At 42.5% G+C, this 71,900-nt stretch overlaps 2 protein-coding genes across 3 annotated transcripts; both read left to right on the forward strand.

Moving 5' to 3' along the window:
- Window positions 1-13,169: 13,169 nt before the first annotated feature.
- Window positions 13,170-43,078, forward strand: HIF1A (hypoxia inducible factor 1 subunit alpha; the record flags this gene model as incomplete). Of its 2 annotated transcripts, XM_082000424.1 has the most annotated exons (15): window positions 13,170-13,204; window positions 28,422-28,612; window positions 29,584-29,729; window positions 29,829-29,913; window positions 32,859-32,971; window positions 34,070-34,272; window positions 35,621-35,727; window positions 35,911-36,058; window positions 36,980-37,200; window positions 37,388-37,668; window positions 38,202-38,324; window positions 38,556-38,950; window positions 39,810-39,918; window positions 42,634-42,760; window positions 42,927-43,078. In XM_082000424.1, 15 exons carry the CDS (start codon window positions 13,170-13,172, stop codon window positions 43,076-43,078), a joined length of 2,436 nt encoding a protein of 811 aa, XP_081856550.1. The 2 variants fall into 2 exon arrangements, with proteins under 2 accessions (XP_081856550.1, XP_081856551.1); XM_082000425.1 differs by lacking the exon at window positions 38,202-38,324.
- An 8,673-nt stretch (window positions 43,079-51,751) lies between these two features.
- On the forward strand, window positions 51,752-65,409 carry SNAPC1 (small nuclear RNA activating complex polypeptide 1; the record flags this gene model as incomplete). The annotated part of the gene is made up of 10 exons (XM_082000862.1): window positions 51,752-51,879; window positions 52,565-52,724; window positions 53,893-54,033; window positions 54,513-54,617; window positions 55,652-55,810; window positions 56,258-56,332; window positions 56,980-57,042; window positions 58,024-58,162; window positions 61,927-62,010; window positions 65,375-65,409. 10 exons carry the CDS (start codon window positions 51,752-51,754, stop codon window positions 65,407-65,409), a joined length of 1,089 nt encoding a protein of 362 aa, XP_081856988.1.
- Window positions 65,410-71,900: the final 6,491 nt, after the last annotated feature.

The following is a 71,900-nucleotide window of genomic DNA, read 5'->3' on the forward strand; positions in this document are numbered from 1 at the left end:
ATAGTGTACATTTTTACAATTTTAATCCCAGTGCCTTTTTTTTAATATCCGGTGGCTTTCCATAAGGGCCGGACCTCAGTATATCCATGCATTGGGAAGTGTAAAATATATTCCACGAGTATAAACAGAGGCATTCAGAGCAGCTACTCTGCAGCAGCCTGGCAGCAGATCCCGCTGTGTGTGAAGGAGAGAAAAACTCTCCCCCAGCGGCTGACAGCGCCGTGTCCGCGCTCAGCGAAAGCACGCGAGTTTTTAAGTTAAAAAAAAACCCACTTTTTTTGTATGTGTGAATGAGGAGAAAACTCCGTGTTTGGCCTATTTCTGCAGACAGACAGGCAAGTGTTTCTGCAGACAGACTGTTACCACACGTCACATCCTCCAGAGGCAAAGGATCCCATTAAAAGGCTGCTTGCAGAAAGCATTTATTAAAGCAACCCGCACCACCAGCTTTCCTGATGGCAGCGCTGCTCCGAGACCAGCCGTGCACAGTGAGCGGCTCTGGATACCTGCGAATTCTCTTTTCTACGGAGTTAAAACAAGCAGAGCCCACCCGGGAAAGCCCCATGCCCTGTGTCCTGGGGACCTGATCCACCAGTCCCATGCGGAGCCCGCGCTGGGCAGCTGCGCTTCCCCAGTGCTGCCCAGCCCTTGGCCCGGCTGTGGGCTTTGCCCTTGGCTCGCTCCAGCGCTAACCCCGCTCTGCCCCTGATTCATTTTTCATTGCCTGCTGCAGCTCTCGTGCACCCGGACCCGCCGGGTTCACAGAAGCACAGCATCACAGAATATTAAGGTTGGAAAAGACCTCCAAGATCATCGAGTCCAACCATCAACCCAACACCACCGTGCCCACTAAACCATGTCCCGAAGTGCCACGTCTACAGGTTTTTTGAACATGTCCAGTGATGGTGACTCCACCACCTCCCTGGGCAGCCTCTTCCAATGCTTGACCACTCAGTAAAAGAATTTTTCCTAATTTCTAGTCTAAACCTCCTGTGGTGCAACTTGAGGCCATTTCCTCTCATTCTATCACTAGTTACTTGGGAGAAGAGACCAACACCCCCCTCACCACAACCCCCTTTCAGGTAGTTATAGAGAGCGATAAGGTCTCCCCTCAGCCTCCTCTTCTCCAGATTACACAACCCCAGTTCCCTCAGCCGCTCCTCATCAGACTTGTGCCCCAGACCCCTCACCAGGTTCATTGCCCTTCTCTGGACACGCTCCAGCAACTCAACGTCCTTCTTGTAGTGAGAGTGTGGTGGGAGAGGTTGTGATGCGAGTTTCTGATCTTTTACGTCTAGGGTAACAGTTTGGTATGGACCATGTCATGGCTCCTCGGCAGGTCTCTCCTTCCTCTCCCAGGTCTCTTTCTCCGTGGAAAGCCGAGCAAGTCTGGTATGTGGTTAACAGGAAATGTTGTGCTGGTAGCTGACATTTTATTGCTTGTGCATTACCATCCCTCTGCTGAAACCACTTCATGCCTGAGTCATGTGTTTGCCATCCCTGTGCTCTCTGGCCACTTCCATCCTTTTACCCATCCCCTGTGTGGTTCGGGAGCTTGGGGACCTCCAAGGACAGCTCAGCAGGATGCCCCGGCAAAGCCTCCCTCTTCCCAGGCTCTTTGCTTTGTCCCAAAACGGTGTGTAAACAAGCGAGGAGGCCCTCACCCTGCTCTCACACAAGTCTCCAGGATTTTAAAATAACTCTTTATCTCCTCGTTCTGCCACAGCGGCAACGAACTTGGCCATGCTGGTATGCAGAAGGAATGGAGTAGCAACAGGGGAGCGGCTTGCCTGGAAGCTCGTGCACCGGCAAACTGAGTCAAACTCAACGCGCTTTGGAGAAGTGTCCCGCTTCGTACCCGGGGAACTGCTGCTGCTTACGACCTGCCACAGCAAAACCGAGAGCGGTGGCTCGCGAGAGCACGTGCGTAGGGGAGGGATTACAAAGTCACCGTCTTCTCCCTGCCCGTCCTCCCCTCTTCCATGCGCACCCCCTCGACTCGGCAGCGAGCGAGTCCCTGCTCTGCGGGGGCCATCACACCCGGTGTGACTCCGCAGGCAATGGCGTCCCGTCAATCCCCCTGCGCCTCGGCTTCACAAAAAGCCCACTCCGAACTGCGGCATGCCCAGCGGGGTAAATGGAGGTTTCCACGGCTGGTCCCTATATTCCTGGCGATAAGCTGAATATCGAAGGGGAAAGCCCTGGGTCTCCCTGCCCCGCCGGGCTCCGTGGGCAGCACGTCGAGCGCCTGCACGGGCGCTGCAGCCAGCGCTACCCAGGGAGCTGCAATATGCCGTCGCATACGGGATGGACTACGAATGCTTTCCATCATCTGAAAGGAGAAAGGACAACTTCTGGCCCGGTCGAGTGGAGAAGCAAGTGGCTGGGGCAGGAGCTGCCTGGGAGCAGGGACGGTCACCTGAGCCCGTCCCCGTTTTAACACCGCACATCCCGCAGAGGCTGCGGTCACCTCGTAAAGGTCAAAATCATATTATAACGGGCCGTGAACTCTGACGTTGTTTCAGAGTGAGTGATCGATATTCCTGGCACGGGAAAGTGGCCAGCGATGAGGCAGAGTCCCACTGTCACGGCCAGGCGTGGCAGCACCACGTGGCTTGCCAGCGAGTTCGTAATACGGAGTTACTAATGTATTTATACTTTAATTGCTGTTTAGCAATGAGGCGCTTGGGAGGAGTCACCCAGGCAGCAGAGATTAGAAAGGGCCAACAGAAGAAGAGATACTAATCAACGAGATTGACTTTCCCTGGTCAGGTGTGTTAGCTAAGTCCAGGAAATTACATTTTCCTCATGCCCCTCCTATGAGTCTGCGAGAGCTTGGCCTGATTTCACTGACACCCAGCACTTCAAAGCCGGCCACATCCAATCTCGGGAAGCGTGCCCGTGTCTGACACAGGCCATAACCCTGTGACCAGCAGCTACCTCTGCTTAGCAACATTTTTTAGGTGAGCATGCGTATGCGCTGATTAAATACTTGCACCGAGATGTGCAGTTTTAGAATTTATTTTAAAAAATAAACTGGTTGTGCTGTCTCAGGCACGATAGACAGAACTTTACTACTCTTTCCACAGGGCTGCAGTCGAGATTTCTTTACCATCATACGCAGCAGAGGCTGCAGGACGCTCACACATGCTACAAGAAACTCTGAGGTCATGCGGAAACTTTTCAAATTAATGAGGGCTCCTGGACATGAGATAACTATGTTTTGCAAAACAAACATTGCTCCTCAGTAGTTTTCAGCTCGTTTAAGTCATTTTCAGCCCATTTTTTAAGACGAGTTTGCTTTGCAGGGAAAAATAATAAAAGTTGTATGATGCAAGCTACTTGTCATTTCTTGACGGGGTAGAAACATGTGAGGGACTTTTTGTCTGTAAAAAATCCCTGGCAGGACGGTTAGTGGTAACTGCGCAGATCTGTGAATTTGGAAATTTGGGATGTATCCCTGAGAAGCTGCCTGGCTGCTTACGTGGTCTTGAAGAAGCAAATGGACCGGCAACGAGCTGACATTTGGATTGAGCCACGTCTGCGTGTCTGTATTTTGAGGGAGGAGGGGGTGTTTTCTGTTGGGTTTTATTATTGTGGCTATGTTTCCATGTTTCCAGCTTTCCACGGAGAAGCCACGCAGCCTGCCTGTCCCTGCCTGTCCTGCAGCCTGATGCACTGGGCAGGCACCTTGCACGGGCTCGCCGCCGCCGCCTCCTCCGCGCGGACCTGCGGCGAAGCAAGAGCACGCCGAGGTGCAACCTAAGAGGCGTTGCTCAGTCAGGAGGGCTGGCTGTGGCGGAGCCAGAGGTGTCACTGAGGCGTTTCTTTCCCCTAACTCTACCACTTGCAGGCCTTTTTCTGTCTGTCAGAGCCTTAGGACGCTTGGCAGAGGGGTAAGGGTGCGATGCTCTGCACGTGTCGGACTGTGCGTTCCTGCCCAGTAAATCAGTCGTAGTGGTATATACGCCCCTGACAGCTACTGAGACTCTTTGGCTTGTGAATTCCTGGCCCAGTTCACCTCGATGGTGTCTCCTATGGATCTTGGTAACTCATGAGTTAACTTTTGTTTGTTTTCAACCTTGAATCAATTTAAAACCCTGCTAAAGTGTTCCTGTTACACCAGAACGGATTCTTCCTCCTCCAGAAACCATGCTCTACTCCGCCAATTAGATTTCTTTTCCTGCTGCTTTGAGAGAAGATGGTTTAATGTTCAGCTGCTGGTCCTATCAATAATCCAGGAGCTGCTGTACTCAGGCCTATGCTCGCTTTTACCTGGGGGAGGTTGTGGGCAGTACTGTCTTCTCTCAGTTTTGTGTAACAGTTCTAGTAATATAAATGAGTAGCAGAGATGCTATTGCTATACTCCTCTTGCTTTTTTTTTTTAAAGGCAGGCAGCAGTGATGAAATAGTGATGAAATGTAACTGGTTTCTGACCTTGCTGTCCAGGTTTTTTTGTGAAATATTTTGTTCCTGATGAACAAAGGGCTTCTCAGCTGTCTAAAAATGAAAATTACACTCATGAACTAGCTTTTTTTCTCTTTTCCAAGACAATAGGAAAAAGAAAACTTGATTAGCTTGTGGGTATCTCTCTCTGTTGAGTGCATGAAAACCTATATGTACTAAAGGCTTGCACTGAGCAAAACCTGGCAGCATAAACAAATTTTCATTTGGTTCTGAAAATGGTGAGGTCTGTGGTCACTCTTATCTAGATCCAGTTCCTATGAGATCTTTGTTTCCCACGCTCATGAGTTGCCTCTTATTGATAAACAGTTTCATTGCTTAACATGTGATCTCAGATAGCAAAGAGAGGTTTGATGCACCAACTTTGTCATTATGGTTCTGAATTTTGCTTACTCAGTTCTTTGGCACACTCCTTCCATCCTGTGTTGACATCTTTTGACATACAAACCCTGGGTTTTCCTGGTCTCCAAAATACTGTTGTTCTTAGCTTCTACCATAACCTGTCAGGTTGCTGAATTCTTCATTAGCAATATAGGAATGCTCCCAGCCCATTCTATGCCTCAGCTAGGTGTTTTTTTTTAAATGTTCCTACCTGCCAAATTGCCCTAACAACCCAGCACTGGTGGTCATTGTTTCACTGCCCCGCACTTCACCCTTCCTGCACTCCACAGTGTCTCCAGCTAAAGTCCTTGGGAATGAAGAGTTTGAACCAAGAAACAGCTGGCAAGGGATCAAAGGGGATGTTGGTCTCTGTTACTGCTGACAGAGGTGGGTAGCACTAAGGAGAAGACACCAGGCAGAGTGCTCAGATGCTGCTTTGTAGTCAAATACCCCAGAGGTGTTCAGTCGCCATCTTTCCTTGGCTTTTACTTGACCTTTGTCTTCCATGACAGGAATTGTTGCAGTTCTGCTGGAAAGTACCTATTATCCCATTCGTAAGTGAACTCCCTTCCAAAGGACCAGATCCACAAACTATTTATGTATCTAAGTCCAACTGATTTTTATCTCAGTTGCCTGAATATCTTTGCATATCTGGACCTAAGTGTTTTGTCTGTGGTCATGCAGGAAGTCTATGGTAAGCAGAGAAGTGAAAACACAACCCAAGCTAAAGCTGTAAGTACTTGTGCCATTCTTCCCTTCACCGTGATTTTTGGGACAGGAGAAGATCTCAATTTGATGTAAATAACACAGCAGTATTTTGCCTCTGCATTTTGATATTTGGCTTTAAAATAAAAATCCGTACCACTGCTGCAAATCATAGGATCATCATAGAATCATAGAATGGTTTGGGTTGGAAGGGACCTTAAAGATACTCTAGTTCCAACCCCCCTGCCTACGGCAGGGACATCTTCCACTAGACCAGGTTGCTCAAAGCCCCATCCAACCTGGCCTTGAACACTTCCAGGGATGGGACATCCACAACTCCTCTGGGCAACCTGTTCCAGTGCCTCACCACCCTCATAATGAAGAAATGATGCCTATTGATTAGCTTCTCAGAAACTGGAGAGCTCATTTCAGCTGGCTTTGCCATGGCTGAAAGCCAATACTGCAATTGATCATTTAATTAACTGGAAGAAAATTAAAGGAACTGTAATCTGTGTCTCAGCTCTCCCAACCTGGCAGAGTGCTTATTTCTGCCTAGAGCAATGATCGGTTCCTTGACCCTGCAATTTAGAAACGCTGGTTTAGGCATCCCCCCTCACCTACCCACCTGGCTTTCTGCAAGGCAGGAAGCAACGTGACCTGATCCTTCCTTCATCCGCTTATGGATCCCAGACTCTGAGGTACCTGATATCTCTCACAGCTGACTGGATCAGCTAAACTCACACCTTCTCACCACATCTGTGAAGGCTGTGGTTCTAGCTTAACAGGTGGAAAAACTGAGTCTGGTAGAGAAATGGATGTACTATAAAGATAATTTTTTAGAGGCTGACATTAGAACAGGGGAGCTCTTGAGTTTACTTAAATACCAACACTTCCTTCAAGGGACTGCAATATTGATTTTCATTTTTCTAATTCAAATAAATAAGAGGGAACAGTGTGTTTGAGAGAGAAATCACCGATCCTGAAAATATGGTGAGCTCTTAAAGCTTTGACTTAAACAAGTGACTTGAGTGGTCTGTGAACACAGAAAGGAAAAAAAAAGATGTAAGAAGTTATTGTTTTAATGATTGTGTTGCCATATCAAGAGAAGAAAGACAGCTGCTTCCAACTTGTCTTTGCATGCCTAAGTAATATATTAATTACCTCATTCCCCCATAAATGCCTACAGTCCTTCAAAAGGCATGTTAAAACAGACATAGTCATTAAAGCTTGCGTTGCATTTTCTAATGTGTTGCGGGAAAACAAACAAACAAACAAACAAACAAATAAAACCTCAAGCCCTTTGTGTTTTAGCTAGATCCAAGCTGGGGACATGTTAAGTATAAACACTTAAGAAACTGTATCATTGGAAAGAAAGTCTGTTTTAATGTCAAAACAGGAAAAAAACCCAGAATTTGAAACAGTTCTCAGTTTTGGATCAGGTAAAATAGTTTGGTCCCCTCTACATTTTAATTACAGGTGAAGCCCATTTAATTTCATCTTTTGATTTATCTTGGACTCTTTCTTGCTCCGTGTGAGAAAATTATGGTCCAGGCTGTAAAATAACAAAGGGCTTGGTAGGAGGGATGACAAAGATCAAAAAAGGAAAAAGAAACCTCTTTCAGAACGTTCCTGCAGATCATAACTAGCTGTAGGAGTCAGAAATCTGCATGAAATTGAAACCATGTCTCCTGAGAAACGCATTTTCCCTCTGCTCTAGGTTATAGCTTATGCAAAGACTGTCGCACAGTTCGTGCTGCATCTGCTGACTGCTCGTCTGGTTTCCCTTACGTATCCTCAAAGCATTTCACTTGCGTTTATAGTACCTTCAAAAGGGAAGCTGGGCAAAGAAGAAAGTAAAACTAGCCTGGTAGGTATGAGGTGTTACGAGCTGATTGGCATATTGGGAGTGTCTTGCTGGCTCCAGAGATGTAGGTTAAAAACACTTTGTTGGTCACAAGCAAAACCAGCCGGTGCCCTGCTTACCGGTGTGACGACAGACCATGCTGCGCTGGTCACCGTGGCCTCATGAGAAAGTCGTGTTTGGAGTGTGTGAGCAGAGGCAAGGGGGAGAAAAGGAAGATCGATGGCCATGCAAACAGCGCTTGGTATATAATATATATATAATATATAAATACCACCACTACCAAACAGCTCAAGAGTACTCAGGATCAAGCTGAGCAGCACCAAACCCACTGTTTAAGCACCCCTGCACCTTCCAAATGCTGAGTGGACAAACTTGTGCTCAAACCTCTGTTTTGCCTGATTTGGAGTGAGGAGTTAAACCCAGGTGCCCCATGTCCCCAAGTGTCTCTTTGTAAACAGCGGTTTAGCTGCTAAAGTGAAACAGCTCCCAAAGGAGAGAAGAAGCAGGGCTTTGCCCATGTGGGTACCACATGGTCTAGTCTGAGCTGGACAGGACAGAGACTGAACAAGCATCTCTGACCTCCAAGAGTGCTTTACTGCCCAAACTTTGGCTCCTCTTTCCAAGTCCCATTGCTATGCCTAGCTGCAAGGGCAAAGTTACCAGCTGAGGATCCTGAGCATAGAGAAGTATCTTGAAGGCCAAAAACTGGACCTGGCCTTAGCCCAGCCCTGAGTCCAAGGAGCACTCCTTTTTTTCAATGTTCCCATTGTGGTTTTCTCAGTCGCTCCCTCCTCAGCTGGTTTCTGAGGCTCCTGCTCGGCTCCCCAGATCTGCCGGTGCACTGCATGGGGAGCCGGACTCCACACCCGGCACGCAGTGAACTCCTCCGCTCCGCACTGTGGCAAAGGATTGCAGCACTGAAAATCCAAAAGCCTTTCTCTAAGTGATTTGTGTAGAGTCCAACAGGAAGCCTGGAACCAAACCTCGGCTCGCTGAGTCTTCGTTCAGGGCTTCAACCACAAACCCATCTCTTCTGTAAGGACAATTTTAAAATTCCATCCTGCCTTTTGTCCACATCAGGAAAACCACCATACAATTGGCAGTATCTGCTCAGGAGCGGCCTGGGGTTGGCAGGGTGCAGCCGAGTGGTGAAACTGTATGGTGTAGCCTGCTGAGTGCCTGCTTGCCTTATGCTTTCATCTGGTAAATTCCTTTCATGGGTAGAAAATCCTTCCCCCAAATCTAATTACACTGAATTGGACATAGTGCTTCTATTATACTGCAGAATTTCTTACACACATCGATGTACATCTCTGTGCAGAAATCACAGTCAAGAGACTATTTTCAAATGCCTAAATGTTCACTGAGTCAAGCAGGCTTTAAGAGGTGGTCATAGTTTAAAAAATGTGGATTGTGCAAATGTGAAAATAAAAATAAATAGGATCCTGGCACAAGAAGGAGAGGAGAAGCGCTAAAGTTAGAAAAGACCAGTGGAAATAACAGTTGCCAAAGAGGGATTGTGTCTCCCATCACGTACTCTTTTTTTCAGACAGTATTTTGTATTTGAGAAACAGCAGCACTAGGCTTTCACTACCAATGTTTTGGTTTGAATTTGATTCACATTTCAATTCACTTTTCTATTCTGAAGTGATCTGACTGCCAGAAATCTCAGCTTCTTGTACCGTTAAGCACACCAAGCAGTAGTAACGAGCATTAGATCATTGTCAGCCTGTACAGCAGAGCCATGGGTCTGCACAGCCTTAGAGACCTTGTGGCACTTCGCTTTCAAGTAAATGCTTGCAGAGGGGTGCTGTGGGTGAGGGAGGTTTTCTAGTCACATATCCATAGACTAGTATGTGATCTTCCTATAAATAGGTGCCTATTTACTGAATCAATGAATATTAATTCCCGAAATGTAAGGGCTGTACTATGAAGCGAAAGCCCAGGAAAGCCAGTGTTGCAGACAGCTTGTTACAGTGACATCCCATGTGATGTGAGTTGCCAACTCAAGCAAGATAAATGGGGGGAGTCCTTACTTTTCCTTAACACTCTCCACCTGGTAAATTCATGCTGAGAATGGTAAGTGCTCTGTAGAGGGAAGATGCCAGAGAAAATGAAGCTCCTGATCTTCTTCCCACTGAAGTCAGCAGAATTTTTGCCAATCATTATTGATGGGGATGTGTTTGGGTCCTAAGAGTTAATGCATAGAGAGCCCATCATGGTGAGATTTGACCCATCAGCAGACAGATCTAAGGCCGCAGACAGGAGCAGATCTCATATCTTCATGTTGATTTGTTCTGCTGCTGTGTCCCTGCCACTGTCCTCACCAAGCTGTTTGGTGACTCATCAACTTGTGCATTTGTCCTAATTAGTCATATGCAAACACAATTTTATACAGGAAGTTCTCTTAATGTAAGTTGGAGTGTGAACTTAGCACAACAATAAAGGTCAAGAAAAGTGACTAAGGCATTATATACTGTAAGTTTCTGTTATCAGCCTCTGACAAAGCGGGAAAGAAAATGTATATGCAGAATTATAGTGTAGTGACGCAAAAGTTTGATAAGGGGGAGGGTGTGAGGGGAAGACCATTTGCTTAACATCTCTCTCAAGCTACTGTAGTATGAATGCATAATTGATGAACATGTTTCCACTAACATCCTCCTGCAACACAGTTGTTTTTTGATGCAGTATTCTTTATTATGTTCTTGGGGTAAGCATGTGTGGCATGAAAGAAATGTGTCTAGTAAGGAGACCACAACACTTACTCACAGCTCCTCAGCCAGTTCATGCTGGGAAGTCTGACATCTTTGAACAATTAACTTGAGCAGTGTTAGTAATTTGTATACTGAGATTTTTCTGCAGTGTCTTTTACTCAGGGATTGCTAACACATCTTGAGCCTTTGTGCCTGAATGATTTAAAATGATCAGAACCTAGCAAGAGAACGCTCGCCAAGGAACCATTTTGATGTATGTAAATTTGGATAATGGTAATAAAGGCGCACAAGTGGATCCTAAGATGTCAATGCTTATGGGCACCAGAATTGTCATTCAAAGGAGTGACAGCTGTAGGACTGAAAATAAGAGCCTACTGACTAGGATAAGCCGGGTTCTGCAGTGTTACAGCTAGACAGTCCCCGTTCTGGACCGCATTGGAGCTACTTGGTCCTTGAAGGGGGTGTGAGCACCAAGATTGCAGTCGAAGTTTCGAGGCTTTCAATTCTGAGTGTGGCAGGCTCACCAGGAACCACTTCATTCTCACACTCTGATTAGAGAAGCTACAATGGCTACTCAGAATTGTGCCAACCTCCCTTAAGGCCCTTGTAGCACCACTTCACTACTGAAACTCCCCTGATGCGCTCCCCATGCCAAGGGCTCTGATGGGGAAGGTGGCACTGAGCTGCGTATGTAATTTCCACACCTGCCAGGAGATCCCCCCATTTCACTGAGGAAATTCCTTAGGGGCTGTCATGGTGACTCTGTGACTGTATTAAAATAGTGCCCGGTTGCTGTGCATGACTGAATTTGTCCCTATGTTTAAACTGCCTATACTTCATTTTGAAAGATGAAGTTGCCTGTGAGCTTTTGTGGTACTTATGCAAGAGACCTGAGTTTGAGTCTTGCTTTGATTGTTTCTCTTCTCAAGGCTCCAGTGAGCACAGAACAGAAATATGAGTAGTCCACAGCCACACTGCCGTGGGCTATTGTGTTGTCACATCTCATAAGCTAAATAAAGCTGGGCTTTGTCAACATTTGGATGAGAAACCTTAGAGGAATAAAAAGAGTCTATAGCACCTGTGCTGCTCCTGTACATCTGACTGCTGTGGGCAGAAGCAATTCTTTACATACAGAAAGCCCTTGTGATTTCTATTAAATGTCACGGTCACTGCTTTTTCTTCAACAGAAATTAAAAAAAAAATACCACCACTACCAAACACCCACAGTTGTGTGCAAAATCGACTGCTTATTACCTGCAAGTTGGGAACCCACCAAAGAAGTGTTAGGAAGGTGCAGTACTGAAACGATATAACTTTGCCCTGCAGGTGTTTTTTACAACATCACATGTGCACACAGCAGTGCAAGGATGTTACTTACGCATGTCAAAACTGCTTTTTTTTAAAGGTATCATTCCCTCTGAGTGCGAATTGCATAGTCTTGTAAGGTTCAGCTCCATATGATCACTTAAAGTCCTTGCTGGAGAAAGCCTACAAGATGTAAAGGAACCTCTGAGCTCTGTGGTGTCCCTCCACCAGGAGCTGTACCTTTCCTGCCTCCCACAGTGCTCAGACTACTAAGGGTAAGCAGCTAAGGCGGCTGTGGAGCCTTTAACTTCAAACGCGTGGGCTCTGCCCCCAGTCTTTCTGTCTCTGTGCCCCCACGGCTGTGGGCTGGCTCCCGATCCCAGGGGTCGGTTAGGTCTGGGCCGGCACAGGCCCTGTGCCCTCTACGGCCGCTCGTGACGAGCCTCCAGGGCCAGCCAAGATTTGTAGGAGGCCCCCGGAGCCCTCAGGTGAGCGGTGCCCCCAGTGCAGGGGGTGCTGGGGGCTGTCGGGGGAGGCCCGGCCCCGCCAGCCTCGGCCGCGCCGGGAGGGGAGCGGGCCTGCGGCCCACCCGCCCCCGCCGGGCGGCTGCTCTCGGGCGCCCCCCGGCGGCCGCGAGTGGCGCAGGGGCAGCGCGGGGTAACGCTTGCCGCGGGGACGCGCCGGTCCTAGCGCCGCTCGCCCGCCCGCCCTTCCCCCCGGGGAACGGCAAGGGACCGGGACCCCACGCCCCCGCCTCGGCGGAGGCTGCAGCGCTGCGGGCCGAGGGCCTGCGTCCCGAGAGCCTGAAACTGTGTTTGTCCGGCGGGGTTCGGGCCTGACTGGGTGGGCGGGAAGGCAGCCGCGGGCGCGGTGCCTCCGCGCAGCCCCCGTCCAGCCTCCCGGCTTTGCCTTTAGGTGCTGGGATTTCCGAAGCCGTAAAACTTGCTCGAAATGTGCTTAATTGTCCGTGTGTTACCCTTCTGGCCCGCCCGGCCATGCAGTTGTCTATTCCCTTTAATTAGTATGAGGTTTCGAAGTCTTTAACTGGAAATGTACTGGTTTTAGGACTACGAAACTTTTGGGAAAGAGAAAGGATTCAAGCATTGAAAATAAAGTTCCTTGCCAAAAAAAACCCAACAAAAAAACGCGATATGCCCATAAATGTGCAGCCGTACCGGCGGGCTCTCGGGGATGGCGGTCTGATTTTTAGCGATTTTTTTAGCAACCCGCAGTTCGTTGCTTGCCTTGAAACCAGGGGACCCCGGTCCGGGCGAGCCGCCCGCTGCCGGCCGCTCACCGGGGTGCGGCGGAGGGTGTGCGTGCGCTCGGGCCGGGCGCCCGCCGAGGCCGGGCGGCAGCGGTTCCGCCCCGCACACAGCGCCACACGTGAGGCGCCGGCCGCCTCCCAGCTGAGCGCTCAGCTGACCCCACCGGCCGAGGGGCCGGGCCGCGCCGCCGCTCCTCACTGGCGCAGCGCGGGGCCCGGGCCGCACCGTGCCCGCCCCCGCCTCCGCCTCCTCCGCGCCCAGCCCCGTGCCGCCCACCGCTGCCGCTGCGCCCTTCGCCGCCCGCACCTCCCCGCAGCCTGCCCCGATGCGCTGAGCCCGCGCGGCCCCAGACCCGGCCCCTTCCCGGCCGCGCCGCCATCTCTCCCCCTCCCCGCGCCCTGTGGCGGCCATTGGAGCCGCCCGCCTCGCATCTAGGGAGCCGGCGGGAGGAGAAGCCAGCCCGCCGCCATGGAGAGCCCCGGCGGCGTCACCGACAAGAAGAGGTACCGGCGGCCGACGCCGCGGCCTCCCGCGCTGCCTGTGCCCGGCCCGCGCCGGCAGCGCGCTGCCCGCTTCCCCTTCGCCTTGGGCCGCTTCCCTCCCTCCCGCGGCTGCCGGCGCTGTCCCCCGGGTACCCCGCCGCCTCCCGCTTTGTTACCGCCGCCCCTTCCCCGTCCTCTGCCCCCCGTTTCCCTCCCTGCGGTCCCCTAGCCCCGCGGAGCGCTTCGCTCTTTCATTCCTCCTCCTCCTCCCCGCCGTCCACGTCGCCATTTTGTCGGCAGGGGGGAGCGGGCCGGGGCCCCGCAGCCGGGGGCGCTCCGTGTGGTGCGGCGCCTCTCCCACGGCGGGAGCTGTCCCGCCGGCCCGGCCTGGCGTGGCACTCGGGTCCGGGGGTGGGAACGCTTGCTGTGTTTTGTCCCCGCGCGGCCGTGGGGCGTACGGGGTCCCCGCGCACTCATCCGTCGCGTCCGGGCGGCCTGCGCGCCGAAAGCGAGACAACCGGGCCGGGCGAGGGGCTGGCGGCGGGGCCGCGGCGTGACCGCGGAGGTCGTGAGGGGAGCCGGGGGGGAAGCGCCTGGCTTGGGCCGAGCTGCGGCGGCACTGGGGAGCGACCGGGGGGCTGCCTTTGCTTCTGGAAATGAGTGGGTCGGAATTGCTTGCGCTTTATTCCAGGCGGCCACCGAGCCTGTGGTGATCAGGTTTTGTGCAGAAAAAGGCCGTTTGTGGAATCTGGAAATATTAAGCTTACCCCCCACCAAACCCACGCGGGGATGGGGGGGGGGGGGCGGTGGCGGCTGGACAATGTGAGTTGAGGAGTATGAATAATTCACCAAGGATTGTTAGCTCAAATAGGAGGGGGGAATAAAAGCCTTAAAAGCCTTTGTTACATGGTGAAGTTAGGGAGTTTGAGTATTTGGGTGACCAGATCCCTGCGTTGGTGCTCCACCGGCGCGCTTTGTGGAGGGATTAATTGCCGTAATCGCCATCTGCAGAAGACGCCGTTTGTTTATATTGATATCGATACTTTTTTCTGTTTTTTTTTGTTGGTGTTTTTTTTTTTTAAGATGGGTTTTCTTTCTTCTTGTATCAAAGGGTCATCTGAGTAGGTTAAATGCAGTAAGTATTAAAGCGTCTAAGTCGTGTCGGAAAGGAGACTGGCTGGCTTTTAAAATGGATGGTGAGCTTTGTGCTGAGCTGGGAGTGCAGAGTGCTGGGCTTGTGAACAGGGAGTGCTTTCACCTCTAGGACAGTATCATCTCGGTGATAATTTGGACTTATTACGCCGGTGCAGGGAGAGTGGGGGGAGAAGCAGCTTTTAGTCTAATGAAAGTTGTACAGTGGGGCACCTGGGGGTGGCACCGATTCTGTAACCTTTGTTTTTTTTCTATTCAAAGCTAATGGCTATTGAGAAGCCTGGGAGAAAATGTTGCAACAGAAATGATTATTCTGTGCCCTAAATTAGTGGCAGGTCTAGAAAGAGGGTTTGAGGCTTAAGTTGTTCTCTGTTGCTAGTTTTTGTTTGCCTTTTTTTGTGGGGTTTTGGGTTGGTTTTTTTTCCCTTGAATATTTGTTATTTTTTACTTACCATTCTGTCCCACTTGGGTACTTTTTTTGCAATTTCCTTATCCTGGATGTAATCTGCTTGCTTCAGAATGTAAGAATCAGTATGCAAAGCTTATCCTTCCTTCCTAAAGGCAGGGCTTAAGAAAGAGAATCTGTTGTTCTCTGTTTCCTGTAGACAGAGTTCAAAGTTGGGAGTGTTTCTTATAAAACAGTAAGGAATATTCAGATTACTTCTGTTGTAGGCTATGTTTTAATCGAAAACATAAAGCTGTATCTGTGGAACGCTCATCCTGAGGGTTGTGAATGTGCAGTTGAGCAAAGATGGCTAAGCAAAAAAGGAAGGATATGAGCTCACCAGAGAACTTACTGAAAATCTTGAGTGTTTCTCAAGAACCTTGGTTGTTTTAGAAGGGTTTAGGCTCGATAGTATCAATGTTCAGAATACCTTTAAGGGAGAACTTCCAGTCCTGTTCTTGGATGATAAAACTTTGGCTGATTGTATATACAATGCCCTCAATTTTGGCCTGTGTTAAGATCCTTTTATTCCTTGTCCCTCTCTGTGCTTGTATTTGGATAGTGTTTAGCTCTTGATAGTTAAAGTGAAGCTCGTTGTTTGCTTAATTATGTGCTGTGAGATGCAGAAGTTACGGAATTTGACCAAGTATGTGTCTCAGTCTTATATAAGTGAAATTTAGTTACATTAGTAACTGGAAGTGTGGATTCATTTGCTGGTCTGTTGAATCCATTTTTTGATGTAGTTCTGAGCTTCTCATATACATACAGGGGTCAAGATTCCATAAGAACCAAGTATCAGCAACATGATTAGGTCTTGAGTTATTTGGGTTTAGCTGTTCTTCAGTAGTTGTATCATTTCCATGTGCTCCTGGGTTTTCCCCCATGTGCTACAAGGAGCGAGTTTATCTCAGTGCAAGGAGTGGGTAAAACAGTGTTGTTGGGAGCTTTGTTTGCTTATTGACTTTGATTTGATTTAAATTTAAGGCTTTTGTTGAGAAGTATGATGTTTTGTTTTTTTTTCTCAACATGCTGTTAATAAACTCTAGTGCGCAGATGGCTGATGCTATGAAGAGTTTTTCTCCAGGTCTGTGGTATGCCACTTCACTATTAGCAGAGTAATTCTTGCACCATTTTAAGTAAATGAGCCATTTAGGATTGCTGGTTACTTTGGTAGTGGCTTGCAGTTGGTAGATAAGCTAGAAGAATTAATCTTGGATTGTTTTAAGTCCTTATTTGTAGCATAAAATATATATTCTTAATGCTATGGGTGCTAAATAAAAATAAGAAGCAGAAGGATTTTAAAAAGCGGTTTCTTGAGTGCTCATTCTGAGTCTTAAATGGTATAAAACAGTGGAACTTAACATCCTGACTTGAGTGCCTTGCAGAAAAACTTCAGCTTTTCAGTTTCTCAGAGTTGGGACCTGAAACTTAACATCTCGTGTCGGAGATGCACCATTTCAAAATTATTTGAAAGACCAGGGTTTTGCTGCTGAACCTCTGCCACTGAGGTCCAGCTTCAAAATCTGTTTGAGAAGCCAGAGTCCTATGCTGCTGGCTCTGAGGGGCAGTGGCTACTGCTGGTTTTTCTTAAATCTGTGTGAGGTCTTTAGGATTGTGCTTTTGTACAATTTTGTCTGTTCATTTCTTTCAATGCTGGTGGAACTGAGCCACCATTGCTACAGTTGAAAGTGAATACAAAAACCTTTTGTATATACTCTAACTGTACCTCTCTACATGTTGTGAGAAGAGGAGAAATCTTTCAGTAAATCTCCTGTAGTCTCCCTGCAGGTACGGGGAGGGCAGAGTGGTTTCTGGCTTACAGAACAGTGTTTTTACGGCTGTCTGGATTTTTCTGGATTGTTTGTCTTGCTATAGGGCTTACCTGGTGGCAGTGCTTGTGTTGTCTGTTCTTTGCCATTTCTTCTAAGATGAGACAGTTTTGAATTCCTTTGGTAAATGTGATCAGAAATTACTTTCCTGTGCCAGCTAAAGATGAAGGCAGCAGCATAGTGCTACACCTCTTCCTGTTTGTTACCAAGGCACTGAAAATCAGGGAAGAACAGTTGTAGAGGATTTGCCTACTGCAGGTATTTTCCATACTTTTGCACTGTTGGTGCTTTGATTTCCTTTTATCAGTGAAGGTCTGAGTATTTGGCAGTATGTTGATGGAAGCAGTGGGAGGGTTTTCTGCATTTTGTTTACAGTCATGCTTGCTTTGCCCTTTTAAAAACATAGTGTCTTCAGTCCATGGTCTTGGGTCTCTTGGTTGGCATGCCTGAAATACCAACAACTGGTCCACACTTGGCAAGAGGTCTTGTGTAGATGTGATCAGATGGTCCAGGTTGTCAGGTGGTCTGTAACAGAGTGATGGGACAGTAAAAGGTTTTTATTTCAAGTACTTTCAAGCTTTTTTTTTCCCAACTGTACCTTCTGTATAAATGCTCTTTCTTTCTGGCCTCTTTAGAGGCACATCCGGGACTGTTTCTGAGAGGGGGCATGGACAAATGTAGCTGCATACTGTTATCAGCAACTTAAGTCTGGCAATTAAGTCAACTATTGGTTTAAAGATGGAGGTGTGAAGTGGATAATCCATTTTATGCCCTCATTTGATTGCCATCCCCATTTTCTGGTTGGTTTCTCCCTTTTCAGAAATTTCCATCAAGGGCTTATTTAGGTTAGGCTAAGATCATGCTGAAGTATGTCCTCTGTAAGCCTTGAGAAGCTGAGAAGCACAGTTGCATGCCGTGTTTCTACTGCCACCAGAACAGAGGCCGGAGAAGACCATCCTGCTACCATGTGTCTGTCTTCAGTCAGCAACTTAACAGCATGCATTTACTTACAGGTGCTTGCGTCCTCCTCTGGTCATTGTGAAAGCAACCATAGACCTTTGTTCCTGCCTATCCTTGAACTATAATGCATGGAGTTTATAAGGCTGTTTCCAGGATTCTGATTGCTGATGGGGAAGTGGAGGGAAAAAAAAACGTCAATTATATTAATAGCACTAGCAAATGTCAGTAGTGTTGTGGTGTAAGCCCAAACCCTTCTAAGGTTCTTAAGAGTGTGTCTGTTCACTTTGGTGTGATTCTGACCTGAAAGCCTTGAAGACTCTTGCTGAGCCTATGTAACCCAATCGATTAAATTCTTGAGTGTGTTCATGTTGTTCAGTATTAACATTCCACCAGTTTATGTTAGAAGGCTGGATTTCAAGTAGGCTCGCATGGGATTTTTGGTATCAAAGAGGGCACTGAGTGACAGAAACTGCTGATTTGAGTGTTCTTTCTTTTTTTGTACAGCAGAAGAGAATTTGGCAATATTATCTCAATTTATTCTTGAAGAGCTTGGTGTTACGCCAACAAAATAATTCTTACATGATTGTAGAGTATGCATTGTTAAGTAAAGCTGGGGGGAAGTACTGCATAGTTCAGCAGTTGTGTACAAGAGCATCTAGATTTTCCTGATGATACTGCTCTTTCAAGGAGATGCAAATACCAATCTGATTACAATATGTGTTCTTTAAAAAACAAACAGCTTCAAAACAAAAACACATCTTGCATGAACCTTAGCAAGAAGGAGCAGTAACCCATTTCTAGCAAGCTGATGTTGAAGGAATGTTCCGGATTACAAGTCATCAGCTCAAACGCTCCTTTTATCTTCATGTACACAGTTATATAGGCAGGTGTTTACATGCCTCAAAACCCACCTAGGTAATGTATGGAAAGAACTTGGACCTTAATCATCTTTTCATGTTGTAACAGCCCTTTCTCTTTTGAATTTGAGAACATTTGAGCATTTTGAGCCTCTCTTGAGAAATCTCCTTTGTATTAGAGCAGGCGAAAGAGCATGCAGGAGAATCTGAGTTTTCCACTGAGTAGTGCTCTGAAATTGGAGATGCTTGGGGGTTTTATGACCTTGGGAACTACAAAAATGGCCCAGGAGAGGTGGTGAGCCTTTTTTACTTTAATGACTGAAAATTCAGGGAAGATACAGGTTTCCAAATTACCATTGGATATGAAGGCTATTAAGGTTTTCCTCTACCGAGTTCTCTGCTATTTTGCTTAATTTTCATAGAGACTTCTATTTTAAGTTCTGAAATTATTCGAAACATGAACATGAAATCAAGTGAATACATGCCAGCATATGTGGGTTTTTTTTCTTAAATACAGTTTATGTAGGTGACGAACACTTTAGAGTTCTTTGATGTGGAGCCATAGCCTCAGTTGATGTAAATTAGCACAGGTTCATTGAAGCTATGCCTGTTCATACCAGCCTGGGGGTTTGGTCCAAGATCTCAGAGTGAGTGCATTGATAACGAGGAGTTTCATCATGTGCATAATCTGTCATTTCTTTCTGTTGAAGCCTGGTAATACTGAGACTTGTACAAAAATGTAGCCTTTTAAAACATTGAGATATTTTTAGTACCAAGACATTTGAAATGGCATTTGCTGGCATTGAAGAACTGGTGCTTCAAGAGGATCCATTAGTAGTTCCTTAAAGATACCCAGTACATAATAAACTTTGTGTGTGTTAGGAGGGACACTGTGCAGCTTCTGTTTAATTTGGTGTGGTGTGAATGAATGCTTGTTAAGCATTTTGAAGGAAACTGTTACAACAGATCTTGTAACTCACTACATTAAAATAGAGCCTGAAGTTCAAGTGAAGAATCGAGGAAACTGAATCAGCAGCACTGAACTGTGCTATTATATTTACAACAGTGGAAGGTTTTACAAAGTAACTTATTAAATAACCTTTTCAACTCAATTTGTAATAATCCTGGAAGTGTTACTTTATAAAGATGACCCATTTTGTTTACCGGAATGAGTTGTTTCACTGTCAATCCTAAAACAAAACCAGATTGATGTTACTTTATGAAAACTCTTGCATTTCAAGAAGCAAAAGAATTGGAGGCCAATGTTCCTGTTTTTGTGAAGTTATCTTATGCTGCTCACAAGTGAGAATAGTAAACGTTATGCTGTTATGCTAGAAAGAGAGTTACTAGACTCTTCCCTCATGTTTGCCCCGTGCTCACACCCATTGAGAGAGATGGGAATATGCTCTCAGGAACAGAAGACTTGAAGTAATACACACCAAATATAAAAGCTGCAGCCTCTACTAGCTAAGCAAAAGAAATGAGAAGCTCTATGTGATTTAGCTGGTGATGGGATTCTTTAGTGCTCAGTCCTTCAGAAGGGACTTTTTCCATGCATCTGCTGGATGTTGAGCTGACATCGCCGCAGGCTTTTTGTCCTAGCTATTGTTGTAAGCATTTTTCTTGACTGCTTAGTAGATCTGTTTGTTCTTTATTCATACAGGAAAATAAAATTTTATATCTCTTACTACTTTTTTTTTTTAGTTCTTAAAACCTTTGATCATGAAACACTCTGTTAACTGAAGGCAGTTGAGGAATGTGAGGTGAAGGGATGAGAACTTGGATGGAAGCAGTGAGGGAAAATGTCCAGCCTCCAGTCTGGAAAACCTGAATGCAATGACATAAAAGAAATTATATATTTTAAAGCCACGATTTAGACTAAAATTAATTACTTTATCAAGAGTCTACATCTGTCTGAAGATAGAGCAGTTCGTAGCTGAAATATTGTTAATGGAGAGCTTGACAGATATCTTGGGGATATGTTTTGCATCTTTTTTGTGAGCCTGGTACAAGCAAAAGCAGGAGGGCTGAAGGGAGGGGAGCATTTAGTGACTAGTTCTGTCAAGCCCGTGTCCAGATCTCTCTTGAATAGCTGTGGTTTTTTTGTAATAATAAACACAATTTAACTACCATGTATCTTTCATCCTGAAGGGCAGAGTACAGCTAATTAGAAGAAAATAATGCTGTATTCTAGGAAAAAGCCATATAACCAAGTTGAAAAAAAGTTAGAATTTTCTTACAAGCAACCACTGTATGCCATGGGGTTATTTTAAAACAGTAAATTACTATGCAAAGGTAAAATATCAGTGGGTTACATTGTGTAGTAAGACACAGCAGAATCACTTCACCAGGTTCTGAATTAGAAATACTAATTTTGGAAGCTTTTACCTTCTTACTTACACTTTCTAAGCAGGGAGGTAGTTGGGGTTTCAGGTCAGTTTAAGGTCAAATCCAGGTGAGAGAGAATCCTGGCAGTGTGGTCCTGTGCTGGCTTCAGGAGCTTCAGGCTCTGCTGCTGGCTCTTATGTGCCATAATTTACCTGTCTGTAAAACGTCAGTTTATATAGACTTCACGGTCTTGATAGTAAGACTTTACTTTGGAATTTAATGTTTAGCTTGGTGAAGTCTCTTCTCCCTACTACCATTTTGCAAATGGTGATGGGTTACAGTGCTCACTCAGACAGTTTGTGCTGCTGTAGCTAATGCGGCCTGAACTGCCTGCTTGCTCTCTTAATTTGTTAGGGTTTTTTCAGTTAGGTTTTTTTGGTGGTGGTCAAGTTATGGTAAATGCCCGTAACTACCCTCATGTAAAGAAAATGGTTTTAAATTGCTACGTTAGAAGATAATATACAAAGGAATGAATTTTAATAGTTTACGTACAGAGGTGTTGTCTCCACTTGGATATTATGCTAGTTTCTTCAATTAAATCTCTCTTAAATCTTTCTTACTGTATGTAAGGAATTTCTGATTTCTTTTCCTGAGTTGGATTACTGCCCTGTAATGTTCATTAATTCATAATGAGCAAGACTTTCTTCTAGAAAATCACATGCTTATGATTACATGTGAGATTTGGGTGTGGTGTAGGTTTTTGTTTGTTTGCTTGGTATTTTCCCCACAAGAACAGACTGCAAAATAAGGAGATTGGTAAATAAAACCGGCCATAATGGCAAAAGCAATAGTACTTAAAGAAAATCATACTAAAGCAAGAAGAGGCAAAGCTGTAATAGTTTGTCATGAACTGGTAGCTGAGAGATTGCACTAATTCTGTAATGCAGCTGTAGAAAGAAGGTGCACCCCTCCTAACCAATTTGGAAAAAGTAAAATTTATGGAGAACTTGCAGATATATTGCAGTTCCTGGAAAGCCTGCCTATTGAGTTGAAAATTCAGACTTTGCAGTAAGCGTTTGAGAGCGCAGTCTGAAAAGCTTTTTCCTCCACCATTGGGAGGATTCTTTGGATACCAGCAATGAGTAGCCTTCTAAGCCAGTACACAAGATGAAGCTGATCCTCTGGTCCCTTTCCTCCCCACCCCATTGCCTGGCTTTTCCTGTGTTTAAACAGCAAAGATTGGGGCTCCCTTGCAAGACTGACTGTAGTGGACCCAGTTGCCCTACCCTTAGCTCACAGCCTATTTTGTAGTTTGCCTGTTGAGCAATGAACAGTCCGTGCTGCTGCATCTTGGGTGGTGGGCCAGACAAGTACGTTACTGCTAGGCTGGGAGGCAAGAGGGATCGGAACTTTTGGGGCTGTTTGCAACTCTGGGTGATCTTTTGTGAAGGTCCGTTGCCCCTGGTTGAAGTTGATCAACTTAAATTAAAAATTATTTTTAAGGGGATAGTGGGGCTAATTGGCATATTCTCTGTCTATGCCAGGTAGAAGATGAGGGGCTTTTTGTTTTTTGTGTGGGGTTTTTTTTTTTTTAAGAATACCTGCATCATTAACTCACCATATATTTAAATAACTGGATTGAGTGGTGTTCTCTTACATTATAAACCCATTTTTCTTATGAAGTTGTCTTCAGGGAAGTTGAGTTACACTGTTCTAGTTTCTCTGTGCTAAGTGCTGGGCTTGCCTGGGACATGTCCCGGCTCATTGCAGGGACTTGGACTAGATGACCTTAAAAGGTCCCTTCCAACCAAAACTATTCTATCATTCTATGACTTCTTTCCATGGAAGAATGATTTAGTAAGTATTGCAGCTAGCAGCTCTGGATAAAATAAAGATCTAACAAACAGAGGAGAAAATGGAACGGGAGCATATTCAGCACAGTCAAAAGAGTAGAGCTCTGTTGTAATATGCTCTTTGGCATCTGCATCTTTTACGTGAGCTTGTATCTAGTTGATATTTTGTTGGCTGAGGCGTACTGTTGTGCTGTAGGCAAGAGCAGTCGGCATGGATGCGGCCAGGGTTGAGCTCTTCAGATGATCCCCATGAACACAGCCAGTTACACTGGTGTAATGATACTGGTGTTGGGTATCTGCTGGGCTATGTCTGCAAACTGTAGGAAGGAATTGCATCGCTGTCCCATACAGCTGTGCTGGCAGAAGCAGCTGCTTTAGGCTAGGCAGGAAAAGATGACCAAGTTTTGTACCAACTGCAGGAATGAATTCAACCTTAAAGGTAAATATGAGGCCAGTTACAGGTCTACTTTCCGAGTTTCAATACCATCATGATGACATACGCTGTTAATGTATTATTTTGTTGTAATAGCTGCGTCTTGTCTTTTTTTTTGTGTGTGTAATGAAGAAAAATTGAAGCTGTGTTATAGTGGGTATGGTCTTAGTGACTTCATTTCTAAGCCAGGTATTTTCAGTACAAATTTTACAGTCTCGGGAGAGGCTGTATCAAACATGGAAGTACTGTGTATGAAATCTTGTACTGGCAAATGATGAGAATTAATGTCAGAACTGAAAACTATTTAAAGTTCAATAATGAGATGTTACTGGATTTGAGGCGCATTATTCATTTGAATTATATTGCTTCCACATGGCATACTTCTGTGAAACTGTTTAAGAACAGATACCATGATAAATACAAAGTGACTTGATGGTAGGAAACAATTCTAAAGAGAAAAATATGAATCACTATCAGAAGATGCTTATAATTTTTTTAGAATGTGCTCAAAATGTGGATCAAGGAAGATAAGCCTGGATTAATTAATACGTGTGCAATAGCTATTTTACATGGGGATTGAAAACAGCTATAGAGAAAAATCTACCTGATTAGAGAAGCAGTAAGTTACAATGAGAGAAAGGCTAGACAACAGATAACAGCAGTAAAGTAACATACAGGGAAAAAAACCCACCCTGATCCATTGTGTTAATGTAATATTGTGTACACAGTGTAAAATTTTCCTTGGCACTGGGTGATGATTTAAGAAACTAGAAGGAGACAAAGTTGACATGCTACATATTTTAAGATCTATCCATTGACAATTTTTTATCTAGTTAGTAATTTTTAATTGAAATTTATTGGTTACTGATGGCATTTTCTAGGGTTCTTTTTGGTCTTTGTTACGGGTGGTAAATAAGCAGGAACAATTCAGGTTTAAATGTGGCCATTGATTAGTTTTACACTTGAGGAGATGAAAACTGTGGGCTGTATTTCAAAGAGTGGGGAATCACTTGTAGAAATATGCAGCGGTGGGCGGAGGGGTCTTTGGGATGGTACACAGAACAATATATTTGAGACACGCTCTGGCCCTAATGGTTCATATGACCATAATGACAGGAATTGCACATTTGAGTACAGAGGCCGTGTTAACATCCCTAGCTGGTGCACATGGGACTGCTGCTGGCGCGCTTTGTTCTGAAGGCTGCTGGACAAATTCTTGCTTGCTGCAAAAGCCTGCTGTAAAACTTTGTGTATATTCACATTGTCATATTTTAAAGCCTTTTTGATTTGAGGCAGCGAGTGGGAGCCTGGGTAATATCCTTCAGCTGAGCTCTTGGTTCAGCTGCAGTGAATCCTGGTGGTGAAATGCCTTTTTGCTCTGGGTCACTAGCTTGGATGTTTTTTTGGAACTCTGATGTTTATTCACCTATTGCATGTGAACATCTCTTACATATAAAACGTGCCTAATATTGGGTTTAAAACTGACAGTGAAACACTGCTTTCTGCAAGCTGCGGTGCATAACCTGTTCTGGATTGCTCTCTGCTTCTGTATTCTGGTGGTAGAAATACAAAATGGAAATGAATGTCTGGCACTGAAATTGTGCAGGAAACATCATACCTGAAAATGCATGCAATTTCCTGTCTAGCATCGGCATTTCTGACATTTTCATTGCACATATAATCCACTCTTCAGCTGGGATTTTCTTCTGAATCTTTCGGTGTTTTTCTTTCATGCAAGATTGATAGCAGAAGATTGCAATACAGCTCTTAAGTTTGGGGCATATTTTAAATGGAGCTCAGGTTCCTCTTGTCTCTACAGAATGGTATTTCTGTTGTGATGACTGAGTTTTACACACAGGCACTTCTGAAAAACTCTCTTAAATTTTACGATTTATTTAAGCTGACTTAGTGGCTTAGTTCACAGCTCACTGTTTAAAGTCTTGTTCCTTAAGCCTCCCCCCCCCCCCCCTTTTTTTTTCCCCCTAATTGAGACCAAGCTCACTTCAGAAATGTATTTTCTTTACAGGAATTCAACATCCTCTAACTGACTACACAGAAATTTATGGGCAGGTACACGCAGTGATTGTGTGCTTTTTCATTTACTTTGTGCAACTGGTAGTAACAAAGCTTAGAATAGTTGCAACAGTAAAGGATTTCTTTTTTGGGCTTTTTTTATTATTTGGTGGCATCCCATGTTGAGGCAACTCTGACTTCACTTGGTAATTAAAACTCATTTGTGAAAGACCTTTTCCCTATTAATTTGATCCATTAAAGAAATGCTCTTTGAAGCTGGTAGTTAATCTTCCTATTTAAATTGCTGGGTTTTACTCAGATTGGTTACAGCTTAGTTTTAAATGGCAGCTAAAAATAGCAAATTGTTGTGCTGTGCAGTTTAAATATCTATCTATAGTAGTAGCCTTTCTAGAAAGAAAATACCTAGTAAGAAGGAGAGGAGACTGCTGCTGCTTAGACAGCACCGGTTGGTACCAGCTTTGCACATTTCCTTGAGTTTTGCCCATTGCAAAGTTGGGCAGCGCTCCAGCAGGCAGCACTTGATTCTTTTACTCCAGGATTAATTTTTAACATAAGTGCTATGAGCTTGATTTGAGCAGTGTTTCAGTTTGTCATAATAATTCTATGGTTGAGAAGTTTTGACCGTTTATGTTGAAGTCTGCTGCTAAGTGTGCTAAAACTGGGCAAAAGTCTAGAAACTAGACCAAATATTTTCAAGGCTTTCAGAAAGAAAATACAAGGGAAAGGGCTGAAATTGCAGCTTGTGACGTTAGCATCTATTTTCATCTCTTGCGTTGTCCTTCTCTAGATGCCCTTTGTGATTCACATAAGCCTGACAAACTCATAGACTTGAAGTGCACAGCATTATTGCCAAAGCATGGGGTTTTTACTTTAAAAGCGTCTGCAGTTGAAAAGGAAGCCATGACAAAACTGCAGGCATCTAGGCAGATGGAAACCAATTACTTGGAGTAATTCTCCCTTGAGTTTCTATTGCAGGAGGAACTTTCTGCAGGCGAAGGGATTGTGAATGAGTAGCCAACAAAGAAAAATCAGAGCTATAAAGGTGAATCTAAGGCAGCATAATTACTTGTTTTACCTTTGTCAGTGAAATCTGTGGTCCAAGAAAGAGGACAAAGAGAATCCAGATGTCTTTTCACCTCCACCTGTAGTTTTCCACCAAGAGAAAAGATATTTGAGGCCTGTCTTCAGTAAGAAATTTTTAATCGGTCAGGTTATAGCTAAAATATTTTTACAGTATTGTTAAAGGTCAGACTTCTTATAATGGCGGTTTCCAGATATACCTGTATGTCAGGAACCTCAAGCTTCTCAGACCGAGATATCCATTACTAGAGCAGTAACATGTGTTGTCACAGAGAAATTGAATGTGGAGAAATCTGCAAGATGGGCAATACTGTCAGATATTTTAGGCTACCCTTCTGAGGAGCATGAGCTTATATTCACAGAAACCAGAACTATTGTATGTCTGGAATTTTTTTACTACTAAACCATAAGTTAGTTTTCCAAAGACCTCCATTACTATTACGTTGATATATTCATGTTTCTTATGACATAGAATTACTATTTCTGTGATCTAGTAGCCTGATTTTTTTACACCAAAGGAGAAAACATAATCCTATTCTTAAATCTGATAAAATTCACGATTCTGAAAGTCAAGGTCCTAGTGCTTCCTTCTGCTGGCAGTGGCAGGGGGTAGGAGGAGAGGATGGTGAGGTTGGGGATGGATAGGGATGCTGTACAGTTTTATGAAGTTGGAAGAAATTAAGGTAATCATAGAAAAGATTCTGATCGTTTACTTTGTTTTTATCGGAGCTCATTAAACTTCTTTCATGTTTCAAGGCATTCATGCTTCCAGTCTTCGTAGTATTGTCGCTCACATGTTTCTGTGTAAACTAAGCAGGTTTTGGGTGGTTGTGGGTAGCACATCAGGTAAAGGACTGAAAATATGTTCCTTTGTATATGTATTTGACTGCTTACATTGAATTTGGTTAATTATTTCCCAGGCAACATCAGCTTGTGAACAGCTTTCCTTTGTAATTTGTGTTACCTCTTACAAGATGTGTGCTAATTAGAAAATGCTTTTGCACCGATCTGCAGACTTAGCAACATGAATTTGGCAGTGGTAGTATGTGACTTTTATGTGTACTGAAATTTGAAGAAAGTAATTCCAAAACTGTTGGTAGTAAATACAATGAGGTGGGTTATTTTCTGTCTTCAGACACTTAATCTCTTTCTGATAACATTAAAAGGCATGCAACTTTGAATTATAAAAGCAATGTTTGTAGGCATATGTTTATCTTACAACTTTTGTGAAAAAGCCAATGGAAAAAAGGGGATCCTATAGATTAAGGCAACTGCCTTTTGCATCTCAGGTGTATGCAAAATGAAGATAGGGTGCCTTCAGAAGACATAAATGTATAAAAAGAAAAATGGATAATACTACTGTATGCTTCTGTGTTGTCCATTTAAAAATAAAAGCACATTTAACTGCAGTGGCATAATTTCATCAGGGACCACAGCAGCATTGAGTTCTTGTTCAACTTTAAGAAAAATTTTGATCTTCTATCTCAAAATGCTTAGTTCAAAACTCGTGTGACAGATGCATGAGAGAAATGTGAACTGGTGTGTGTACTAGGCAAAGGGAGAATTATCTGCATTACTGACTGACGGAGAGTCTCAGTTGTTTTGGTGCTTGCTCTTTGTGAGCTGTCCTTTACTTCATGCGTCCTGGGTGAGGCAAGTCTAACACAGGCAGTGGAAGGAGAATGGGGCAACTTTTTTACGGTTGGACTTTTCCAGTATAGAGGAGACTATGGAATCAGCTATACTGGAGAAAGAGAGCTGTGAAAGGGACATTCTGGATCACTTGAAAAGCAGAACACCTTATGCTAAATCAGTATCCTTGCTTATCTGACCCATTAGATGGGCTTTGTAAGGATAGTAAAAAGGCAAGAACTTGGAGAGTGTACACAATACTACTGGAGCATCAAGCTGGAATAACTTTCACTGTATTATTTTGAATGGGGTTAGGAAAGAGGAAGGAAACGGAATTTGGAAGCTAGAGAGGCAGTCAAGGTATGAGATAAGGACTTCAGGAATGGTTCAGAGTACGTAGATGTCTGTTTGAAGAACTGATCTTGTTGGAAGACTCTGTGGGCTTGAATTTAATTCTGGCAGAGCCCAGCTGCAGCAGAGCTGTATACGCAGAATTACATTTACACTTCTAAACAGAAGTTCTAAATGACTCAACTTTGATAACTGGTTAATTGGCTACTGGGCAACTTAGTTTTAAATTTAACTTGCACAGAGAACTCTGCTTCCTGTATTAACCCCAAACTTTGTTTATATAGGATTAGCTCAGAACGCAGGAAAGAGAAGTCAAGAGATGCCGCCCGGTGCCGGAGGAGCAAGGAATCGGAAGTATTCTATGAGCTTGCTCATCAGCTGCCCCTGCCCCACACTGTGAGCGCACACCTGGACAAGGCATCCATTATGAGACTGACCATCAGCTACTTGCGCATGAGAAAGCTGCTAGATGCTGGTAAGCGAATAACGTAGCACAATCTGGATAAGGGGCTGGAGGTATCTTGAGGAGGAAGCTATTTCTCAAATCTATCAGCAGTTAAATAAATACATTAATAGTTGCATCCTTTCTATGGGAAGGTGGAAGACCTTACAGTAGAAATAGGTTATTGATCATGACACTGGAAAAATATGGCCACTGTTCAACAGTCTCAGTTTTCCCCTTTCTGTTCCAATCATCCTAGTTGGCTCATCACAGTAAGGTGGTGCCATGTTCAGTCTCAGCTATTTGAACCTTCTCCCAAAGTTAATTTCTTTCATTTAACCCTCTTTTTTTCCCGTGGAGTTGGTTGCTCCAACTGTGCTTTACTAAACTGTAGGTGGTTGGTGGAATGCTGACTTAGCTAACTGTAGGTCCTTCCCCTTAATATAAACTGCAAAGAATATTTTTGTAACTTCTACTCCACTGGAGGTGAAGTTAGCTGAAGGATATGTCTGTATCTCTGCATGTGTAGACAGTTAAGCTACACATGCAACTATAGGAGTATCTGACTTAGGTTATGAACCAGTATCTGTATAGCATGCCATGGATGCTGTACTGGTTATTTGTGCTTATGCATGTCTAGCTTACCGTATGGAGGAGTAACTCTGGTAGCCATACTCTGAACTATTTCCTAGGAAGATCCTGAGAAAAGTTTGTAATGCCTTTTTGAGATGAATGGTAATATTTTTGCCACATAGACTTTTTCGTTAAGGTGGAAGATTTATTGGTTTATCTGTAAAAGCACAGAGGTTTAACCTCACTCTGATGCTCTGTGATTTGTGATACCTTTACCAGAGGTTGAAGAATTTAACTGATCACTTAGGTAAGTGAATTATACTGGTTTTGAACAGTCCTGCAAGACTGACTCCTTGCAGACTGCTGCCAGAAGTCATTCCTGTAAGTGAAGAATGGCTGATGTTTACTTAACAATGTGTGGCTGCTTGTAGGTGAGCTGGAGACAGAAGCCAAAATGGAGAAGGAACTGAACTGTTTCTACTTGAAAGCTCTTGATGGATTTGTCATGGTTCTGTCTGAAGATGGGGACATGATTTATATGTCTGAAAACGTGAACAAGTGTATGGGACTCACTCAGGTGAAATATTGACATTTCCTAAGACTGTCAAATCTGTAAAAGTTGTTATGTTTTTGTATATGCAAAGTTAGACACCCGTATACCTCTTGTTTTTTGCAGTTTGAGTTGACGGGGCACAGTGTATTTGATTTCACTCATCCATGTGACCATGAAGAGCTGAGAGAAATGCTCACACACAGAAATGGTGAGAAGAAAGAGAAAATCGATTTAATTTACTTACGGATAGTTCCTGTTGGTGTTAGTACAGTTGGATATCTGCCAGAAAAAGGTGTTGAGAGAACAAACTAGTATGTTTTGCTGCTTAGATCTCAAAGGAAGCCTTGTTCAGAGATACTAACAACAGAAGTAACCAGGATGTTTTGGCAATATTGTAATTGTAGGAGAGATGAGACTTCATTAGTACTCTTTATTCTAAAACAAAATTGATGACTAAAACAGAGTTATTGAGGGTTGAAAGAATTAGCATGCCTACAGGAATAAAATTAGAGGTAGGTTGAATGTGAATGATCTTAAGCAATTGCTATAGAAGGATATGGAGAAGTTAAATGGGTGCATTTGTCTTGGTCTGGGCTTGCCTTTACAGGCCAACTTAAAAGCAAATGTTTTTTTCCAGACATCTGTGGTGGTATACTTCAAGACACAAAAAAGGTACTATATTTAGGACACCAAAAAACTTATCGGGGAGTACTTGGACAGCCCTGAAAAGGGCTTTGGGACTGATGCTTCTCAGCAATTTCATGCACCAATTAAAAGGTGCAATCTTTTCACAGACTTCTGACTCTTCTTTTCTCCATCCAAGGGAGTAGAACACTGTGTTCACATATTCTGTATGCTTTTGAATTTAACAAATGCCCATGAATTACTGCCTTTAAGTCTTCTAAAGGTTTGTTAATGACTATAAGGACTTGGCAACCTGCATGCCTTCAAACAAACCTGGTTTACTCAGTTGTTGGAAGTCTAAAATCTGACCTCTCTAATTCATCAAACAAGAGTTATATGGACTCTGAATCTAGATAGTGATAAACTACCAAGCCTGACCTCTGCTTTCGTGGCACTGTAAATAGGAAGTCTTTTATGTTCTCCTTCTATTTAATTCAGTGGAAGAGACTTGATAAGATATCACAGTGTTAAGGGCCCTGACTTTGATTTTGTAAGCATTTTCTAAACTTGTCTGCCCTTAGTATTGAAGTGTGTTTCTAAGGCTAGATGAGACACTAGCTCCCGCCGCTGCCGCCGCCCGCCTTTTGGAATACAGTTAATGCATCTGGGGGGTGGTGTGGGGAAAAAACTTCACTAAAGCAGTGTAAAAAACTGGGCTTGTTGCAAAAGCTTATTCTTAAAAATGTCATATTACTAAGTTTCATGCAAACCAACTCCAACGTGTCTAAATTGACCAGGCTGGAATAAGATGTCTGGAAAGCATTATTACAAAATCAGTTTCACAAATGAAGCTGGCAGACAAATGTCTAAATTACAGTAATAATAGCACATTTTTATATTTATTAGTATTCCCAGGCTGCATTCTACTGCAGCTCTTACATCAATGGAATTATTTTGGTTTTGAATGGAGTATTAAATACTCCCCTTTGAGGTTGTACAAGTGCAAAGGAATATAAATGTGATTGGCGGAAACTGAACTGCATTTTGATTTTACAAAGTTGCTTTTTAAACTTTCAAAGATGGCTATTTTAAAAGTAATGCCCAGTGCTGAATCAGGCTTGAGAAAGTGGCTCCATCTTTTACAGTTGCTTCTAAAAGCAGAGCCTTAAGCATCAGGAGTTGGTAACAATAACATCGTGTGATCTCAACCATGAATTTCTAGATTGGTTTAACTCTTTTAAAAACATACTGAATTAAAGACGTTTTGGCTCCTTCTCTGAACTTTGCTTTTTTTGTGCCCCCATTGCTTTATGGAAGCTATTTTGCTGTGGCATAAAGTAGGTTTGTCACCATTAGTCTTTGCCTCTGCTGGAAGCAATAGACTATGTAGCATAGGGGCTTCAACCTTTCTCTAATGAATTTTGTCAAACTAGTAGCCGCGGTGCAAGCCACCATGAAGAATTTCATAGCTACTGCTGTCTGTGGAGGATGAGAACAAGCTATTGTATAAACTTGCATAAGAAGTAAGCTCACATGTTCTAATCTTCCACCCCATGCTATGATTTGGTCCTCACTCCTTAGCACGTGTCGCCAAACTCACGCTTCCACTGCTCTTTATCCTAGGTGCTTTATTTCAGTCTTCCTTACACAGCGAGCTGCTTGCAGCTTTCCTGATAGGATCAGTTTGCATTTTCTGTGCCCAGAATAGCCTAGCTAATCGACTCTGAAAGGTTCTCCCCTATAAAGGCAAACACTTAACTTAAAGCCTGCTGTTAGTAAGTAAGGCGAAAAAATTAGTGCTGCTAATATTAATTTGTATTAGGATTTCTTGACTCTTCTTTTTTCCCCAAGAATGCTAACATTTAAAAACTTGGTCCCCATTTACTCTGAGTACAAGTAACTGTGAAATACTCAGATGCATATAAACAGCAGAGTTAATTCTGAATTTAAAAACTTAAAATACTGCAGTCCTGAAGAGCTATGGGCCCAAAATGTATTTGATTTGAACCAAATCAAACCAAACCAAACTGAACCAAAAAACCACTGATTTGAGCAGTGACTTGGAAACCAACTTGACAGTACTTCTCGTTCTGCATGTGCTTTTCTTGTCCCCTGTCACAATTTTAAAATATATTAAATTTTTAGTCAGCCTCTCTTTCTCCCCACGCCTTTTTCCTGAAATCTGGGAGTGTGGAGTTGGCTACAAATACGATACTGATCTTAGAACATTGACACTTAAGTTTTTTGCCTACCTCACAGTAAAACTCATTCTGAAAAGTGTTATAGAATCATAGAGTAGTTTGGGTTGGAAGGGACTTTTAAAGGTGTTCTAGTCCAACCCCCTGCAATGAGCAGGGACATCTTCAACTAGACCAGGTTGTTATCGAAAGTGCTGTTAGGTTTATCAATCTTCTTAATTTGTTTTTTGGGTCTTACCCTAGTTTCAGAGTTCTATAATACAGGTTTTTTAATGTCTTTTGAAGATGATCCAAGAGCTTAAAGAATTGGTTTACTATTTGCTTTCGCTAGGTCCTGTGAAAAAGGGTAAAGAGCAAAACACGGAGCGCAGCTTTTTTCTCAGAATGAAGTGTACACTGACTAGCAGGGGAAGAACAGTGAATATAAAGTCTGCTACGTGGAAGGTAACTAATGCAAAGGAATATTTACATAGGTTGGCAGCTTCTTCAGATGTCATAACTCACTGTATTTCAACATTTTTACTTCATGTAACAAGCTTGAGTTTCACTAAGTACTGAACTAATTTAATATGCTTCAATATGCTGAATTTTAATGCAGAATACATCACAGAGGTAACTGAAACGATTTTTTAATATTAGTTTTTCAAAACTCTTTTAATGAATTCCCCATTTTAAATTAGAGGTCATTCACTTGCTAGAAATTATAACGACTGAATATGTTTGCGTAAAGCCTCCTCCTCTGAGGAAGAAGAATACTTGACACCACTTATGCTGATACCTGATCACTTTTGATTTGACACTGTAAATGTGACAGTTGAGGTCTCTCTGAAGGACTCCAATACCATTCATTCATTCATTCTGAAGCTGCTGGCTATCCTATTTGTAACAGTTGGAACAAAAAGAGCCCAGCCTGATAACTTTCTGCAGTGAATGCATTTTCTCCTCTGGACAAAAAGTAACCTTTTACTGTAATGAGTGGTGTTATGGCTCACAATTCTCTTTTAGAACTTAAATTTAGTTATCCTGGATCAAAAAACTTCTTTCTGCTTTGCTGCTGTCTGTGAACATTTCTACTTCAGAATGGTTAAAAAAAACCCCACAAAATGCAGAACTTCTTGTCTTTTGAAGACTATATTTGATCTCTAACATCACTTCTGCAGAAGATCTAAAATGGAGGTTGCTACTATTACCATAACTTCTAAATTGAAATAGTAAGATACCTTCTGCTGAGGCAATTGCTTATCAATGTTGTCATTAATGTGACTTTCAAAGAGGAACAGTTCACAGAAGTGTCTAGCGTTGCTTCAGCCAGTGCCCGAGAGGAAAGAGTTGGCAGCCTGTGTACTCATCGCAGTCTGCATAGTGTGAGAACTGCTGCTTTCCTTTAGCCATCCATCTGAAAGCACTGCTGCCTCTCTGTTGGTGCTATCACATCGAGGGGTGGGAAGGGGAAGGACTTCACTCTGGGTGTCCTAATGGAAATACAGTTGTGTTATCTGATGGACAAGAATCCGGTCTCTTTAAAATAAAACTTTCCCATAGGTGCTGCACTGCACTGGACACATTCGTGTATACGACACATGCAGTAATCAAACTCACTGTGGCTACAAAAAACCTCCCATGACGTGTCTGGTGTTGATCTGTGAACCTATTCCTCATCCATCAAACATTGAGGTCCCCTTGGACAGTAAAACGTTCCTCAGTCGTCACAGTCTTGATATGAAATTTTCCTATTGTGATGAAAGGTAATATATATATGTTGTACTTTAACAAAGAAATTTGAAGGATTTGTAGGGTGGATACATGTTGGCTCATGTTGGCCTTAGACATTTATGTAGTCTTACTTGTTAACTTGATTCATGAGTGCAATGGAATCATTGCTGGGACGCTTTGGTTTTTACTACCTGATGAGGATGTCTTATTTAAAAGCCAGGTTTTTAAATCTGAGGAGGGTGTAGCATTATTACTTGGGAATAAATCCTTTGCCTGCAGTTAACTGCCTGTTCAAGCTGGTCTTCAGTGTAGTGGCAGCGATTAAATTGAAATGAGAAGATACTTCTGGACACTGAAAAAACAGGAAGGATTTTAGGTTTGTCAAAGATGGTGGTGCATTTTGGTGACTGAAAAGAGCGTGTGTGTGTAATACGTGTCAGATGCATTTTATTTCTACCACTTCCCCCCTCTCCCTTCCTCAGGAGATCAGTGTTTGCTTTCCCCAGTCCAAAAAACCCCAAGAACTTCAGCTGTACTTTTAATGCAATACATCTGCTGTTGCAAATGAGATCTTGTGTTCTGGTACAAATCATGGATGTAGTCAAATACATAAGACTGCTCTTGCTATCCTCTGGAAACCTAGCTTGAAAAACAGAAGTGAAGGAAATAATTGACCTGAGATTTGTGTGGTTTTTGGGGGTTTTTAGTTTTTTTTGTGCTTTTTTTTTTTTTAGTTGGGTATTATTTGTTATTGTCTACTAATAATAGTTTTGTTCTTTGTAACAAAACGAACTTCTAACTACTTCCTGCAGTTTAGATGCAAAGAGATGTTAATGCACGTTATTTTCTGTCCTCTGCAGTAACTTTACCTTTATGTGACTGATGATGTCACAGAAAAGTTACTTATTTGGTCACGTTCCGCATGTAGAATAAGGGGAAATAACTGCGGTCCCCTAGTTAGCAGTGCCCTCTGGGGGCTGAAGAAAATACTGTTTTCTTTAAAAGCTCGCTGTGGTTGACAGTGGGAAGAATAAATCAGATTCCTAACTTCTTTCAGTTGCAGGTTTACAACTGTTGAAGCATGTATTTGTTATTTTATTAAATTCTCATATTTGTCCAAGGTATCTATTCTAGTCCATAGGTAGCTGGGTCTACCTTTAAGCAAAAAAAAAAAAAAGTCTAGAATGCAGGGATTTACTTAATCCTGTCACCACAGGACATGATTTATAAATATTCAATTCAATTCAAACCAAAATTGCTGCTAATGTGTATTGAAATGACTCTTAGGATTTTTCTAGATGTCCGAGCATCCAAATGCTCTAGTATTTGCGCTAGTCCATGTCTGCTTTTACTTAGCAATTTTTTCCCCGTATTTTAAAGAATTACAGAGTTGATGGGATATGAGCCAGAGGAACTCCTGGGTCGCTCCATCTATGAGTACTATCATGCACTGGATTCTGATCATCTGACCAAAACACACCATGACAGTAAGTGAAAAGATGTATTTGAAGCCCTCTATCTGCAAGAGATGACATACAGCACTAGGGGAAAGCAGCACCAGAACGAGGGCTTTCTTTTAATTGCAGATATGAATCTGCAGTGAATACTTACCTTAAATGTTTTTGGTTTTTTCTGCCTGTAATTAAAGCTGGTGTCGTTTGTGCTTTTAGTGTTCACAAAAGGGCAGGTGACAACAGGACAGTACAGAATGCTTGCTAAACAAGGTGGCTATGTCTGGGTTGAAACTCAAGCAACTGTTATATACAACACTAAGAATTCTCAGCCACAGTGCATAGTGTGCGTAAACTATGTGTTGAGGTAAGTCGAGTTGACATCGCTATTCTTTGTCATTGTTTTTCTTGAAGACAAAAGTCAGATTCTGATGGCATTACGTGTTTTTTTCAATTTGCTGAGAATGTGATCCCCTGTTGAGTATGTTATGATGTTACTGTTGCCTGCCAATGAAGTTTTGCTTCAAATACTGCCAGTACTAGCTTTAGGAATTGTATTTGAAAACAAAGCACTTCTTTGACCTAGCAATGCCAGCGGTAAGATCTCTTGCAGGCAAATGAGTATAGCGCCAGCCTCTTCTGGACTGTTGTGGTGGAAGTATTTGAGAATTTGTGTGCATCCTAGACAACTCTCTAATCTTTGTCCGCAGTCTGGAGCAGTTAATTTCACTAATTTAACTAACTTTTTTAGTCATGGAGTCAGAGCAGCAGTAATGGTGTCTTTCTTGATCCCATTTATCTTTTTCTTCCTTAGAATTCCTCTTTTAATTGAAAATTTCAACTGAAGGTAGACTTGCTGACTGTTTTTTGCAACTGTATAATAGTCCTCAATTAGTTTTTCAAAACATTAGCAAATGTACCAGTATCAATCTATGCACATTTGTTTAAAACAAAGAAAAGTGTTTTAGGAAATACCTAACTTTTTTTTTCTTACTTTCTCAATGCTTTCAGAAAAGCATGTTTATTTTTGTTACTTTTTTTGATGACACCACAATTAGTGCTTGCTTTGTCTGTTACACTTAAGGGAAGAATGAGTAAGAAAAAAAGAATTCTTAAAGCTCCTATCCTGGTAATTTTGTGGTATGGTGTGTGTGGTGGTTTTGGTTTTGGGTTTTTTTGGGGGGGTGGTGGTGTTTGTTTTGGGTTTTTATGCAACTTACAAAACTGTTAAGTTTGAATTTATTAATTTTAGCTGTTCTTTAACAGTATATTCCTCTTTGTCTGACAGTGGAATTGTTCAGAAGGACTTGATTTTTTCCCTTGGACAAACTGAGTGTATGCTGAAACCAGTGGAGTCTCCTGATATGAAAATGACCAAAATATTCAGCAAAGATGACCTGGATGATACCAACAGTCTTTTTGAAAAACTTAAGCAGGAACCAGATGCTTTAACTGTGCTGGCCCCAGCTGCTGGAGACACAATTATCTCTCTAGATTTCAGCAGTAATGGTGGGTGTGTGTTTAAATTGGAGAGCATGCTAATTAGTAAAGTTAATATTTTACAGTAAATTTTGAAAAAAATAATCTCCCCATATCACTTGTCTAGTGGTATTTCAGCCACTGTGTAAATTTTATGAGGTCCGTAGACACGCTCAGTATCATTACTTAGGTTGATGGTTTCTTTTAATTTTTATAGAGTCTGATGAACAACAATGTGATGAAGTTCCTTTGTATAACGATGTAATGCTCCCCTCATCCAGTGAGAAATTGCAGAATATAAATATGGCAATGTCCCCACTACCTGCTTCTGAAACTACAAAGCCACTTCGTAGCAATGCTGATCCTGCACTTAATAGAGAAGTTGTATCAAAGCTGGAGCCAAACACAGAGCCACTTGAACTTTCTTTTACCATGCCTCAGGTGCAAGAGCAACCAACCAGCCCTTCTGATGCAAGTACCAGCCAAAGTTCACCTGAGGTTAGTGACGTAATTTGGATATGCTGTCATTAAAATGTATGTGATGCTGGGGCTTGTGGAGCAAATCTGGTTAAGAATGCAGCCAAGACAGGAATTGGAAATTATTTCTAAGTTGTGACTTAGTTAAACTCACGCCATGATTTGAGGAAAAAGATAAATTTTAATACTGGGAATTGTCTTTTCATTAAAGTGAGCCTTGCAAACGCATGCAATACCACCTGATAGAAATAAGAAGAGCTTGGGATTGGTCTTTCTATAAAAGAATGGTTCAGACACAGCTACTGTAAACAGCAAATTAGTTGCAATACATTACTGTAGAGGTTACTTCCAGGTTCCAACTAATCATGTGCTTCCCAAGTGGGGTAAATTTGAATGTAGACTGATAAATGTGTTTTCCTTTCCCATTTTAATTTTGTGCAGTTGTAGCTTCAAATTAGTTTTCACATTAGAACATTTTTTCAGAGAACCTGTAGAAACAGTGCAAAATGATGTAATGACAGAAACTTAAAACTGCACTCAAAATGTTTTCACAGCCCAGTAGTCCCAACGACTACTGCTTTGATGTGGATAATGATATGGCTAACGAATTCAAACTGGAATTAGTGGAGAAACTCTTTGCAATAGATACAGAAGCAAAAAATCCATTCTCTACTCAGGTAATGTACATTAACTTAAAATTCTGTATCATCTTAATACTTAATAAGTGCTTCTCTTTCTCTTCGAATGTCTTCAGAAACTTCCTTCCTCTTTTATGTAATATTTTTATTGAAACAAATTGCAAAAAAATATTGCCAGGGTTTGGTAAAAGGAGGAGCCTTAATGAAGCCATGAAGTTGTAGCTGAGATGTTGTTTCACATTTACAATTTTTACCTCTTGTCTTTTCCAGGAAACCGATTTAGACTTGGAGATGTTGGCTCCTTACATCCCAATGGATGATGACTTCCAGTTGCGCTCCTTTGATCAGCTATCTCCGCTGGAAAGCAGTTCTTCCGGCTCTCAAAATGGAGCCACCATTACCATATTTCAGCAGACTCAGACACCATCAAGTACTGCTGATGAAATAAAACCAGTGACAGAACGTGTAGATGATGTGAAGACACTAATTGTTCCTTCATCTCCTGTCCACATAATCAGTGAAACGAGTAGTGCCCCAGCATCACCTTACGGTGGGAACAGGAGTCGAACTGCATCTCCGATCAGAGCAGGAAAAGGAACATTGGATCAGACGGAAAAATCTTGTCCGGGAGCGCCCAGTTTGCTAACAGTCACTCTGAACAAAAGGTATTTTAAAAGCAAAGCTTAAGCCTTAGTATCCATTCAAGAAATAAGATATTATATTAATTTTTAAATACTGCCAACTGTTGTATGTTGTCTTTGGCATTCTACTTCAAAGTAGAAATTGATACATTTAAATTTGGACATTCGAAACAAGTTTGGGTTTTTTTGGTATAGTAGGCTTCCCTAAAGTTAATTTTGCAGTAGCTTTTACATAAACATCTTGTGTAATAGGCAGCTACTACATGCAAACTGTGTTCATAATTTTGTTCTGCTCTTGTATCTGACCTGCAGCCTCTTTAAAAGAATGCAGTAGGCATTTTACAAGTAGTTATACCCACATAATATTTCTCGTGCTTTTCTTGTCCACTTCGTTATGAGGTAAGAGGCGACTGCAGTCCATGTGCTACGTGTATCGTTTTTAAAGCCAGCCGTATTTCATAATGATGGACTGTGGCATTTGTAGCGGGTATTTATCATGATAGAAAATCCCACAAAGTCAAACATCAGACCTCTGATACATAGAAGCTTGATCTGTACATAGAAAAATTCGGAATAGACTTTTCCTTACCCTTCCCTCCCTTCTTTCTGTTGAAAGTGAATTGCTGAACTTTTATGCTTTGGGTTTTTTTTCTGCAAAGATTTTTAAATTTTTGTTATAACTCATTCTGAGCTTCACAGCAAGATTAAAAGCTAACACTTGCTATGCTCATAGACAATGATTGTTGAAACGAGTTTCAATTATGAAAGAAAAGTAGTATAGTTCATAAATTCAGTTCTGTGATATTGTATGTAAGTGTCCACAAAAGAAGAATGGCTTGAGGATAGTAGAATCGTCTTAACAGCCTGAATCAATTTTTCTTAGATCTACTGCAATGGATGAAGAACTAAATCCAAAGATGCTAGCTTTGCATAATGCTCAGAGAAAACGAAAAATGGAACATGATGGTTCACTTTTTCAGGCAGTTGGAATTGTGAGTTTTGTTTTACCATTTTAAAATATACACTTTTAACTTTGCAATTTCTGAAATGAGGCATCAGTGCAGACTCCTGAGGTTAGCTGTTGGTATGCAGTGGAATCTTGGGATCAGAGATAACTGTTCGATAGTGAAATTCCCACATATCTACAGATACTCTGATTTTTGTTCTCAGTTTCAAACGTGCCCTCTATACCCATGCACATTTCTTGATTAGGGAGAAGATACTCTTTTGTGAACATATATGTTCTTCAGTAGAATATGCACAAATGCAAGACATCACATTTATAATTGTCGTAGTTACTTCACTTCTGAATTCATGCTCAATTTTTTGTATTTGTCAATACTGGAGATAGTGTTCCTATGCTTCTTTCTATGCTTTCATTTTTTCCATCGAGACTGAGATACCTTTATTTGATCAGATAACGAGACCATCTGAACCGTAAGGGAATAGAATTCATACAACCTAGCAAATGTATATTACTATCACTCCATTTCATGCACAGTATCTCTAGTATTAGCGTGTGTGTGAGTAGTTCATCATCATCTGTCTTAGCTATTCAAAAGAAACTTTTCAGGTATTCTTAGATTTGTGTTACTATGCAGCTTGTAATTTTCTGCAAAGGTATTTTGTCTCCATGGTCTTGTGTGTTAACTGTCAGTTCTTAATATTTTGAAAACTTGAGCTTTGCCATTACATACTGTCATCTCTCTTCTTGCCTTCATTGCAAATTCCCACTTCTCTGAAGTTTTGCACAGTTAATTCTTAGTTCCTCTGCTGCAATGTAGCCTTTGAGATTCTTTTTTTCTCTAATGGTCCATCTCCTAGGTGTAGTCATCCATCATGTCTTACAGCGCAGGATTATTTTCTGAAGTATGAATTATTCCTGTATTAGCATTCTGATTTGGGCATGAGATAAATCACTGCACACTGTCTTTATCATTGCTCTCCTCTGAAAAAGCTGAGAATTTTATACGTCAGTTTTTTTCTATGAGGCAAGCAGGCTTTATTTAAAAAAAAAAACAAAAAACTTACATCATTGTTTTCATTGCTAAATGATTTGCACTTTCATGCATGTTGTTCTGTTGCTTCCAGTAGCTCTGTAAGAATTCACAGCTCTGCAAGAAATGTTAGTGACTTCCATTGCCTTTTTCTCATGTGATGGTGCTACAGCTGTCATGTAGTGTTGCTGATAACATATTCAAAATAGCATGGGCTGTCATTAAATACACAGAATGCAAGCAGTTCTGTATTAACTGCTCTAATAGTGTTCAGGCTTCTATGCTTAGTGCCTTTTTAATACTTATAGGCTCAAAATTCGTCCTTTGCTAAACCTTTTTCTTTTTTCTGTACCTGACGAAAGTGTTACAAATATTTTGATGGTTTCTGCACAGTCAGAAGCTGAATTTTCCAGGTAGCTGGGTCTTACTGATGTTATTCAAGCAAGTGCTTTTGTTGTTTGGCTTCTTTCTCCACAATGGATTTCTGAGAGGATGAATTGGGCATTGCACACACACACACAGAATAAAAAGTATGTTAAATCCAGGCTTATAAGAAATGGTATTCTGGGATTATGCAAAAGCATGCCACAACTTCTTAGCCGTAAGGAAGTGGGACTTATTTTGCAAAGAGTGAAAATAAGTGAAGACCAAAGTAAAATTTTCTAGAAAACAGGAGAATTAGACAAGGGCAAGATGTGTTACAGTAAGATTATGAAATGATGATCCGAATCATTACATTGAAAAAAATCTGAGCTATATATTTCTTAATATGAAGGGCTCTATTGCATTCACAGTAAAATAATAAACCAGCAACAGGCGACTGACCTTATAAGTCCGAGTTGTTTAACTATAACTTCTATTATACAACTGTCCTTTTGACTCACATGGATGTTTTATAACCTGAAAACAGATGTTCTTTACTATTTTAAGCGTTCAGGATAATGGCAATGTTCTGAAATACCTTATCCTCTTTTTGCAGCAGTCAGTGCTACTAACAAGACAAAACTTTGCAGATTCAACTACTTTTGCTAGCTAACTTGATACTAAGATGGTGTATTTTCCTTCCATCCCATCTGTCTCTGTGGCAGCTTCTTCTTACTTATCCTAATTATATGGAGCCCTTTAAAAGCTGTCTAATCTCCATATCTTCTGTGCTGCTGTCAAAACAATATGCTAAGGAGCTATATCTGCAATAGAATGGCTTAGGACTACGTTCCCCACAACACTTGGGTCAGATGGCTTGGTGGCAATAACTGTAGTGCAAGCAGGATTTACATCTTATATTTAGATAGACTCGACCTACCGTGGTTCCTGACTCTCCTGTCTACACTATTAATTCCAGTGCAGAAAACCATTAGAGACTTCAGCGAAAACCTGATGCTTACTCACACAAGAGCAGTGGTAATTAAATGGGTGTGCATGTGTACATGCTAATCTCGAGCATGGTAATTGATGATAACCAGCATTTAGTAATTGTCTTCTGTAAGGGAGGTACGGTCTTGAAATCTGTTCAGTTTTCTTTTAAATAATTTTCAAGGCCAGTGTACTTGGAAATGTATTTCGCCCCAAATTCTGAATAAAGTCCACTTTAAATTGTAACAATGGCTACATTTAGTAATTAGTGACAGGAACTGTTGGTTTGGATGAGGGGCGTGGAGGGCTAGAAAGATACAGTATTCAATAAAGAAGACTTATTTTATTTCTTTCTAGGGGTCTTTATTCCAGCAGACAGGTGACCGTGGAGGAAATGCATCACTTGCTTGGAAACGTGTAAAGGGATGCAAAACAAATGGTCGTAATGGAGTGGAGCAAAAGACAATCATTCTATTATCAACTGGTTAGTACTGGCTTCTTTTAATATGTAGAGGAGGGTGGATGGGGGCTGTGTGAAAGAGAACTGAGCGACAAAAACATCTAAACTTAACTCTTTTTATGAGCAATTTTGGAGGAAAAGTTAAGCACGGCAAATAAAGTGCACTTTTTTCCTTCCCCTCCCTCTATAGACATAGCAAGTAAACTTCTAGGGCAGTCGATGGATGAAAGTGGACTACCCCAACTCACGAGTTACGATTGCGAAGTAAATGCTCCCATACAAGGCAACAGAAACCTGCTACAGGGTGAAGAACTGCTCAGAGCTCTGGATCAAGTTAACTGAGCTTTCACAATACTTGTTCCTTTTTTGGACACTGGTGAATCATCACCTAAAGCAGTCTATTTATATTTTCTATATCTGATTTTAGAAGCCTGGCTACAGTACTGCACTAATTCAGTTAGTTCAGTTTTGATCCCCTTTCTACTTATTTTGACAGTCTTTTTAATACGTTCTTTATGTAACAATAACTCAAACTATAGTGCATTTTTATAATTCTTTGGTACATACACTTTTAAGTCCATTACATTTAAAACACACTTGCAATAGCAGCTTTGAAATATGCACCTGATTTAAAAAAAATATTTATTTTTTGGCTGGGGAGTTTGTCACCAAAACCTATCATTAGTAAAATGTCAACACAGAAAAAAAACTGGCAATGCTTCCATCCTGCTCTTCATAGGTAGTTGGAAGACTTGTGCTCTCTTACTCTTTATGTTCAAATAAGTTTTTTATTTTAATAGCTTTTATAAGAAACAACAATGCTTTGCAGCAGTGCATTGTAGCCACAATCGCACAATATATTTTCTTAAAAAATACCAGCAGTTCCTCATGCAATATATTCTGCATTTATAAAAAATAGTTTTTAAGAAGAATCTTCTTTTATTTGCCTATAAAATCATGTTTAAACCTGGATTATGTCATTATTTTAGTCACGTTGTAACATAAATTGTTCTTAAATGCTGTCTTATGCTTTTGACTTAAATAAGTGTGGTTAGTCAAAGGAAAGGCTTTATCTGGAAAGGGCTAGCAGCATTTTATTTGGATACATTCTCAATTTAGAGAGAGTTTGATGTTCTTAAAGTAGTCACCTTGCCAGCTTAAGAAAAAATAATTCCCTGCCTGTAGTTGTTGAAGTTAATGCTAATATTGTGTATGATCTTAAATCTAAATGTTCAGCTTACCCTGTGTGGTATAGGTGATATTTCAAGCAGATTGTAAAACATCTTGCATTGTTAGCAAAGTTTTATCTAGTACTTCATTGAGTTGCTCAATATTTTGATGTTTTGGTTTTATGCACCTTGTTGCTATTAACATTCATATGTTTTCATGTAGATTTCAATAACTTGAATATATTTAGAAGCCTTTTTATTTAGAAATATATAGTTGTCACAAACATCTTATTTTCCTATATGTACTGTACAAAACCTTCATTCAATCATTCTTTTGCTCTTTGTGGTTGGATCTAACACTAACTGTATTGTTTTCTTACATCAATAAACTATATGTGGACCAGGCCCCCTTGGGGAGTGTGTTATCTGAGAGAAATGAGATAATTTATATTTTTGTTAGTGGTTATTGTTCATCTGTGTTCCCTTTTTAACTTAGAGTTGATTGGAAATCACTGCTTCCTTATTTTGATTGTAACATCTCCGCGTTAATTATTTGAGCCTATTCAGTACTGAAGTCTCCTAGACAGTGTTGTACTACTGCTCGCCAAAGATGTTAAATTTTTGAATCTGTTATCACACCAGTTAGCAAACTTGCAAGTGAGGAGACAGTGTATTTGTGTTACTTGAGAGTGGAAAGATTCTTCCTTATGAACAGCTTGAAGGCTTCACTCTGGGAGCTTTATCAAGGTAACACTGGAAAGCAGGAAAAAGTAAAATTCACGATAGTGATCAATTAAAGATGGATTTTTATCACAAAACTGCATGATTAAAAAAATAAGCTGGTACTTGATGATAAATCTTGTTCTACGTTCTGTTCAACGTGCTGTTGCCTCAGTTACTTTGACTAGGTGACTTTTCTCATTTCGCTGTTACTACTAACAACCTTGTAATGTGTAAAAATGGTCAAGATATTCTGTGCATTCTTCAAACTATTTTTAAAAACTTACCTCTGCAAAAAATCAAATGTAGAGTGTCACAATTTTGGGTTTATTTTGAAAATTTTGGTTTCATTGGACTCCCGTGAGTCTTTTGAAATAATATAATGGTACATAAGCTTAACCTGTCTCTTAAAATTACTGTTTCACTGAAAAGAGCACTTTTCAAACTGACACAACTGTATTAATTGAACTTAATGGACACTATTGGCTTCCAACTAAAAAAAATAAGGCACTGGTAGCAGAAGACAGTTGCATACTTAAAGTTTGAGTAGAAATTGCACAAAGAGAGGAGAAAGCATGTAGGTGCATGAAGCTGGAGTTGAAGCTTGGTGCAGAGAACATTTTGAATATATACACCTGCTACTGAATATTGAAGATTTTTTTTTAAATGCAGCCTTAAGTGTACAAAGCTTATAAAGTTCTATGGATAAAAGCAGCAGAGCTACTGCATACCTGCTGTGTGAGGACTCTTGGATGGCATTCCTTCCATGGCATCTTGTTTCGCTGTCAGCAATTTTACAGTTTAACAGTGTTTATAGTTTTACAGGTTTAATTGTGAAGTTGCTAAAGGCTTAGGTGGTAATGCACCAGCTGGCAGGGTCATCCCTTACGCTTAGCTCTGCATGGATGGAAGTGATGCTTCTGTGAGATAGATGAGGAGAGTCTTGTAGGCCTGTGAGAGGTACAAGTGGGTTCTGCTTTTCTTACTGCCCCGGCAAGCTTTGAGCTGGCCTGGTGGGTTATCCTGTTTCACCTCCCAAGAGAAACTTCATACCTTCCTGCTTGATGTTGCTCTGCTACTCTCTTGACCTTATTTTGGAGGAGCCTGACCTGTTTGGCTGTGTCCATTCTCTTCAGTGTACTTGAAGAGGGCATTAAATTTTCATAGCGAAAAATCTTGAAAAGAGGAGGAAAACTGAAGTGACCCACATGATTTATGATTATGAGCCTGCTGGCATCATCTCTGGCCTTAATGACAGCAGCTGTGGATTTAAGTGAGCCACGTTTCATCTAAGAATCTTCCCAACTCTCTCACTTTTTTATTATACATAATAACAAGGCATAGCACTTTGTTTACTGTCCTGGTAAAAGTGACTGAAACAAGTAATTAATGGAATGAACTGCAGTAGCTGTATTGGTTTACTCTAGGGAAACAAACAAACAAACAAAAAAATCCCCACCGAACCTCATAGAGACACTGAAGAAAGCGTGGAAAAGTAACAGTAATTGCTCTGGCCTTCTAAGAGCTTTGCTAAATGCAGATGTGAGTTCGCAAAAACCTAGAAGTACGCCTTTTAGTGGCTTTTTTTGTTACTTTTTTTTTTGCTTAGACTTTAGGAATACACAGCCTGATTCTAAACCAACTTTGGAGTACAAGCTTTTAGAATACATTACTTTCTCAATGTTTTCTTAGTGATTTTGGAATAATTTCTTTGCTGACTTGCTACCTTTTAAAATGTTGAGGCACTACATTAGAGCATTTACTCCTCCCCAGTAGTAAAGAAGAAACTGTAGGTAGATACAGTGTTTCCTTCTGCGTGTGAAACATGCTAGATTATGTGGAAATGATAAACTGGGAGAAAAACCACTTTAGCTTCCAGGAGGTTATTGTGACTACAGCAGTAGTCTAGCTGTGCCTTCTTCATGGCATAGCACAATTACTATTTTTACATATAGATGCTAATTGATGTTTTTATCAACAACAGTGATGGCTTTGTTAAAAGGTAAAGGAATTTTTAAAGTAGTATTTATGGTGACATTCATTAGTTTACCTGACAGTAGTTATAATTAACTACAGCTGTAGCTCCCAAGAAGTCACTTAAGTCTGCTGTCCAGTAACTTGATCTCAGGTGTAAATTAAGGTTAGCCTGGAGCCCAAAGCACACCTTTCTCATGTACCTTCCTCCCATATAGTGAGATAGGCTTGGACTGTATATTGATCTTTGAAAACCTTTGGGTGATAGGGAAAAAAATTGCTATTTAGTTTCCTTTGCTGTGTGTCTGTGTACATACATTAAATTCTCCCTAAGTAAATACTGAATTAAAGAATTGCAGATTAAGGCCAGAAAGGACAATTAAAACTAGACCCATAATACTGGTGACAATTGAAAGACTTCAAAGCTTATTTTGGATGAATTGATGAGCTCTGCTTCCAATGAAATACAACTGTAGGAATCAAAAAAGTCTGATGATTACAGGTTAAACTACTGCATATTTGATAGTAATTTTTAATTATTTCCAAAGCTGCTTAATTAAGCAGCTAAATGATGGTGGCCAAAGGCAGGAATGTGGGCTGTTTCACCAGCTTTCTCCACTGTTATGCTGCTGCGTGAAGCGTTTCCTTTGATGAACAGTGCTGTGGAAGCTGTGAGTACCTGACTGCTGTGAACCAGGCGAGAGCGGGACATGCCCGAGGTCAGCCCTCTGTCCCCTTCCCTGCTCACTAGCTGCTAGCGAACAGAGCACACATCTCGCTCAAATGTCACTGCACTGTCACGTGTTATTCTAACTAATTGTCCAGAATGAAAATAAATGTTTCATAGGCCAGGAGTACTTTGTAGGAAGCTCTAGTTTCATAGGAACTCACATGAGTTGGGTATACAGCTTTCATTAAAAATACCATAAGCAATTAGGCACTTGACTCCCTGGAAAGCTCCATTCTGGAGAACTGTGATTTTTTTTTTTTTTTAATTCAAATTCTAGAAATGAGTTGTCATTTTTCTTCCGCTTCCCTGTTTACCTTGAGCAAGGCTTGCCAAGTTACCAAAAAGTTAAAGAGTTTGCTACTGGATTTATACAGTATGGTAGATTTTGTGAATAATAGCAGTATTCTCTCATGAAGAAGTGGTATATTTTAATGGGATTCTTTTTTGGAACCAAGTACAACGTATTGCAATTGATATTTCTCTTGAAACATTTTGACATACTTGTGACTGTATTTCTTTTTGATTGTGTAACAGTATAAAATTCAATAAAAAGAGAGGGTTTGTTTCTAATTTGTGACATCTGTGGTCTTTCTGTTCATCTGTTATCCCTGTTCTAAAAGATGGAGATGGCAAAGTGAACTAAATCACTACACAGCATAATTAAAACTCTTTGCATGTTTGAGGTCTGACTTACCTACTACTGACGTGTAGTATTCAATAAATACTTTTTATTCAATATTCAGTAAATTCAATAAATACTTGACACTAAGCATACATGTGGTCTATTTTCCAAAAGCATTTATAAATTCTGTCTTGCCCTTACAGCAGAATCCTGTTCACCTTAGACACAGTGGTTATCCCACCTGAATTAAGTAGACTACATGCATGAACAAAAGAGATTAAGCATACAATTTAGCAAGTCGGACATCAGGGACGGTGTAGGTTTTCCTGCAGAAAGCTAAATGGAGAAGAGAGCAACAGATATGGAGCCAGAGGGACAGAGAATGTTAATGAAACCTCTTTGAGTAATCACATCAAGAATGCCCTTAGTAGCAAAACAGAAACTACTTTCAATCCAAGATGACATCTGCAGGTGATTTCAGTTGCTCTCAGTACATGCAAATAACTTGACAAGAACTTGTGACTCTTGTTAAATCGATACTGCTTCTTATGGCCCAGATTGCAAAATATTTTTAATGTTTTTGCTTGGTTGGGAAGTCTGAAAGCAGAAGGCATGCGCGAGTGCTGTCACAGTAGAGCACGATCCTGTTACTTGGTATTAGAGATAGGTTTGTACATACAGAAGTTTGAATACGCTATTTAATAAAATAGTGCATGATTTATTTTCTTGAAAATCCATTAAAAAGTGGTACATTCTCATGTTTTCAATTTGTAAATGTGTTCTAATACAATTATATAAGGTATTTAAAAAAAAAGTTGTCTTGTGCTGCGTGCAACTGGAGAAGCCCCTGTTATTTATATTTATGCAGGATAAATGGCTTTTTAACTTGCAATTTATAAACTAGTAATTAATATGGCAAACAGGATTTTATCCTTTTGTTTAGGAGCTAAGTAAGATATGAAGATGATACAGTAACTGACACGCTCTTCCTTACATCATCGAATTTTTTAAATTTTTTTTTTGTTTTAGTTTGGAAGGCAGTTTATTAAGAATTAAAAGAATGAAAAATCTGAAGGAGTACTAGATGAAAACACACAATTTATCCAGACCAGAGTATTAATTAGCCTAAAAAATTAACACTGTATTTCATTGTATACACCACAGCAGGGCAATTCTGAAAAAATACCCTGTTGCTTTTTTTAATTCCTCTGCATTTTCATTCTTTACACTGTAGCTAAACCTTCTGCAAGGGAAAGACTTAGCACATTAACATATGGGTACATCAGCCTCATCCTCACTACATCTTACAGCAGCTTACAGAACAAAACTCATGACGTGTCCCCATTTGCCTTAGGGAAAAAAATGTCCATCTCGCATTTTTTGAAACAGCAACTCTGAGAAATCACAACACTCACGGCACACTTAAAATACAAAATTCACAAAACACACTGAAGCTTTACCGATTCTGCATCGCTCCAGAGCCAAGCTCCTCCGCTCCTTTTAAATGAAGGGATAACTCCTGTAACTAAGTAGGGCTTGGCCTCTCAATAATAACGAACTCGCTCCATCATGCGTCAATTATTAACTTGGTTGTGCTTTGAATCCTTAACTCTGTTGGGGCAGAGTACATTATAACTCTTTTTCCCAACAGCATTGGCATCCTGTTTCCAAAGCAGTACGATTCATTGAAGACAGGTGCACGTACTGGAGGAAGGGGGTCACTGCTCTATGTCTCTAAACATGAACTGAAATGATAGATGAAAATGTCTTGTCTTTTCAGGGAAAAAAACCCAAACAAACAACAAAACAAAACGAAGAAAGCCAAACAAAGAGCCAGCAGATGCAGCCCTCCCCCTGCAGCTGCTAAAACCTGCCCAGTTCCTATGTAAAGCTCTGCTGATGCTTCTGCTACTACAATCAATGGCAGTGGCAATCGGTGGTGCTTCAGAGACAACAGCTGGTTCTCTGATGGCCATTCATTTCCTACTCGTCTGTAGAGGCGACTAAAGGTTGAATTCCAGCAATTTTTAGGAAATATAATAAATAAGAAAAGATGCTTTTTGAAGCATTGTGGAAGCTACTTGTTATTGTAGTAGCTGATAGCTTGAAGTGCCTAGCTTTTATGGAGCGACCTGTGGATCAGTTCGTTGATGCTAGTGGTGAATTGCAGAACATCACGGTACCAGAGCCAGCAGAATATTTAAAATTCATTTTGCAGTGCATCGTTATTTGAGAAAGCGAAATGTGAATCTTTGACCTGGTCACAGCGCGAAACTCCTGCCGTTTACATACCCTCCTAAAGGCATCACGCAACGCACCATCCCAGGCGTATTCGCTATTTTCTCTACGTTTTTCACGCATTAAGGTTCCCCCAGCGCAGGGGCAATCTCCCACGGATGCAGAAGCATTCGGGCGCCCTCGTGCCAGGTCTGGGGACCCGCTCTCCAGCGCAGGTGCTGCCGCCGCTGCCGCCCAGCCCCGCTCCCACAAGACCGCAGCCCGTCTCCGGCCAAGCCCCGGCCGCGGAGGCGAGTCCGCCCGCGGGCGCCGATTACGCCGCCCTCAAACCAGAGCCCCGGTCCCAAACCCTCCTGGGAACTGCTGGAGGGCTGCGAGGCTTCCCCGGGGAGGACAGCACCGAAAACGACTCTCCCCCCCCACCCCAAAATAACCACCTTGCCGACCGCTCGCTGCTCGCCCGGCTCCGCCAGTACCGCGGGTCCGTACTCACTCGGGGCGCGGGGGCTCTCCGACGCCAGCGCTCCTCTCCCCAGCCGCCTCGGTAGCTGCTCGCCCCTACGTGCGCGGGGAGCGCGGGGCAGGAGAGCCCCCGCCGCCCGGCTCCGCGCCGCCGGCGAGGCCGCGCCCACCCACCCTACGTGCGGCTCGGCAGCCGCGGCCCCCTCCCGCCTGGCTCGCCCCGGCCGCCTACGTGTGGCCGTGCATGCGGGGCGCGGGCGGCCGCCGGGTGACCCCCTGCCCGCCGCACTCGCTCAGGCGGGAACGGGGCCTCCCGCCACCGCCGGGCCCCGCGGGCCGGCCCAATTCCCCGCCGCCTGACAGCAGCGCTGGCGGGAGGAGGGCGGCAGCCGCTGAAGTGGCTCCCCGGCAGCGGGGCGCACCGCGCCGGAGCTGCGGGCACCGCAGGGCGGCCGTCAGAGCCCTTCGCGGGGCACATCTGGCCGGGAGCGTGGCGGCGCGTCACGTCCACATGGCCGCGAAGCGCGGGCGCAGCCGCGGCACTGCCGAGCCCCCCTTTCCCTCAGAAGACCCCGCCGTCCCCGGGTTCTGCCGGGCTGCGGGGGGGCTTCTGTGGGGACAGGGGCGGGGAACGCCGCAGCCCCACGCCCCACCGGCGTGCCCGGGCTCCCTGGGGCTGTCGCTCGGCGGCGGCTGCCTGGCCGAAGCCGCCGGCCGCTCCTTTGCGCCCAAACCCCCTCATCCTCCTCCCGGGCCGCTGCCCCCGACTGCGCCCCGGGGCCGGCCGAGGGGTGCGCTGGGCTCTGTGCCTGCGGACCAAGCTCGCCCTCCGCGGCGTGGGGCGGGAGGGACAGCTGCCCCCGGACAGACGGAGCGAGCTCCTGCCACCCCCGGGGCCTCGCCACCCCGCTCCCCCCCCGGGGGCGACAAGACCGTTCTCTAGCCGGGAAGTCAGGGCCGGCCCCCCTCGCCCCCGCAGCCCGAGCTGCGCCTCCCGGCAACGGGGAGTGCGCATGCGCGGGGAAGCTGCGCAGGCGCCCCGGCGGCGCTTGTGGCGCGGCTGCGCATGCGCGCGGGGCGCGGAGCGGAGGGGTGGCGGGATGAGTGCGGTGCCGGGGCTGCAGGCGGACTGCGAGGAGCTGCTTGGCGCCTTCCAGGAGGCCGACACCGTCCGCTTCGAGCGCTTCGCCGAGCTGTGGCGGGAGCGGCGCTTCCACACCATCTTCTAGTGAGTGAGGAGCCCCGGTCGGCCCACCCGCCTCCGGGCCGCCGCCTCAGCGGCCTGTCCGCTGCGAGCCGCCCGTAGAGGCACCGGCTCGAAAGACATCGGGTCCGGCCGCTTTTCCGCGTCCCTCTGCGTGGTGGTCGGCGGCTGAGCCTCGCCTCGGGGAGTCTGTCTTCCCCCTCCCAAAGTCCACAGCCCCCCGCTGCTGAGCTTGCCCGTCGGTAGTGCGAGAGGCTTCAAGGAGGGTGTTGGTGCGCCATGTTTCCCGTCAGGCGTGGCCTTTGGGAAGGGTTTGCCTGGCTGGTGTGTAGGTAAAAGGCAATGAAGCATCGGTTCCGGTGTCCTGCTGAAAAACAGTTACTAGTTCAGTTTATTTTGTACATTAGCAATGCGTGTGATTTGAGCGCGGATGCTTCAGGGAGGTTGATGCAGTGCTCATGATACGAGATTAAAAAATACGATTGTAGAGTATTTAATTTTTCACTTTACATCTAATTTAATACCAGGAATTACATGCAGTGTTGTGTGAGACCTTAAGGTCCGGCCATCTTGGAAGACTTCCCAGAACTTGAGCCCTATGGCAATATGTTTTAAAGTACCTAAAGCTTCTTTCTGCATTATGGATTTTCTAAGGCTTGCGCTTTCATAATTACTTGCTCTAACATGCTTCCTTTTTTTTGTATTTTAGTGGTAGAATAAGAGCTTTGGAGAGGAATAAGCTCACAAAGAAGACTTTAGAACTGGCACAGCAGTATTTCTTGCCCCCGTACGCTTTCCAGATTCGAGTTGGTGCTCTGTACCTTTTGTATGGGCTCTATAGTACACAGCTTTGCCAGCCAAAACAAAAGGTAATAGTTCTTGAGGTTTTATTCTCAGGAGATACTAGACATAAGATACATGGTATAGCTCTGTCTACTTTGTTGTCATAAATGGGTAGGGCATTTCCTCTTGCTTTCTTAAAATAATAACATTTAGAACCAAATGGTACCTTTGGGTTTGAGAAATTATGTGTTGGTGACTAAAATATTGCTTATGCCTCCTAAACTGTAGCTTGGAAATCTTTTTTGCCAGATAGGAGGCTCTTCTCTGTTCAAAAATGAAGATGATTAGTTTTAAATGGGAACAGAGCATATGTTCATCAGCTGTGGGGAGAATTCCATTATGGCCTCAGTTATTCCGTAAGAATTTCAACAGAATGAAGAAAGTTCCTGTTAATCGGAAGTGGAATTTGCGAATAGGTTGAAGGGGTGAATGCCTGAATAGCATGTCTTCTTGCTGCTTTTAGGACGCAGACCAGTATATAAAGGAGTTGGAAACTCAGTGCAAAGAGAAGTGGTTTACTTGGACTCGATTGTGCATATGCACACAACATACATCACGGTTTCCAAATTATATAAATAAGGAACCGAAGTTTAAGTATTCTACAATGATGCCATTATCTTGTATCTTAACTTCAGAGAAGTTTCATGGAGATTAATTCAGGGCATTTTAAAACCACTGCTATATAGGAACTGTTAGAGGGTCCAGGAATTATCAAAGCAGCTAATTTAGAGAGAAAATTAAGTGGGCAGAGTACATGGGAGAGGAAGGTAAGCTAGAAGATAGGGATGCTTTTATGAACATTTCACTGTCAGCAAATCATGGAACGAGTATTGTTTCCTAATCACCTAGTGAATGGGAGTCTCCTAGGTGTGTATTGTTTCAGGCATCTCAGAATGTGAAGAGTTAACATCTTCAAATGTTAAAGAGGGCTTGTGTTCCATGTCACTGTCAAAGAAACCAACTGCAGTGAGAATATTTAACACAACAGTATATTAAGATTATTGCATAAAATTTTGATAGTAGTAACAAATGTTATAGTAGGATCCTTTCTCTAGTTCTGTGATCATGTGACGTAACATCCTAGACATCCAAGTACTGCGCATAGTATGACATGATAACAGCAGTCAGCTGAATTCATTCTTATTTGTTGAAATATACAGGTCAATATGACAATATACAACTGTTTTGTTGCAGATCAGAATCGCACTCAAGGATTGGCCTGAAATCCAGAGATTTCAACAGGACCTGATAGACTCCCAGCATTATGACGCAGCATACGTCTTTAGAACACTGCGACTTGCCAGAGCATTCCATTTCACAGCAATGCCAAAGCTAGTGAGTTATTACATTAGTGACTTACCAATTTTAATAAAACATCTTCAGCTTTCAATGCCTGACAGTTCAACAGCGCTTGTGTATTTACTTTAGCTTTGAGACTGTGTTGAAATGTAGCATGTCTTGCTTTTTTAGCTAGGTATGTGATGTAAAGCTTAGAGGACGTTTGAATGTAGCATGCTTCTCACCTAAAAATGTTTTTTTCAGTATCTAATGTTCTTACTAGGTTTGAGATGTCTTATAATTTGTGGAAATGTCAAACTCTTGAATCTGGGCGCTGGATTAAATTCTTAACTAGGGAATAATTTTTGGAAAGTGCTGACTCTGAGCACTTGACAGTAGAGTTGCTTGCTACTGTTGATGAGATGGTTTTGTGCCTTTCAGCATCCCTTGGTGGTTGGATATACAGTGACAATTTTCAAGAGGAGGTGCTGTTTTAAGTTTGCTTTTAGGTTACAAAGGATTGTCTCTTGCTTTAGCTAAACTATCGAACTAAGAAGAAGATTCAGGAAAATGAATTTAAAGAAGAATTTAAGGACCCAAGTAACAGAGTAAACAGCCTTATCACTAATGATGTGTTGGAGGTACGGTAACTTTTAAACTACAGATTAATCACTGGGTTTGTTTGTTTTGTTTTTCTTCTTCTGTTGTCCAAGAGCTATGACTTATCTAATTAGCACAATCTTGTCCCTTAGAAGTCTTCTTATGGAATGCAGACTAGGGTAGTAGTTGTGCCAGCAATTTTACTGAACACTCAGAAACACAGCATTTATTTTGGAAGAATTGTACCTTTTTCAATACTGAAATATGCTCTAATGTTTTGTCATTTTGCCTCAGTAAGATGTAAAAGGGGAAGGGTATAAGTAGTTAATTGCTACTTAGGCAGAGAAAAATGGAAAATGGTGGGTGAGGGGAAGCATGTTTGTTTTGATATGTCTGCAGGTTGCAGCTGGAGGCTTGATACTTGTGGTAATATGAATTTACTTATCTGCAAGTTTGTAGCCTTCTTTAACCTTTATTTCTCCTTTTGAGACTTGGTTTTGTTTAATATGTAATACATTTTATTAAAAAACCAGAGTAATTCAAGCTGGGTATAGGTTCTTATATTGGTCACCACACCTCAGTAATAGATCTCTGTTTGTGGGTTTTTCCAGTTGCTGCTTCTAGCAAATATGTATCATCAGTAAGGTTGACTACAGTGGTACGAAAAGCGGTAATCTGTGAGATGGCAGAGTGAGAAGACCTGCTTCCTCAAAAGGAGGAAGTAGTAAAATGTATTCTCCAAAGAGATGCAGATAGACCACCATATCAGAATGAGGCCTCTGTGAGCACTGATTCTGAGTATCAGCAAGACTTCCTTCTTAGTTTAAATATGCAAGATACTCTTTCTTCTTTTGCTTATTTGGTGGACTGGTGGGACAGTGCTAGGTAGCAGTATTGCTAGGCTCCCTAAAAGTGAACTGATCTAAACAGAATCTGTTTCTAACTCTCCTGCTAGTTCCATGGTCTCCTTAGAATGCTTTGTATAACCCTGATTTTGTTCATTGAGCACTAATACTGCTTTACTGCTGTAATCTTTTTTTTTTTTCTTCCTTGAAAAGTATCTTTTTTATTTTAGGAACTGATGAATATTCATGATCACTACCAGAAAATGAAGTGTGTCATTTCAGCTGACAAATCCCAGCCAGACAAGGCACTGAGCTTGATAAAAGATGAATTTGTAGTTACTCTTAAAGATATAACTTTGGAACATCAGGAATGGCAGCAGAATAGAATGGTAGGTAATATCAACCATTGTGCTGTGGCAACTTAACAGAGCGTGTGAAAATGTAAGGACTGTCTTTCTTGGTATAATTACTCTTGGTATATTTACTCTGTAAATCTCAGACTTAAGTAGAAGGAACTGTAACACTGAAGATACGGAATGAGTAAAACCCTAGGCAGAGTTATGGTACGGGGGAGGGACATGGTCTCGTGTGTGGTACTGCCTCTGTGATAACATAAATGATTGCTGAGAGGTAAGCCCTGGAAGATGTGACTAATGAGCAGTATTAGAATGACCATATGAAACACCTGTGTAATGCTTATTCTTGGATCAAGGAAAGGCCGTAGTGTAAGATTGATGAAGAAAATGAGCATATGTGAAAATATTTGTTTTGTTTTTCACAATTCTTGGATTTTAGCTGCCTTGTGTATGACAGGCATTTAAATTTTTTTTTCCCAGAAATTATTCCTAAATGCTAAAGAAACTGATGAAATATCAGACAAAAATGAAGAAGGGACTTTGCTGGAATCAGAGGTAATAAAAATGAACTATTTTGCTACATTGCTCAGGCCGAAGCTGTTAGTTTTTTGACTTCAGATCACAGGCTAAGCGGTGTATGTCAAGGCTTGATAGTGTGAAAGTAAGTTCCAGGAATAGCTAGTGGGGCTGGTTCGTTTTTGTTTGTTTTGTTTTAAATTGCATTGTTTTCTGTTAAGCTGTGAGCGTTCACTGCTGTGATAGCTCTCGGATGCTCATAAAAAAAAGTCCCTTTCAAGTAAGGAGGGGAAAGAGCTGTATTTTCTTGGCCAGACTCCTTTATGGTTCCTCCTGGAGTTGCAACTAAATGCAATATCCATTTTTTTATGCTACAATATTATCTCATGTATTATTTCAACTTTGAGTTTGAGTAAGATGTGAAGTTTCAGATTTGATTTTCTCCTCCTGGGCTTTGTACGGTGAAGGCAACCAAAATTACGGTCTCCTTTTCTAATGAAATGTGAACATTTTTTTCTTTAAGTTTGGTGGCATTCTAATTATATAGAACTAATTCTAATTACAGAATTACAGCTGTAGTGAAATATTGCTCAAGTGACTGTCTCATGTGATGTTTTGTTTCAATACTGCTATAATAGAATTTTAAAATTTTTTCTGATCCATCTCTCTCTTTTTTTTTTTTTTAGGGTTCTGAAAGAGCAAATGCATTGGCTAGAATCAAATACAGGTCCTACTCTGCAGTTGTTGAGGTAGGCATAAAATTTGATGATAGGGATGTATTTATTTTTAAAGAACAGCTTTAAGTACCTTTAAAGTACAGTTTAATGTAAATGCTGCGTCAGAAAGGAATGAGTTAAAATGTACTCTGTAATTCAACCTTTGAATGTTCTAGTTTTTCTAACACATTGGGGAAACCTGAAGCTCTTACTGTTCATGTTAGATTCATTGAAACAGTGCAGATATGCTTCATGCTTGGGGGATTTTAATTTACAAGGTATCTTTTAATGTCTATGCTCCGTTTAAGTAGATGGAATTTTAAGTAGACGGAGTAAAAATACTTTTTGAGTTTAAGTGCTCAAACTCTTTGAAGCTTAGCTGTTAGCATCTCTGAAGATGCTTGTGAAAATGGAACTTGGGGGTTTAAAGTCAGTTGGAAGTTCTTGGAAACATTGCTTCAATAACTGCTGCTTTAAAAATATTGTTGATTTGTCTTTTTTATAGCAGGCCCATGAGAAACATCACAACTTCATTTATTAAAATCTCTTGTTGAAAAATGCATTATTAAATGAAACAGACCTCGGGAATGTACAGTAGTTGAGACATGAATATGCAGTGATACTGTTTTTCTAGGCATCTAAGGAACATATGACAGTAAGGGGGCTTTATGGTGCAGCAGTTTTTGGAAGTGTTCCTTTTGCTTGCACACAGCAGTGTGCAACATGGTGTAAGTTGATATTAACAGAGAATGGTTTGAAAATAAATGAATGTTTCATTACCTGAATTTGAAGTGATAGACACATTAAATTATAGGAGGCAGTTGTGCTGTTAAAACTGAAGAACAGTAACTAGTGGGAGTTCTCCTTCCCTCCCCTTCCATCCTTTCTCCACCTGGACATGGAAGTCGATGCTTTGGTCCTTGCTGACTTGTAGAGTACTGGTTGACATATGGTAATATCTGGCCATAAAAGTTTAGCTTTTTTGTATCATTCATATGTATGTTTGGGTTCTAGGCTTCCAAATCCAGAAGACATCGTCAAGTAAAATTAGAATCTTCTGAATCAGGATTGAATTATGGGAAGTCTCCGAGCCGAAGTAAAAAAAACAATAGGAGACCACAGCCAGCAAGAAGAGGTTCTTTGGAATTCAAAGGTATTTCTCCATTGCATTTGTGAACCTGGAGAGACTGCAAAAGTTTATCTATTGCTTTGCCAGCTGTGTCAGCTGAGTTAAATTTTACTGTTGATCAGTAGATGTAGAAAATTAAAGAAATGTTTTGCGATACCCCTGTCGTAATTGAACCTTTCTGTCTGTTTTCCACAGTCTGGTCAGGCAGAAAGGCAACTTGAATGCATGCAGTTTATAGTCAATCTGAATTCTCTTACATAGTCCTGATAATTTTTCTCTGGAAAGTCATGACCCTGGAAAAGCATGTCCTGTGTGGCAGTGTGTGCTAGGTACCTGCCCATACTATCCCACACATCTTGCCACTCGTAACTATCCAGTCTTGGGGTAGATCTCTGGGTGATATTCTTAAATAGCTGTTTAACTTTAAACAAGACCAGAAATACATTCAGGAGTAGGAGTGACAGGAACATGCTAGTTTGAACATCCCAAGGATATTCAGAATTCTCAAAAGCTATTGTAACTAGCATGGAGGAGAAGGGGAAGGTGTCTCCCCCATAAATTTTGCTCTGTGAGGAGAAAAGATAAGCAATGTAATTTATTGATGGTTTCCAAGAGATGGGTTACAAAGTACGCAGGTGATGGCAATGCTGAGTACAGATACCAGATTAATGTAATGACCATCCATTTTATCATATAATAAGCCACTGTTACAAAGTACAGCAAAATTATAACCTTGATGCAGTTCCCAGAGATGATAAACAGCACAATGGGGGACATAAACAGCAAGTAAGGTGTTCCATAACACAACCCTGAGAACAAGCACAATAACTTTGAGAGCAAAGAAGTCACCATTGTGACCAGCGACTATCAAACTAATACAACAAATGCTTATAACGAATTTGTTCTAATGTGCTCTGGTCAGATCTGTTGTTACCTCAACCCGTTGTGCCCCACATTGGGTGCCAGAAAGGACTGTTGTGGTTTAACCCGGCAGACAGGTAAACACCACACAGCGTTTGCTCACTCTCTGCTCCCCAGCGGAATGGAGGAGAGAATTGGGAAGAAAAAGTAAAATTCATGGGTTGAGATAAGGACAGGTTAACAGGACAGAAAAGGAAGGGGAAAAAAGTGATAAAAGGATATACAAAACAAGTGATGCACAATGCAATAGCTTACCACCCGCTGCCCAGCCAGTTCCCAAGCAGTGCCCTCCCTGGTCAACTCCCCCAGTTTATATACTGGGCATGACGTTTTATGGCCTGGTATATTCCTTCGTCCTCAGAAGGATATTCCCGGCTGTGTCCCATCCCAGCTTCCCATGACCCCGCCCCAGCCTGCTTGCTGGCAAGCCAGCATGAGAAGCTGGACAGTTCTTGACTGCTTAGCAACAACGTAAAACATCAGCATGTTACCAACATTATTTTCATGCCAAATCCAAAACACAGCACTGTACCAGCTACCAGGAAGAAAATTAACTCTATCCCAGCTGAAACCAGGACACAGCGTCTTAATTTTTCCTATTGCAATATAATGAACATACTGGAGATCAAGATCTGTGTCTAACTGTTTCTTCTTCTGACAGATAGCTTCTACTTTTGAAACTATCTTTTTGATGAAAAATAACCTATCTGATAATTCTGGTAGTTCATACTATCTTCATGAAATCCAAAGTAAACCTTGCCTTTCATCTGTTCCTGAGCTCTTGAAGGAATATCCTCTAATACTTCTGAAGGGAAAATTATATTGATGTCTTAATGATGATGATTGCTTTGTAAGACTAGTACCTGCTCTATCACGTCAGTCATTCTCCTTCCATCTGATACTTGCTATGTATTTTGTTCTTTTGTTACTGAAATTATTAGTACATCCATATGAATACAAATCTTTTGTCAACAATTGATGTAGTTTCAAAACTCTTTTCAAATTGTTTCCTTAATCTCAGCATTGCAATTATTACATTATAACAGTTCTAGATTTGTTTAGTTTATAGCTAGACTTAACTTTTCCCTTCTTCACAGGAGGGTTTTTTATACACCTGCGACTTTTTTTTGTGTGATTCTGTTCTGTAATTCTATTTTATTTCTCCTGAGCATTATAATTTTAGTTAGGAATAAAAACAATTTTAAGGAGCAAACCTTTTTAAAACAGGTACAGACTACTTATGTCCAGTCTTTGGGACCTTTTTTCTTACTTTGAAATGCACCCTGGAAGGAAATACTTTTAACTGCTTGTACTTTGATATCCTTCTGGTTTATCTGTGCTAATATAAGAAGCACTGGTATGTCCCTGTACATGCTCAGTGAAAGCCCTTGCTTAACGTAGTCAGAAAAAGACTTCAAACTTTTAATGAGAAATATTATGGAATGTTAACTGTAAATGCCTGTAATCTCCCCTTGAATACTGTGGAGAGGATAGAATTTTGTGGGCAACAAGAAAGGCTGCCTACAGACCAAAAATGCCTGTGGAGAGAATAAGTACAAACAGAATGTGACTGAGTAAGTGAGGATATGGTGAATGTTTTTAAAAGTAAGAAAATTGGACTGGGAACTCCTTTCTGCCTCAGACCAGATTTTTTTTCAAAAAAAATGGCTTATCTGATCCAAAGCTGCCAAGTTAATCTCTTTTATTTGTGAAGTTTATTGAAAATACGATGCCGAGACCAAGAACTTAAAGGATTAGCCATTTATATGGATTCTTGTTGTATGCTGTCATCATTTATGTTAATATATCCTGAAAGAGATCAAGTCTCACAACTTGAGGACTGACTCATTTTGACGTGAGATAAGTGTGGTAGATGCCCCATCCCTGGAAACATTCCAGGTCAGGTTGGACGGGGCTCTGAGCAACCTGCTCTAGTTGAAGCTGTCCCTGCTCACTGCAGGGGGGTTGGACTAGATGGCCTGTAAAGGTCCCTTCCAGCCCAAACTATTCTTTGATTCTGTAAGACCTGGTGTGAGGGTACTTTGCTAGGTCAAAAGAGGAGGTGAGGAAGGAAAAGGATATCAGCTATCTATTTCAGGTCTTTGTTGGAGAGATCCTGTCTGGTGTTGCTCATCTTTGGCATAGATGAACTGACCAGTTATTGATTTAGTTAGTTATTTTACTATCATAGCATTTATGTCATCTGCAGTTTTACTTTCTAGGCATTTGCACATTCCTGCTTATACATATTTTTTTTGTTGTTTTGTCTCTTTAGATCTCTTTGTTTCCTAGTTCTGAAAACATGGCAAATTACTTTTCTGAAGGAAATGGCCTTTCTGATATCCAACTTTTAAACTGATAGAAGTTGCTCTGGCATTTAAGTTTTTCATTTACTTATTATTTATTAAAAGTTAAATGAAGTTGAACAGCAAAATAGTTTTAAATGAACTTTATTTTGAAGAGAGGGAATCCAAACTCTATTTTCTGACTGACTTAGCTTCTGCTGAAAAAATGTTACTGGGACAATTCATCCTTCTTCAGAGGTCAGCATTGGGCAATGTTGCCTTTGCATCACTTTAAAACAGTAGATGAAGTGTTGAAGAGGAATAAGGGCATTTTGAATTATCTCTGGACTGAGTTGGTGATTAGTATGCTTTAAACTTGTAGTGTTAATTACTTGTTATTGAAGGTTTCTTTAGTGAACTATATGAAGGTACTGTGAAATGTAGGTGTTTGTTCACAGCTTTTGACTAGAAAGTCCAAGAGAGCAGCAAGTGAACAATCTTCTAACTGCTGGACTTGAGATGTAGAAGCAAAAAAAACCTGACAGTTTTTCCTAAAAAAAATAAAAATCTATCTATCTGCAGGTGAAATACAAGTGGCAAAGGAAACTGTTACTCGGCATATTGGGATGCCTGTAATCACAGAAGAAGATAACTCAGATGAAGAAGGTACAGTGATTGAAATTCTAACAGACTGGTGACTTGGTTTTTCCATTATACTCTATTTTTCTGAAACTAAAGCTGATATTTTGGACCATTATGCTGCTGCTTTGCAACAGCTAGGTTAGTTTTTAGCCTGTAAATTCTTGCGTGAAAATTGAAGCTTTGCTCTTAGACTTTTGTTATGACAACACACGTGGTGGCAAAATCCCGAGTCATGTTTTTTCTACATAGATTTCATTATAGTGAGTTCAGAGTTAAAACTGACCCAGTTAAAAGGAGACTTACTCTTCTATAATATAAATCTGGCTTGAAGAGCTCCAGTGTATAAGGAAAAGTGATTTTTTTATTTCCCCCCCCCCCCCCCCCCCCCCCCATAATTCTCCCACTTATAGAAGATAGCTGATCTAAGCTTTGGGAACTTATGTAACCTGTGCTCGAGGTCAGAAAAGCCCTTGCTGCCTTCACCTTTGTGGAAGTGAGGGGACGTAGAAGTTTCCCCTCGAGCTTTAGCTTCAGCTGGGCAATGCTTCAAGGATTACGTTTCAGTATACATTACTTATATTACTAAATATAAGCTATTCATTAATAGCGCCCTCTGCTATATTAGTTGTCTGATGTAGCTGAGGTAGGATTCTGGGAACCTCAGCAGAAAAATGGATGACTTTGCCATCACTCACATTACTAGAAATAATAAAATTTTTATATGGAAGCAATGGTAAAGCAGGTTTCTCAAAGCTGGTGGTAGAGTTGCTCTATGGAGGCATCAAATGCATATAGTACAAATTGAGATGTTAGATGATGTCCCTGTCAGGTAAAGTCCCTGGAGACTGGAGAAAGGGAAAGATTGTACCTATTTTTAAAAAAGGTAGCAAGGAGGACCCTGGGAACTACTGACCTGTCAGCCTCACCTCTGTGCCTGGGAAGGTCATGGAACAGACCCTTCTAGAAGCTCTGCTAAGGCACATGGAGGACAGGGAGGTGATTCGAGACAGCCAGCATGGCTTCACCAAGGGCAAGTCCTGCCTGACCAACCTAGTGGCCTTCTGTAATGGAGTGACCACATCAGTGGACAAAGGAAGAGCTGCCAATGTCATCTATCTGGTCTTCTGTAAGACCTTTGACACAGTCCCCCACAACATACTTCTCTGTAAATTGGAGAGGGATGGATTTGATGGATGGACTGTTTGGTGGTTGAGGAATTAGTTCGATGGTCTCATCCAGAGGGCGGTGGTCAATGGCTCAATGTCCAGATGGAGATCGGTGTCCCTCAGGGGTCCATACTAGGACCAGTACTTTTTAATATCTTCATCAATGACATTGACAGTGGGTTTGAGTGCACCATCAGCAAGTTTGCAGGTGACACCAAGCTGAGTGGTACAGTTGTCATGCCTGAGGGACAGGATGCCATCCAGAGGGATTTGGACAAGCTTGAGGAATGGGCCTGTGTGAACCTCTTGAAGTTCAACAAGGACAAGTACAGGGTCCTACACCGGGGCTGTGACAACCCCTGGTATCAATCCAGGCTGGGAGAGGAAGGGATTGAGAGCAGCCCTGCTGAGAAGGACTTGGGTGTACTGGTGGATGAAAAGCTGGCCATGACCCAGCAATGTGCGCTCGCAGCCCAGAAGGCCAACCGTATCCTGGGCTGCATCCAAAGCAGCGTGGCCAGCAGGTTGTGGGTGGTGATTCTGCACCTCTGCTCCGCTCTTGTGAGACTCCACCTGCAGTTCTGTGTCCAGCTCTGGAGCCCTCAGCACAGGAAAGGCATGGACCTGTTGGAGTGGGTCCAGAGGAGGCCACAGAAATGATCAGAGGGATGGAACAGCTTTCCTATGAGGACAGGCTGAGAGAGTGGGGTTGTTCAGCCTGAAGAAGAGAAGGCTCTGGGGAGACCTTATTGCAGCCTTTCAGTACTTAAGGAGGGCTTGGAAGAAAGATGGGGACAGACATTTTAGCAGGGCCTGTTGTGATAGGACAAGGGGTAATGGTTTTAAACTAAAAGAGGGCAGATTTAGACTAGATCTAAAGAAGAAATTTTTCCCAATGTGAGTGGTGAAACCCTGGCCCAGGTTGCCCAGAGAGGTGGTAGATGCCCCATCCCTGGAAGCATTCAAGGCTAGGTTGAATGGGGCTCTGAGCAACCTGATCTACTTGAAGACGTCCATGCTTATGGCAGGAGGGTTGGACTAGATGACCTTTAAAGGTCCCTTCCAACCCAGAGATTCTATGGTTCTATGATCTTGACCTGCTTTGCAACTCAGAAGCTTTGTGATCCGTTCTCAGTATTGCTTGAGGAGAACATAAGCACCATGAAGAGTCACTGGACAAAGAAAATAGCATACTCTTTATCTTGAGGCACCTTATTTAGCTGTGCTCTAGGAAGAGACGAGGGTACTGCTTTATTTATCCATGTCTCAAACCTGGATAGTGTTCCTGGGAAAGGAACTGGCCAGCTAAAGGCGTGATTTCCTCTGGCGGTTCCTAGCCAGTCTAAGACTGATGGTCTTGCGTAGGTAGGAAGGCAGAGTTGATAAACCAGAGGTACTGGTTCTTAACCTGAAAGAGTAGGATTTAATTAGTTTACTTAAAGGGGGAGCAAAGAGTTAAGTACAACTTCTGGAAAGCTTTAATGACATAGACGAGTGTGAGTAGTATATATTTTGGAGTAATTTACTACGTAAAATTGTACGAAATATCCTTCCATTACATACAAGGGAGCATAATAACTATTAAAATAGATTTGTAGTAAGGTAGCACATTTATATTTGCTCTTTTTAAAAGCAAAAGAGCATCTTGTAGTACTGAAATGAGATTACATTCTCTGATCACCTTAGTTGTAGACAGTGTGAATTTGTTCAATTTTAAATGGTCAGATTGAAGGCACAGTGGTGCATTTAATATTGTACTTTATTTACTTTTCCTTCAAATTGTTGTGGACAAAAAGTTTATTTCAAAATTGGGAACATTCTCCATTTCTCAGAATTTGCCAGCAAATTCTGAAGTATTAAAAGTACCCATGAGCAATCTCTTCAGGTATTTCATGCTTATTTTTGTGCATATTCCATTTGACAAATTCACAATGAAACCTTGTTCATGAGGAGCAGAAAGCTCTCAAGATCGAATAAGTTTTGAAGTACAGCATTTTGTTCATCAATGGAATTTTAATTGATATTTTGAATGATAGTGTGCTATAGAATCTAGAAAGATTTTTTTCATATTTAAAACCATGGGGAAGGGGGGTTGGGAAGGGATCTCAAGAGCTCATGTAATTCATTTCCTTTGCTGGGCAGTATTAATTCTACTTTAATCATTCCCATGAGGGAAGATTGATTGAAAAGCTTGTCAGAAAAATCTCTTTATTTCCTTTCAGAAATATCTCTCCCCAAGAGGAAAAGAAGATGTTAGAGGATCCAGTTGGGGAAGCACTGATGTGAATTTTAATGACAAAATGTAGATGTCAGAGGGAACACAAAGTGCTTGTTTGGATGCCTTTGAACTTATAAGAACTGTCTGGGACCAGAACTACGGGTGACACTGGAATACTGGTAGTGACTGGTGTACCTTAGTTGTCATATGGTACAGCACCTGGTGCCTTTATGCACCTGGTGAATGCTTCTTGTGGGAAACAGAGTTGCTGTGCCCTGTTTGAGATGGAAAGAGAAGATAGTTGCTTGTTTTATTTAGTTTGTACCATTTGGAGCTCATGTTGATCTGCAACGGTGTTTTTAGCTGACACTGTTAAAAGAGCAGCTCACAAAATATTTGCCTGTATGAGGCATGTTTGGAATCATTTATCTCTGAATAAAAAATTAAGGTTACTAACTGTTTAAAATTAGTACAATAAATTATTTTTCACAATTTACTTGCCCCATTTTCTAGTGTGCAATTTCAGCAATGTTTATCATGGTTTGATCCCACAGATGTGGGAAATGAACTTGGCGATAAGTCTTTTATTGTACTCTGTCTCCAGCAGGTCTGGTATCATTGGCTATTCGAATGAAGAAATATAAAGTGCATTTATTAATTCTGCAGATGACCCTAAGCTGTACAAGGACAGGACTAGAATTCAAAATGATCGTTATAAATTGGAGAGGAGTGGAAGAAGTGGGTGTGGAAATAGACATGAAGCTCGGTACTGAGAACAGGTACAGGAGGGGGAAATGATTGCTAGGCAACAGTACTGCAGAAAAAGCAGACAGAATCATAAGCTGGAGTGTTTTCTGTAAACAATAACAAGCACTAGAATTCATGTCCTTCTGCCCTGTAAGGCTATAGCCTTAAATAATCCCTGCTGACCATGACAATTCAAGAATAATGTATATAGTTATTCTCCTTGGTATTTTCTCCAACTGATCATAGCTGTACTATTGAGAAAGGCCAAAGGAGTTGAGGTGTCCTCTCCAAATAGAAATCTGAAAAATTTTGAGTATAAAAGGGGCCTAAACTGAGTGAATTAGTTTGGTAGTACAACTCTCAAAGGCCAAAGGAATTGAAGTGCCCTTACCTAGAAGAAGCAGCACTAGGTGGAAATAAAAATGATTTTAATATACAATGGACCTGTATTAAATGCATCAGTTGGTAAGGAGGAATGGGCTTAAATGATGAACAGGTTGGACACCGGAAAAACAAATAAGAACCAGTGTTGCACTTAAAACCTTGCTGATGGGAAAAGAGGAAACACTTCAATGTAAACCCAAAACCTTGCTGTGTAGTAAACCAAACAACTGAATATTCTGTTACCAGCACAAGCTCTTTCTGCTTCTATGCATTTCTGCTCCTAACTTCTGATGAGCAGATACAAGAGACAAAGGGACCTCTTTTTTGTTCAAAATTGTCTGCTCATCTTAATGCAGTTAGGATCCTGTTGGGAATACTGCGTTTGCCAGTTTGTCAATTCCAGCTGCTGCTGTGGGTGTGGTTATGCAGGCTGACAGGACAGCTTTCTGGTATCCTCACATTGCAGGGGATGGATAGTGGTATAGATATAATAGGGGAGCAATTTGGAGATGAGATGCAGTGGAGTACTCAAATCTCTTCGTGGGGAAACCCCTGGATGGCTAAGAAAGATACAGGTTAAGAGGGAGAGCTCGTTCTAGCAGATACTGGGAATACAGCTTCAAATTAATCATTTCTGGGGAGTTTCTTCACTTAGGAAGTTGGTTAAGGATGAACTTTGCAGCACTGATCCTTTTCTGCTGTTTCTAGGCACCGAGGTTAAGCTAGGTCTTCCAGCTACATGGTACTGGGTTCATCTTTTGAAGGGAAACGTGAAAGAGATTTCTCTATTTCCCCCTGACTTGCAGGTATCTGGTATCTCAAACAAGCTAAAGATTAAACACAGCTACAAAAGCTTGTTTTTCACTTTCTTGACAGGCTGTTTTCAGCTAAATTATTATTATACCATATATATGGAGTAAGTTTATTTTAACATATTTAAGGAATATGTGTAATACTCTTCCCTGCTGTGGCACTTTTTCATAATGTGACCATCTTGTTTGACTCTCCTTGTATCTTTGAACCATCCCGAGAGTTGAGTAGGAGAATTTTTTTAGAATTTTCAATACTCAGTGGCATGAGTCTTCCCTGCACACACTTTTGAAAATGATTTGCAAATCAACATTGGAAGCATGCAAAGGTTTGACTAGGCATGAAGATGTGTGCATTCAACTAGCAGTTGTTTTAATACTGTAATGATGAAAACGAGCATTCTTTAATTTGTTTATAAAATTACGTAGCTATAAAATGGAAATTGTTCTTAGGGATAGACTTAGAACTGCTGACTATATGCAGTGGTAATATTTCAAAACAATAATCCTGAGAATTTAGAGGCAGCAGTAAGCAAAGTTTCAGAATGCTGGTGTAAGCTTTAAAAAAAAAAAAAAAAAATCCCTTGCTGCAGTCTGATGGGCAATTACAGGCTTTTAAAAACTGGAGAGGGACTTCCTAAAATGTTTCACTGAAGCAAGCATCTGTCAGTAAAAAAACAACAACCCAGCCTACTGCCAGCCCAACAACAGTAAATCTGGACTTCCAAGAATCGTGTTTTCTAGTATCTAACTTCTCTCCTGGTTATAGCCTCAGCTAATGCAGTAGTCAGAGGCTGCAAGAAAACTCCATTTCTGTAATGCAGTGTAACTTCCAGCTGACCTGGTGGATAGGAGTGAGGCAACATGACAGTATGTATCTGGATGTTGTTACAGTTTTCATAAATAAATTACAGAAATAATTAATAAGAAATACAGTAATAAAATAAGAAACTTCTCTAAGATGGATATGCAACTGGCTGAAGAACTGCGTTCATGCAATAGTGATCACCATTTCTTTGGCAAAGCGAAACGATCCTCAGTGTGGAGGTTTGAACTAGTGCTATGCAATGTTTACAAGTATAATGTGGGTGAAGGAAAGCAGAATAAATTTAAAACACGGTTTGGAAACTGTTGAAGACATTTTCCAATATAATTTTTATTATAATGGGAGAAATTAACAAGGTCTAATTAAATAAAGGTAGGTGCAAAAGGCTGCACTGGTAAGGACAGATTCAATGCAAATACCAGCTCGGGAATGCTTGTGTAAGCAGCTGTTCTCCATCTGGAGGTTTTTGCAGCCCTCAAACCAGAGGTGGATCAGCAATACAGGAGTGATGTGGAAAGTTCCAAATGCCATGGATGGCAGTAGTGGTCTGTGTTGTGGACAGTCTGGGGAGCATGTACATCACCTCTAGAATAAATTATGAATCCTAAAAAAAAGAGGGCAACAAAAAGAAAACAGACTTCAGGAGAGTTTAGTCTGGAAAACAAAAGGTTTGTCGGTGAATGGTCTTTACAGCTTTGTAATGTGTGTTTATGGAAATGGTGATTAATTGTTCTCTGTGTTCATTGAGGCAGAGCTATACAATTTACAGCAACATGAATTTACATAATAAAAGATTTTTGAAGTTAAATAAACAGTTTGGCCTTGTAACAAACAGCAAAGTCACTTTTACTTTTAGAGTTCAAAACAATGTTGGAAAAACAGTAGTCATGGTTGTCTGAGGTAGACCTAATCCTGCTTTGGAGACCTTGATGTTCCTTCTAGTCCTACACTTAAATGTTTTACATAACAGGACCCTGGGGAGAGAGTTCATGTCTTCTCATCACACATGTATAGCAAGTTCTTTAAAGGACACAGATATTTTATCCCTTCTTTTCTGGAACGTTTCATTTTCAAGTTCATTCTACTTCTGGAGTTGCTCATTCACATTTTACAACACTTGGTGTGTGGACCTGGCTTCCTCCCCCCATTTTCATCTTTGTCCTCCAATCTGGGCACCCGATTAAGCTTGGTAGTGGAATACTTCCCTCCTCCATCTGTATGCAACCCAACACTTGGAAATGGGACTGCAAGAACTTAATGAGCTACAAGGGGTTGAGGAACGTGCTAAAACTCCATTTTGCTCCTAGCACTTCAGGATTTGGGTCAGTCTTCTCTGTGCAGCACTGTAGTTTGGCTGTAATAAAAACATGCAAAGCAAAATTACCTTGCAACAGCTTGAGCTTTCTGTAATGGACACCAAGCTGCTTCCTCTTCAGTCACAGAAATGTAAACCTGGGTGTGGAAAATAATGGAGGACACAAGCGCAAGCCTTCAGCTATTAAAGGTTATCGGAGATGGGGAGTCACTTGTTTCTTTAGAAGAGAGTTTTGTATGTGTGATGACAAGTGAGGTAGCATTTACATCTTGGAGCCAGGCTCGGTGCAGCCGGCCGTTTCTCCAGGTTCGTTTTGGACACCGGACAGTGTGTTGACAATGTCCACCTGAGCGCGGGTGGAGCTGGCTGTCGTCCTTCGTGCGTGCTGCTGCCAGGGCAGAGCAGTCCTGAGGCCTCCGGAAAAGAGATGGCACGAATTTTTGGAAAACGGGGAGAAGCCGCTTCCACTCCCGAGCTGGGTTTTTCTGTGACAATTCAGAGCCCCGCTGCTGAGCCGGGGGCCGCCGGGCTGCGCCGCCTCTCACGCTCTCCCCGCGCCTGTCCCGCGGGCCGCAGCCCCCGCGCCCGGGCCGGCCGGCGCTCCCTGCGCTCGGTGCTGCCCCGGGGGCGGCCCGGCCGCGGGGAGAAGGCAGCGCTGGTCCTTTCGGCCGCCCCGGGGGCCACTCCCCGCCACCGCCGCCGCCGCGCCCGGCTGCCCCCGCACCCTCCCCGCGCCGCGGCGGGGAGGCGCCGTGCGGGCCAGCGCGGCCCCCTCCCCGCGCCGCGGCGGCGGCCCGGGCCGCCTCCCCGCCTCGCCGCGGCCGCGGGGCTCCGCCGCCGCCATCCGGGAGCGAGCGCGGGAGGCCGGGCCGCTGCCGCGGCCATGGCGACGGACGGTGAGTGCGGGCGGTGCCCGGGGGGGGGCGGCCTCCCCGGGCAGCGGGCTCGGGCAGCGGGGGCGGGCACCCGCCGCCGGCCGCGCCCTGCCCCGGCGGGCGCTAGGGGCGAGCGGCCCGGGTGGTGCGGAGCGGGGCGCTGAGGGCGAGGGGGAGCTGCGGCGGCCGGGCACGGCGGGGTGAAACCGGGCCCCGCTCCCGTGGCGCTGCCCCTGGGGCCGGCGGGGACCCTCCGCAGCGGGGGCCGGGGCCGCGGAGCCCGGCCGGGCGGGAGAAGGGGGCTGTGTCCCCCTCCTCCCGAAGGAGGCCTGGCTGCGCCCCCCGGGCGGGCTGCGGGCGGTGCCCCTTCCTCCCGCCGCCGAGGTCTCACGGGAGGTGTTCGTGTGGTGATGGGGGTGTGTGGGGGGTGGGTGTGTTGCCTGTGCCCGCCGCACGGGAAGAGATGGGCAGGTGGGTGCACACGGACAGGAATTTTAGGGAGAATAAAGGAATAGGGAAGCCTGCTTTAAGGTGCCAGTGAAGAACAGGTGTTCATGTGATTACGGGAGGCTTGTCTGTGTCTGAGAGACTCGGAGTTGTCGGGTTTTCTAACTAAGCTATAATACAACTGATTTTAGGGGTGATCGCCATTTCTTTTTTGATTGATTAGGTTGCTGCCTGATGATATGTACCACCCTGGCTTAGGTCTTGGCTGCTGTAGTGGTGTTGCTGCATGGAGGGCAGGTGTTTCTCTTAATATTTCAGGTCACAGCACCGTTGAGTTAAAACCTGAATTACTACTGGTAGCCTCGGTCTTGGCGGTCTTCTCCTGATTTACTGTAGAAACACCAACATCAACACTCTCCTGAAGGTTACTGGGTTGATTTTGCTATATCTTTTGCCGCCAGGTTGGGGGAAAATAATCACGCGAGCCTTTAAAAGATGTCAGGATGGCACATGGCAGTTTATAAGCTCTGAGGAACAAAATCCTAGGCTTGAACTTCTCAAAAAGATTGGGCTTAAAGGGGAATCTGGTTTCTCTTTGTTTTGTCATTTGGTGATGATCATTTGTGTGTGCTGTTCCTTGCTTTCTTTCGAGGCTCTGTCCTTAAGGAAGGGTCGTCTTGGGCAAGGAGGCCCAGACTGTCGTGATGCAGAGTGGTTCAGTGCTTTAAGGTGGTCTTAGGAGAACTAGGAACTGGCCTGGTTTGTTCAGAGCAACCTAGCAGGATCTGTCCTTTTACTGGTTAGATCCTCAAAGTGGAGATCCAAAGGGACTGATAGTGCTCAGCACGTAATTGAATTGTCATTAGTTTATATTTTGTGGCGTTTTACAAATTAATAAAAGCATTGTGGGCTGGCTTCTCCTCTCTGTTCCTGCTGCACAAATATGAAATGGATAATTATATAATATTTAATTAATTAGATGGCCTTCTGACCCAAAAGTCAGAAGGACTTGCTTTGTTCCTTAAAGAAGAACAACTCTTGACTCCTGCAAATACTTACAAGAGGTATTGTTTGTTTGATTTACCTCTTCTTTTGGAAGTAGGCTCCATCTTTGGGCTGAGGTAGTT

Source organism: Phaethon aethereus (assembly GCF_964289735.1).
Source record: "Phaethon aethereus genome assembly, chromosome: 5".
NCBI lineage: Eukaryota > Metazoa > Chordata > Aves > Phaethontiformes > Phaethontidae > Phaethon > Phaethon aethereus.